A 63,481-nucleotide genomic window follows, 5' to 3' on the forward strand; every position below is an offset into this window, starting at 1 on the left:
ACGTCAACGGTGACTGGTAAACTTGCAGCAGGGTACAAATGTAAGAACTAGTTCTGTAGTTTTCATCCATAAAAGGTGTTAGCCTTGCAGAGAAGGAAACAAAAGATGCTCTGACCTCAAATCCTCCAGCCCTGAGTTCCAGGAGACAGCATCGCAGAGGTAGGCCCAAAGGTGGGTGCAGCCAATGCTGGGCTCCACTTTGCTGGTGCCTGCAGCGTCTATCGCCCTCTGGCGGAGGAGTCTGACAGCCACAAGGGACAACTATGCACCCAGAGGGAGTTCAGATGGGGGTGGGGAGGGGATGACAAGCGCATATGGGAGCACCAGGGCAGGCAGATGGGGGTGGTGAGACTCAGGCTGGGTCTCGCGGAAGGTGGACATGGGGATGGGAGCGGGAGGGAAGGCATTTCAGGAAGCAGAAATTGCCCCAGTAAAGCCTTCAGACTCCAGGCACTGAGGGAGTTTGGAGACGAGGGCGTTAAAGCAGGGGAGGTGGCAGGGAGGTGGGTAGAGCAAAGGGACTTCAAGAGGCCCAAGAGGAAGGAGGAACCAGACTGGGGCAGACCGTGGATAGCTTCGACAGGGAGGCTAAGAAGTCTGTGCTTTATCCTGGAGGCAATGGGGAGCCATTGAAGGTTTCTGAGCAGGGACAGGATGTGATCTGATTTGTATTTAGATGTATTGTTTGGAAAGAGAGTGGAGGCAAGAAAGCTATTGGAGCCACCTCCTCCCATTAACAAGAGGAACACCTCGAGGCCTGGCTGAAGACCTTACAAGCCCTTACAAGGCCTCAAGCTGTGTGGTTTCCCTGCCTGAAGGCAGGTGGGGAGGAGGGTGAAGCTCTGGGCTCTGGTCCCCACCCCAGCCTCCTTCCAGTCAGGGCCCTAGCACTGATTTAAAAGGTACGCCAGAGCCCTGGAAGGTGAAGGGGTCGAATAGACGGCTGGAGGGGAGGAGGGGGGGTGTGGGGAGGGAACCCCATTTACTAAAGGCCTGCTCAACTCCAAGCCCTTCACTGAGGTCCTGGTGTCCCTGGGGCAAGTGCCCTGAAGTAATTATCCCCGTTCCATAAGAAGGAAACCAAGACTTGACATGGTTAGGAACAGCCCGGGATCCCCAAGGCTGGGACACAAGCCTAGGTGGGTCTGACCTCAAAGCTCCCAGCAAGGCAAGCAGGAAGAGAAACAGGCCTCAAGGAAGCAATGCCCCCTCCTCCCAGGAGGAGGACTCCTCTGGCTCAGATACCATGGGGAGGCATTCTGGAGGGCCCTGCCCCGCTCCTGCACCCCCTCCCAGAGTCCTCTTGACCAGCCACATCCAGGTCCTGGCCTCCTATGACACACGCACTCATGCTTTGAGAGTTCTGGTGTACCAAGACATTACATTCACAAGGAAGCAGTTCATCTAACTTCTCATTTTAGATTCCCAAACTCATCTGAGGCTGCCAATCAGACTCCTCGTCCTATGCCAATGACACTGAGCAAACGCAGGAGACGCTGGGGGCGCTGCTCAGGATGGGGTCCATGCACATGGCTGGTAGACCCCACCATCCCTGGGGGACCCGAGGGGAAACGCGAAGTCAGGAGATCTTCTGAGGAAAGGGTGGGTGGTGGAGGGGAGAGTTCTTGAGGGGTCACCTGCTCTTGGCTAACCACACAGAGACCCCTCCCAGGGTGGGCTCCTGAAGCGGGACAAGGGCAGCAGGCCTGAGGGAGGCTTTGGGACAGGAGACAGAATCAGACACAGGGAGAGACAGAGAGGAAGGGGATGGGTCTTGTCTCACGGCTGGGCCTGGCAGCAGGGCCAAGGTGCTGGCCACACTCCAGCAGGTAATAGCGCCCGCCAGCTCAGGCTAAACTTTAATCAATGGAGCTAAGGCTCGGCCACAGTCAGCAGCAAGGAAGATTAGCAGAGACCTGGGCTGGGGGCAGTGGGGAGGCCATCTCTGGTCAGAACAGGAGTTTCAGCGCCCCTTCTCAAAGGCGTGGAGGGTGGAGCCAGATTGAACTACACCAACAGTGAGGGAACACATCAGACCCACTGAGGCTTAGCTAGACCTTAAAACTCAGGCTCCAATCCTCTCTCCCCCAGTCCTGGAGGGCCTCAAGTGAGACACCAAGAAGAACTTACCAACCACTGAGACCCCAGGATGCCTGAGCAGGGGTGGCTTAAGGTGTTCCCACCATCCTCAGGTGGGGAGCGGGTCTCAGCATAGGAGCTGTGGTGCCCCTGTTCTCCCCTTCAGGCCAGGCTGTGCAGAGGGATGAACCAAATGGATCACACCCACCCCCCAAGTGCTCTGGAGAGAGGGTGGAAAGTAGGAGATGAGGAGCAGTATCAGCTGTCCAGCATAACTTATTAGCATCTAGGCGAGATTAATCAAACCCAGAAACCTCGAGCAGACCCCTAATTAGTTGCTGGTGATAACTATATTTGTCATGCTCTCCAATTATTCCACTGTAAATTTCAGAGTTTAATTGCACCTTGTTCTTCATTGAAGTGTCACTGTTTGCACACGCTCCCCTAATTCTTTAGCAAATTTGACAAAATTCAGCATTAAATATAGATTATCTTTAGATTTCCATAATTAACACAACCAAACTGTCTCGGGCCTAAATATTTCTCCCAGTGCCATAAATCTGGGCTGTCCCCGGAACCCAGAGAGCAGCTCCCGGCTCCCTGACAGAGGCCGTGGGGAGAACACGCATGCACATCCGTGAACTTGCATGACACACCTGTGCAGGGCTGGGGCAGTGGGTAGCAGGTGAGGCTTCATTGAGGGCACACACCCAGGGACCATCCCACCCCCAAATGTGTAGGAGGCCCATTGTCAAGGCTGCTCCCTGGGGCATCTCAGCCTTGTCCCAGGACTTAGAAGACCAACCCAGCACCACTGACTGACCTCTGGCCCTGGCGGGTGGGATAGAGGCAAGCCACTTCACCCCGTGAAGCCCAAAGGGCCCCGGTTTGTGACTTTTTCCCCATTAAAGCTGAGCTTGATGTTTATTACACTAGGAACAAGGCCCAGGCAGACAGGAATGTCCTCAGTGCCACACTCCCTTCCCGGGCACCCTCACTGCCCAATCTTCTCTCTTAACTCACTTTGTCCAGACTCACCAGGTGAATCATGTCCATTCAACTCTAAACACACCCATCTGGGGCTCTTAGTTCAGACTGGAGGCGGGGGGGAGGAATTCAAGCCCCCTAACATCTTTTCCACCCGCCCCCCAAAACCCCAACTCTAACACCCAACAAAGTCAGCAAGATGTCTCACTTCCAAGATGACAAAAGGGCAGCAGGAGTGTGTGGGAGAGGGCAGAGAAGTCTGTGGGCCCTCCAGAGCCCACCTAGCCCTTGGCCCCAGGGAAGAGAACCTATCGGGTTTATCCCAAGTCAAGCCCCTTCCCCAGGCTGGCTATTTCATGGGTAGCAGAGCATCCAGAATTCAACTGCAAGCCAAGACCCCATCCTGCACTGCATGCATGCAAATACACACACACACACACACACACACACACATACAGAGACAAACAGACATAGGTGCACAGAGACACACCACTGACACCCATGGACACACACACCCACCTCTGCCCAAGCCCTGTAGGAAGATAGGGGTAACCAGACAGGGAAATACTCACTCCCAGAAATTAGTGGCATATCCAGAGTCTTGCCACACTGGAGGGCCACAGTGGGCCAGGGGCTCCGGCAGGCAGCTCCCCCAACCCTCTGGCCCTCCATGCCGCCTCCCAACCCGGCAGCCCTCTATTTCCCTGGCGAAGCTTTGGTACTGGTTGAGGAACTGAAGGTGGGAGCAGGCAGTAATACTGAGAAGCCTCAAAGTGTATTCGCAACAAATTTGGAGGAAAATCAATGGCCTTTAATGAGATTTGATTTTCCTCCACGATGGGCTGGGCTGGCGGTTATGTGGGGGATCTCTGGGTGCAACGTGCACCAGATGACGTGGGGCACAGGTTGCAGCGCTGGGAGGGACTGGGCAAGCAGGACTGAGGAAGCTCCAGGGCCAGCAGCCGCAAGGACAGGCAGAGACAGAGGACCAACAGAGAAGGTATCAGGCTGCCATGCAGCCCCACTGCCAGGCCCAGAGAGGGCCCCCGGGCAGGCTTGTCTGCCATGGCTGAGGTGGGTTCTGGATCCAGGAGTCTGGGGTCCCAGCCCTCAGAAGGAATGAGGTCCACCCAGGTCAGAGGGGCCGGCCAGGGCCAAGAACAATGGGAAATGGTCACTGGAGGGGAGGCAGGTGCAGCCCACTCAGGGTTATTGGCTTCAGAAGGTGGTGAGAGACAATTATCAGTAGGTTAACTCTGATCACGGCAGTTTACTGAGCACCTGCCAGGCTCTGAGCCCCTGTTGTTGTCATTCTGCAGAAAACCCTGCAAGGGAGGTGATGGCCCCTTGCTCAGAAGAGGAAATGAGGATCAGAGAAGTTAAAGAAATTGCCCAAAGCCACCCAGCCGGTGAGTGCCGTAGGCAGCACCTGAACCAAGGTCTGTCAGACTCTTAAGTCTGTTTCCTGCATTCTGCTCACAAGCAGCAACTGGCAGGGGATGAAGGAGCAATATCCTCATCTCTTTTCCCATCTTCCAGCCAGGGCTCCAAGATCCTTGGGCCATCTGGGTCAGAGCCTGGTTTCCCGCTCCAGGATGACAGGAACTCATGAAATCTCCTCCACAGCTTGACCCCAGATCACAAGACTTCCCCAGGCACAGGGGAGGGGGATACTTGTCAGCACAATCCTGGCCACCCAACCCCACAGGCTGAAGCTTTGAGCTCCCTCCTTCCTTACTGAATCACAGATAGGATCAGAAGCCATCAACCCAACCTTACTATCCTCTGCCTGAAGCCTGTGTGCAACATCCTACCTGAGTGGCCATCTGAGTACTTGCACTCCTCCAGTGACAGGGAGATCACTACCTCCAAAGTACCCCATTTAACTTCTAGAATCCTGTTAGACTGAGCTTCTATCTGCCTCCCTGAACCTCTCATTGGTCCCAATCCTGCCCTCTGGGTCACTGCTCTGCCCTATGAAAGCCCCTCTGTAATTTGAATGCCATGGCCACTGTCCCCTCACCTCACCCCTCACCACCTGGGGGCTTCTATTCTCTTGGCTAAAAACTTCCTCATCCCCTCAACTGTTGCAAATTGTCCTCCCCTGTTCCATCCCACCCACCCAAAGGTGTCAGCAGAATTGGTGACAGCAGAGAGGAATGGTTAAAAGCAACCATTTTGGATGGACTTAGCAATGATTTCTCGGAGTTCATACTAAAAGCACAGCAACAAAAGAAAAAAATAGATAAATGAGACTACATCAAATTTAAAACTATGCATCAGAGGACACAATCAACAGAGTGAAAAGGCAACCTACAGAACAGGAGAAAGTATTTGCAGATCATTACCTGATGAGGGGTTAATATCCAAAATATATAAAGAATCCCCACAACTCAACAACCAAAATAACCCAATTAAAAATTGGGAAAAGGACTTAAACAAACAAATGAAAAGATGCTCAAGATCACTAATCATTAGAGAAATGCAAATCAAACCCACAATGAGATATCACCTTGCACCCATTAGGATGGCTACTATCAAAAAAACAGAAAATAACAAGTGTTGGTGGGGATGTGGAGAAACTGGAACCCTTGTGCACTGCTGGTGGGATTGTAAACTGGTACACTATGGAAAACAGTATGGCGGTTCCTCACAAAATTAAAAATAGAACCACCACATGATCCAGCAATCCCACTTCTAGGCATATATCCAAAAGAATGGAAAACAGGATCTCAAAGAGATATTTGCCCATCTATGTTCATTGCAGGATTATTCACAAGAGCCAAGAGACGGAAGCAACCCAAGTGTCCATCAACAGATGAGTGGATAAACAAAACGTGTTGCATACATACCGTGGAATATTATTCAGCCTTAAAAAGGAAGGAAATCTCGTCACATGCTACATGAAGACATAACCTTGAAGACATTATGCTAAATGAAATAGGCCAGTCATAAAGAGACAAACGCTATTTGATTCTACTTACATGAGCATCTAAAGTTGTCAAATTCACAGGAATAGAAAATATAATGGTGGCTGTCAGGGACTGGGGGAGAGTAACGGGGAGTTGTTGTTTAATGGGTACAGTTTCAGTTCCATAGGATGGAAGAGAGCTGCAGATCTGTTGCACGACAAGGTGAATATACTTAACTACCGAACTATACACTTAAAATGGTTAAGGTGGTAACCAAAAAAGAAGGAAAAAGAAACAATTTTGGAGTCAGACAGAATTGGGTTTGAGGCCCAACTCTGCCGTTTCCTAGCTGCGCAACCTGGGCAAGTTGCCAAATGCCTCTGTGCCTCAGTCTCCCCAACTCTACAACTGGGAAGGATAGATTTGAACTCACAGGGTTGCTGTGAGCCTTATCGCATTGACAAAGCAGGTGAAGGACTTGGGACTTGGTCACCGTTGGTGTGAAATGGCAGGCACACTTGGAGCAGCAGAACCATGTTCTGGAAGTTCCCCTGGTGTGGAAGCTGCTCAGGTCTCTGGGACTGGAGTCGGGGCAGCTGTCAGCCCTGGACTGAGCGTCCACTCCCAGCACAGCCCCCACCCCATTCCCCCTCCCACCCATCCCCTGCCCTTCCTTATTCCTCACCTCACTCCAGCCAAGCTGGCCTGGAGCATGCCCCTGCCAGATCTTTGCACTGACTTGAAGTTTCCGCGGTCCAGAATGCTCCCAAATGGCTCTCTCCTTCACTTTCTTCAGGTCTCTGCTTATAGGTCTTTTCCCTGAGGCCTATCCCTAACTGCACTATTTAAAATGGCACCTTCTGCCAACCCCTGCACTTCCATCCCCCTTTCCCTACTCCATTTCTTGCATAAAACACTATATAATTTTACTTACTGATGTTTGCTGACTTGCTCACTGCTGCATCTCCAGCTGGCACATAGTAGGTGTTCAATAAATACTTGCTAAATGACAGCGTGAGTTAAGCCTTGGCCTTCTGTCCTCAGAGACCCTCTGCCCCACCCTCTACTCGCTTCCTAGTGGCGGGGTCTGCAGCTTTAAGGACTCCCACTCCCGGGTCTTGTCAGAGGAGGGGGGAGCCCCCCCCCCCCCACGGCCTCAGGCTCCCGAACTGCCACTCCATCCAGCCTGGGCACCAATCCTGTCCATCAATACCCTCCTCCAGCAGCCACACTTGGACGCTTACCCCAATCAATAACCAGCGGCTGCCATCGATCAGCCCCCAGGGTATCAGGAGTCACGGGAGAGGCAAGGAGAGGGACAGACAGGGTGTGGAGACACAGCCCCAGAAAGGGAGCAGCAACAGGGAGGCAGACAGGACGGAGATCATCAGAAAACAGAGGCAGAGCTGAGAGGGAGAGGAGGTGGCAGACCCCAAGCTACGAAGGGCAGAGAGGCAGACACAGAGGGAGGCCCCCAAGAAGGAGAGAAGGAAGAGGCAGGCAAGGAAGAGTTCCTGAAGGCCAACCCGTGCCAAGGGCGTCTTCTCTCAAGCCCCAGCATAATTCTGGGAGAAAGTGGTTATTGGTGCCATCTTACAGGGAGGTAACAAAGCTGAGAGCTTAAGAAACTGGACCAAGGCCTCAGCCTTTAAATTTGGGAGCAGAATCAGGATTTAAACTAAAGGCTGTGTGTCTCTGGGACTCAAAGTCCTTTGCTGCATCCCACAGTAGCCCTGAGCTATCACTTCTGACCTCCCAGCCTGGGTGGGGAGCAGGGGGAGGGACCTCCCACCCCCCCTTCACTGGGATGCCCCACTTGGAGCTTGTCAAGATGGTTCAGGAGTGGGGGAGTGGGGAGACGGGTGGGGATATTCCACAGCGCGTGGCGGGGGAGCGGTTGGTGTGATGGGGGTCGGGGGCAGGGTGGCTGTGTGCAGATTTGGCCTTTCCTCCTCGGCAGCAGGCCTCCTGGCTGATGCTTGGGCTGGAAGTTCTCTCCTTCCAACCCCAGCTCCCTCCCCTCCTTCCCAAACCCACAGAATGACCTTGGGCAAGTTACTCAACCCCTCTGAGACTCAGTTTCCTATCTCTAAACCAAAGGTAGTAACAGTGCTTACCCCAAAGCATCATAAGAATTAAATGAGACAAGGCGTGTAAAACCATTAGCACATGGTAAGTACATGATAAATGTTAGTGCCGTCATCATCCTCACCACCCTGCTCCAAGCACACAGCTTCCAGGTCCCATGCCCACCGCATGAGGCTGTGGTAAGTATGTGTGTGGGTCTTAGGGCTCTGATTTAAACAAGATCAGCACCCTGCAGTGCCTGATCCACGGCTCCAGGTATGGGAGGGGCATCTGTGCAGGTCTGGATGCAGATGGGTCTCAGCAGGGCTGAGAGGTCTACACAGCACCCCCTCAGCCTTCGATTAACTCCTTTGTTTTAGACAATCAAGAGCAGCTGTGGCTGGGGGATCATTTGCGTCTTGCCTCCTCTGAAAGTGGAAGGTCAGGGCCAGCAGGAAATGTGCTGAGAGATTTGCCCCCGCAACCCACTATAGGGAAGAGGGAGAGGCAGTTAGTCTGCAACCTCAGGACCCATCACTTGTTCATTCATCCTTTTTAAACACCCAGGAGGTGCCTGGCGCTGTGCTGGGACCTGGGAATATAAAACGAGCCCAGCTCACTCCTGCCCTGATGGTCTAAAGCAGGATGGGGGTTCCTGGAGAGTGGGAGGGGCTTCCATGCCTGCAGAGGCCTGTGAGGGCCAAGAGGCAGTTGTAGGGGGGCGGGGGAGGCCCGTAAGACTATTTGCAAGAAGAGACCAAGCCCCTCCTCTTACTTCCTCCCTCATTTGCTGACTTCTGTCTTGATTTCTTCTTCCTAAAGGAAACTGTTCAGCCCATTGACATTTTTTTGAGGTTGAAGATAAACCATGAAAGGTGCCACTTTTCTTGGAGTCTCCCTTCTGACACCCACAAACCTCAGCAAAAAAGCCGGGAGCCCGAGGGGGAGGGGGCTCAGAGGTGGAAGGAGAAAGCAGACGGGGCCAAGTTCAGCCCCTCCTCCCTGGCCCACCGCAGCTGGTGAAGGGTGTCCTCTGAAATGGAGTATTGTGACAGAGGGCACTGCGGGGGCGAAGGACAGGCATTTCCATAAGAATCTTTCTGGGGGTGGAGTGGAGGGGAACCTTGTTTAGAAGCAGCCTTCGTGGAGTGAGGTATAAATCTCTTGGTCCTCATTCAGTGACTGACCCCACTCCTTTTCCCAGTCTGGGCAAGAAACTGGGACAATTAACTAGGACAGAGCTCACGCCCTTTCCTGCTTCTCTGAACGTGCTCATGGTTCTCGGGGCTCTGGCCCTGCTCCCCTACCCATCCACCCACCCCTGTCAGCTAAACAAGGTCCTGTGAGTTAAAAAGATAATTCAGAGAGCAGATGTGCCTGTGAAATAATAACAATGGCTGCCACGATGGACTTTACAACTTACCGGGCACAGTGCTACCCTGCTGAGGTATGGGATCCCCATTTTACAGAAGAGGCAACCGAATGCCCTAGGGGATAAGCGGCTTGCCTTAAGTCATCCAGCTAGGAAGACGTGGGTCGGGATTAGAACGCCAGACCATGCTGTTCATGCCGTCATGGGAGATTCAAAAGGAAGAGGTGGCCAGGTTGGGATGGAGTGAGGATGAGGGGACTAGCACCTACGGATGAGGTTGATGGGGAGGGTAAAGAAAGGGGCAGCCCCAGGTGCTATGCCCCCTGAGCAGGCCTCCAGGACACTGGGGGGAGGGGACAGTGAGAACCTCCTGGCCAGTGGCCACCTCTCTGCACATAAAACCCTGTGTGCGTCTGAGCAGACCTAGGAGTGGGGAGCCTTGAGCTCTGGGCTGGGTAGGAGGCAATTAGAACTTTCTGGAGCACCTCCCCCAGCAGGATGAGCTGAAGACCACCAGGGAGGTGTTAATGAAACAGGGAAGCTGTGAACAGACCCAGGAGTGATTCCAATCTGACACCTCCACCCTAGCCCCAACCAGTAATGAGCTGGGACCTGCCCTTCTCCCAAGAGAGGGGGTGGGGGAGAAGGGGAAGTCCTTGGGCATCTGTGTAGCTTCAGATGCCTCCTTTCATTATTATTATTATTTTCACTGCAATAAGCAGCTCACATTTATTGAGCACCTACTGTGTCCCAGGAACTGTGCTAAGTCCTTTTCAGACATCCAATCACTAATCCTCACAACCATCTATATGGTGGGTCCTATTCTTATGTCCATTTCACAGATGAAGAAACTGAGGCTCAATCAGGTTAAGTGACTGGCCTGAAGTAGAGCCAACATTTGGATCTGGGTCTGACTCAGACTCAGAAGTCTGTGTTCTTTATGCTTGTGCTACTGTGCCTCTGACATGGACACACCAAGGTCCTCAGCAGGAAGGTGGGTGGGGTGGAACCATTCCCATCAGGGGACAGATTGGAGAGGCCAACCCTTGGGGCACTTGGGGTCGGCCCACAGTTCTGCAAAGGGAGGCGTGTGTGTGTGTGTGTGTGTGTGTGTGTGGCCCTGGGGCTGGAGCTGGAGCGGTGAATAAAGGCAGCATGCCCATGGTGTCCTAGAAGTTCCAGAACTGGGAAGAAAGGAGCAGGATGCCAGCCCCACCACCAAACCTCGTAGTCTCATTGTGCCCTGAGTCTCCTTTCTACATGGGTGCAGAGAGCTGGGCCAGGGGGCTCCAAGGAGGGACCTCCAGCTCTGAGGAAGGGGACAGGGAGGGGTGTTGGCTGGGGAGGACTGAAGTAGTTGGGGGTGGGTACTAGAAAGCCCCCTGCCTCCTGGTCAGGGAGGGAGGGGCTGAGCAGCTCTGCGAGTGGAGTCCCATGTTTGTAAACATCATTAATCAGGGATTAGCAGATGGGCATGCTAATTGCACCTGTGGAAGTCCGAGACCTCAAGGTTGATTACATTTACAAACTGTGGGGCTCCCTGGGGTGCCTGGCCCCACAGGAGTGGAGAGGAGGGTCTAGTTTGAGACCCCAGCCGGAGGGAAGAAGCTGGCAAATTAGCCTCCTGCCGAAAAAAAAAAAGATTCCAATCCTGGAGGGGTGTAGGGTGCTGGCCACAATTCTGCCACTCTGGGAATACCCACCTTCTGAGACCCTTCCTCTCCCGGCTGGGGAGCCCTGAAAAGAATCCTACAAATGTCATTTCAGCCCTCTCCCCTCCCCAAATCCCTCTGCTGTTCTCAGGGGTAAATCACTGCAGCTGAAAGGGGCCCTAGAGCCTAGGGGAAACTGAGGCCAGGCTGGCAGGAGAGCAGAGCCCAATGCCCTGACCTCTAGGTCTGCCCTCAGGTGCTGCAAGACCAGCTGCCGCCCTCCTCCAGGCCGGCGGCTCAGGGCTTTACCTGCATGCTCTCATTTAACCTGCCCCGCGATCCTCTGAAGTGAACACTGCTGTTAGCCCCGCTTTACCGCTGAGGAAAACTAAGGCCTGGAAAGGTAAGGGACACGTCCACATGGACACCACCAGCAAGGCAGAGGCGGAAGTCGAAGCAGACACTGCTCAACAGCCAGGGTCGTGTTCTTAACCACCACTGTTGTCTCCTCTGGCTTCATCCCAACACTGTCCCTGCAGGGGGATGGACACCCACCCGGCCCCGCTTCAGGCCCAGGGCTCCCCCAGCTGCTGTGTATTTAACCACACTTGCTGAGCAGCCTGTCAGACCCCAGAGGCCACTCCAAGAACCAGACCTTGTCCTTGGCCTTAGGGTCTCGGAGCTTTCTCTTTTGTCCTGGGAATGCCTGGTTTGCATGACATAACTACGTACCCATGGGTGCATGGCAGGTAATTACGGCCTCAATGCCCTTTGGTTCAAGTGAATCTGTCCTCCTAGAGGTTGGCCAGCCGGCTGCCCAGGGGGTGAGGCAGGGGAGCCCCTTGTGCCTGGCTGTTAGCCAAGGACAGTGGCCCATTCTGGATGGCCCAGACCACAGGGACCCAGAAAGCTGAACAGCACACCCAATGCAGGCTAGATAGGGTTCCAGACACCACAGAGGAGTCCATGGACAGGAGGAGTGCTCTGGACCCCGAGCACCCTCAGCCCAAACTTCTAGGTTCCATGCTGGACTTGGTCCTCGAAAACAGAGCTTGATTCTATACTCCCACATGGAGGGAACACCAGGACACCTGAGTTCATTTTCATCAAGTCTTTTAGTCTGGGTTCCCAGAGAAATAGAACCAATAGGAGATATAAATACATACATATACACACATACTTACCTACTTACTTACTATAGAGAATTGTTTCATGCGATTCTGGAGGCTGGCATGTTCCCAGTTCTGCAGGGTGAGTCTGCAAGCTGCAGACCCCGGAGAGCCACTGATGTGGTTCCCACTTACAGGCCTGCAGGCTGGAGACTCAGCAACGGCCAATGCTCAATTCCAAAAGGCGGCCAATGCTCAATTCCAAAAGGCGGGAAGAAATCTCTTACTCAGGGGAGGGTCAGACTTTTTGTTCTATTCAGGCCTTCAACTGACTAAATGAGGCCCATTTACATTAGGGAGGGCAATCCTCTTTACACAGTCTACCAATTTAAATGTTAATCTCACCCCAAAAGACCCAAAACACAGACATACTCAGAATGTTTGACCAAACACCCTGCCACTCTATGGCCCAGTCAAGTTGAAACATAAACTGAACCATCACATCCAGGTTTGTGTTCTAGTCCTGCGGTGCACAGTCCTTTGATTTACAGAGCACTTTTCACCGATACACCCTCATTTTATTTTTACAACTTCCCTGTTGGGAGAGCAGGTAGCTAGAGCACGTGGTGATGGCACTGTCTGCATTTTACAGATGAGGACACTGAGAAGCCATCCAGGTAAGAAGCAATAGAGGCTGGGGTGGAACCAGCATCTTCTGGAGAACCTTAGGGACAGATGAAAGGTCACCTGGCCCAAACTTTCAGGGCTGTGCTCAAAAGCTCGGGTGTGAATGACTTGGAAGCATTTTCTTGGACACAAGCGGGTGGCTCAAGGACCAGTGATCCTAGAACCAGGCTGCAGACTGGCCTCAATTGGGGAGCTCTAAGAAAAGCTCGGACCTGGCTCCTTCCCCAGAGATTTGGATTTAAGAAGTCTGGTGCCTCTGAGCACCTGGAATATTAAAAGCTATCCCCTGCCCCGACCCCATGAGTCTAAGGTGCAGCCAAGGTGACAGACCACACTGGGCTCTAGCCCAAGAGCACAGCAGGGATGGGGGAGGCAGCGCAGCATGCCCAAGGTTGACACGTGCCAGCTGAGGTCACAGCCTGTGTGCCAGTCAGGGACAGAGAGCTCAAGGGGGAACAATGGGGTGGTGATCAGTAGAGTTTATGAAGGGGTTTCTTCCTCTTTCTTAAGAAAAACTTTGACTTTAAAGCAACCTTAGGCCCTTTTTATTTATTTATTTTTTTAAATGAGGAAGATTAGCCCTGAGCTAACTACTGCCAATCCTCCTCTTTTTGCTGAGGAAGACTGGCCCTGAGCTAAGATCCATGCCCATCTTCCTCTACTTTATACATGGGACACCTACTACAGCATGGCTTTTGCCAAGTGGTGCCATGTCCACACCAGGGATCCGAACAGGGCAATCCCAGGCTGCTGGGAAGTGGAACGTTCGAACTTAACTGCTGCATCACTGGGCCGGCCCCAGGCCCTTTTTAAACAAATTTAAATGTCTTTCTAAATTGGCATCACCATTAGAAGTCCAAGATCAATCCATTCCACAGACAAAAAGCGGTCCTACTTATTGAGCACCTGTGACGTGGGAGGTACTGAGTTCCTATTGTCCTGTCTCCTCCCAGCAACCCAGGAAGGTAGGATGATCCCCTTCACTGAGGAAGGGACTGAGGCTTAGGATGGCAAGGAACTTGCCCAGGGTCACACAGCAGTCAGGATTTGAACTTACGGCTGCTATCCTACAGCTCCATGCTCCAGAGCAGTGGTTCTCAACTAGGGGCAATTCTCTCCCCTAGGGGACGTTTAGCAATGTCTGGAGACATTTTTGGTTGTCACAACTTGGGGTAGTGGGGAGGTGCTGCCACTGGCATCTGGTGGGTAGACGGCCAGGGATGCTGCTAAACATCCTACAATGCACAAGACAGTCCCTCAGAACAAAGAGTTCTCCAACCCAGAACGTCAACAGCGCCGAGACTGGGAAATCCCACTCCAGCTCTCAGCCTGCACTGCACATCGGACCCACCTAGGGGGCTGTAAAAACCTTGATGCCCAGGCTGCAGCCTGACCAATTACATCAGACTCTCTGGGAGTGGGTCCAGTGTCAGTTGCCTTTTAAAGTTTGCCAGGTGGTTCCCATATGCACCAAGACTGTTCTAAACCATTTACACTAGTGGCTTCTGCTCCATCTGCGGGGCCCTCGGGGAGGAGGACCAAAGCTGTTGGGTTACAATAAACGGCAGCCCTGTCCTCACTCCCTCCCAGATTCAAAGGCCAGGGCTCTGGTTCATCGGCTGCTTCCACGGAGCTGGATTGACTGATGACCCACCGGTGGGGGGACTGGAGAGCCAGTGCTGGGGGAGTGTCTGCTAATCTTTCCCTTCCCTCTGCTGGGGCCACAGCCAGGAATCTCCCCAGGTGGCTGCCAGAGCTTCAAAGCGACTGTGGACCAAAGAGCGAGGCTGCCACCTAATGGAGGAATTGGACAGAATGGCCCATGGTTGAGTGCCTGCTGGATACCAAGCCATGTTTTATTTGATCCTCACAACAGCCCTCTGAGGGAAGTGTGGACAAGGGCCCTGAGGCACAGAGATGAAGTCTGCAGTGGGGCACAGCTTGAATCTGGATTTGCACCTGTGTGGCCCATAAGGGGGTCCCGGGCCTCCCTCTACATTCTCACACTGGTTCAAGAGGAACAGGAACAAGAGAATTCAAAAGGAACAGACTGGGCTGCCCGATTTCCTTCTGAGTCTATCCTACCCCTTGACTTCCAGGCAGCACCTGGGGAGAAAGACCCTCGGTCCCAGTACAGCCTAGAAATGAATGAGCTGCCCTCTCCAGTGCAAGTCCAAAACCAAAACAGGAAACGGAACTCCCCGGGGTCTCCACTACAAAACTCCCTGCCCCCAAGACAGTGGTTAGCCAACAGGGGTCCAGGTGCATGCTCAGGCGGGAGACCTCGGCACACTCGAGCATGTGGCTATGTGTGCCCTCCAGCACACACACACCTCACACAGTCCAAGTCAGCCTCCATCGTGCCTCTCTTTTTCTGACCCTGAGGACAGTCCTGGCTGCTGAGCCACTCTGGGCCCTTCAGACGTGGCTGGGGGTTCTTGAGGGTCTTGGAGAAGTTTCCCTCTCTTCTGCTCTGCAGGGAAAGCCTTCCTCTGACTGCAGATGGAGTGAAGAAGAATTCCTGCACAGACAGACAGAAGGACAAGGAGAAGAGAGAAGATGGGGAAGAGGAAGGACCATGTGCCAGACACTCCCTCATTTCATCCTCAAAAGGATGTATTTTTTTCATTTGGCCCATGAAGCAATTAAGACAGAAAGACTGAGAAACTTGTTAGCAGGAAACAGCCGCACGTGTGATCAGAGGGAGAGCAGGAAGGGGAGAGTAGACTCACCTGTAGCCACGGAGACATTCAAAGACTCGAGCCCAGGAGGCAGCTGCCGGCCGGGCAAGATGGTAAGGAGAACCTGGCAGGAGGCCTGCACCTCCTGGGACAGACCAGAGCCCTCGTTCCCTGCAGGGCACAGGGGCAGATGGTTAGGGATGCCTAGCGAGACGTGCAGGCACTCCAGACATGCAGGCACTCCGGAAATGCATGTCTGAGCATGGAAAAGCAGGGCCATCTACCTACCCAGCACTAGGAGAGTAGGCTGGTCCCAGACGAACTCCAAGCAACTAGTGATAGGCATCTCAGAGGACAGGGAAGTCTCAGGCCCTGGGCAGCCCACTGTGCCAGCCACGAGCCAGCCCTGCCGGGCTTTGACCTGAAAGTGGGAAGAAAAAATCACATGCTAGCTTACAAAACCCTCGTCAGAGCCCCAGCCGAGGAGGAGTCCAGCCCCGCCAGTGTGTATTTATTCCCTCGCTGATCCAGTCAACTCGGTCAATAGTTATTAAGCACCTGGAATGGGCAGGCTCTGTTCCAGGCACTGGGGAAAGGGCAGTGAGCAAAACAGGCCAAAATCCCAGCCTCGAGGAAGGGTGGTCGGGGAAGGCCTCACTGAAGTGACCTGAAGGACCTAAGGGAGTATCATGTAGACATCTGGGGGAAGAATATTTTAGGCAGAGATCAGTAAGTGCAAAAGCCGACAGGCAGGTGCTTACCAGGCATGTGTGAGGAACAGTGGAGCAGCAAAGTGGCAGTGGGAAGGCAGCCACAGAGACTGGAGAGGGAACAAGGGAAGACTTAAGGTGGGACCTCAAAGGCCACTGGAAGGACTTTAGTTTTTACTCTGAGTGAGATGCAAAGGCTTTGAAAGGTTTTGAGCAGAGAAGTGAAATAGTCTGACATGTTTCAACAGAATCACTCTGCCTGCTGTGTTGAGAGCTGATGGCAGAAGCAAGGAAACCAGTGAGGAGGCTTCTGCAACAATCCAGGCAAGAGAGGATGGGGGCTTGGACCAGAACGGTAGCAGTGGACATGATGACAAACGATGAAAATATGGAAATAACTTCAAGGTAAAACCAGAAAGATTTGCTGATGGGTGGGACATGCGGTCATGAGAACAGGAAGAATCAAGGATGATGCCACGGTTTTTGCCCTAAACTGAAGCGACAGAGTCGCTATCGATCAAGCTGGGTAAGTCTGCAGAAGGGACAGATCCTTGGCTTCAGAAATGTTAGATTTGAAACACCCCTTAGACAGCAAAAAAGAGCTGGTGAGTAGGTGACTAGATATGTGAATCTGGGGTTTAGGAGCAAGATCCAGGCTGGAATATACGTTTCGGAGGCATTCACATATAGACGGCATTTAATGCCGTGAGACTGGATGAGACCAACAGGAAATGAATACATAGAGAAGAGAGATCCAAAGACTGAGACTGGGAGGCCTGGGGAATGGTCAGGGGAGCTGCCAAATGCAGGACAATACTGCCCCCTGGCGTTCAGCAGGGGAAGCACAGCCGAAGACAAGCACGGACCAGGAAAGGACTTGCTTTCCTTAGGTTTGCCCCTTCCTAAGCATCCAAGTTTTTTGTTGGTGGTGGTGGTGGTGGTGGTGGTGATGGTTTGGTTTGGTTTGGTTTTTTGTACAAGGGAAAAGGAGAAAGGCATAGACTAGTTCTTGTTCAAAGAGCCTTTCTGGAGGAAACCTACTGGAGGAACCCAGGACTCCTGGCCCCCAGCTCCTCACAGCTGAACAACATTTACTGAAGACCTATTTAGCAGGGACTGAGGTAGACCTGGGGAAGGACTGCAGTAAAGGGAATGATGCTAGGAAGTCCCTAACTTCAGATTCTGCTGTACTTGTGGTTTTATAAACTGCGAGCTCCTTCCTTTCTCAAAGGGATTTAGAAGGACGTAGGGAGCGTTGCCAACACGACCCCTTCTCCCATCAGCTGCTAGCTGGGTGCCCTTGGAGAGGCTGAGCTTGGCTCATTTCTGCTCCTTTACCCTCTCCCCGCCCCCAACCCCACCATTACCTGTAAAAACCCGGCCAGGTCATCAGTGGAAAACACGTCCATCACCTCCACAGCCCCGGCGCTGGCCTTGCTGACCACTGGAGTGAGCGGGCAGCTGCAAATTTCCCCATACCCCACATAAGGCCGGGTAATCTCAAGGCCGATGCCCTGCCCTCCCCCAGCCCCCAAGGGTTAGGGGTGAGAATTCTGGTGATGGGGAGACCTGGCTGAGAGATCACTCAAGGGTCAAGGTGCTTAGAAACTCGGCTACGCCTCCAAATTGGGGCACATAGGGAATAAGGTACGTCCGTGCCTGTTTCTCCGGCTGGTGATGACTTTATCCACTCCGAGGAAGTAAGCAGAGCGCAGCACCGCCCCAAGATTCCGGGGATCCTGGAGCCCCTCGAGGATGAGCCACAACTGCTGGGGGTCGTCGCCCGGCCTCGCCTCACGGCTCTCAGTCCAGGGCAGGGGCCGCAGCGGACTCACCTCCATGCAGACGCCCTGGTGGACCTGGTAGTGGCACAGGGCGTCCAGCTGCTTCCGTCTAGGCCGAAGAACTGGGATGTCCCGCGCCTCGGCCGCCCGGAGCAGCTCGGCCCGCTCCCCCTGCAGCCCGGATCTGCCGGCCTGGAGCAGGAGCCGGGCCACGCGGCGGCGGGCGGCCTGCAGAGCCAGGAGACAAGGGGACAGGCCAAACAGAAGCTCCAGTCCCGTCTCGGACCGCAGGGTCGGCGCCAGGTCATCCAGTCGCAGGCGGCTTAGCTCCTCCCCGCCAGGCCGCACCCCACGCCGCGCCGCTCCGGAGAAATGACGCGTGAGGAGGCGACCAGAGCAACGCCAGGTCCAGAGCAGCGCCATGGTCAATGCCCCCTGCTGCGTCCTCAGGAGCGGGCACTCCGCTGGGGCCCGTCCCCAGGTCCCCAACACGGGTGAAGGGGACCCGACCGCTGCCCCCACCCCGTCCCCTCAGGCAGAGGAACAAACGGCCCGAACTCCCCGCTCGAAGATTGCCTAGAACCGGGTAGCAGAACCATGACCTACCCGTGCCCGGCCCCCACGTGGGCTGCCCCACTTCCGGGTTCGGGCGGCCCCGCCCCCCGCCGGCGACATAATGTGCATGCGCGGCCGCTAGGCTATCCCTACAGCGCCGCCTGCAGGGCTGGCTGAGCAATGACCTCGGCGTCGCGGCCAGCGGGAGGCGGTCCTCGCAGCTGAGCGACCCTACTATGGGCTTCATTCTGCGCTCTTCCAGGTACCAGAACGCTGGAGGACCGCATTCACCAGACACCAGCAAAGGATATTTTAACGCGAGGTGTTCGACCAGGCCAGTCATGTTTCCCTCCCCACATCCAGTCCACGACCAGGTGCTGGTGATTTTCCTCAGAAGCTTCTGCATCCAGCCCCTTCTCTGTACCTGCACTGCCTTGTCAAACCCTCAGCACCAGTCAGAAAGACCCCAGTAATAACTTCCTATCCTGTGGCGGCTGATCCTCTAAGTGACAGCTCTCTGCCTGTCCCGCACCTGCTGACAAACCAGCAGATGCCCTTGGCACAGGTAATGGCCAGACTCCTTGCTCAGCACTCAGACCCCCAGTGATCCGGGCAGGAGCCACCTTTTCAGCCCCATCTCACTCCTGCACTAAGTTCTGTGCTGTTCCCACAACACTGCATGCTCTTTCCGGCCTCTCAGCCATGCAGACCCTGTTGTCTTCTTTTCTGGCTGGCAAACTCCTACCCATTTTCAAGACCCAACCCAAACCCACGCCTGCTCCCTAAAGTAATCCACAATCCAAGAGAGATGCCCCAAATCCACCCACTTTCCCACTCACCTGGAAGAAATTCTGAGACACAACCACCCCTGATCACAGAGAAGAGGAAGAAGTGAAAGACCCCAGAAGCCAAGGTAGGTCGTTGCGATTTTTCTCTTTTAATTATCATACTGAAATCCACTTGGGAGGCAGGCCCTGGTATTCTGCTGTCATTGTCAAAGTGGAGTGATGACCCCACAGGGGGTCGAGAAGCCAGGATTGGGCTGGAGAACTGGGATGACAGGTAGGCAGTGGGGCAGGGAGAGGAGGAAGGCTGGAGCCCTGGATAATCATTCAGATAGAAGGCGAGAGCTTCTCTCTGCCACCTCATCCCTGAGGGACAGGGGCTGGGGTGCAAGCAGATGGGGGGAACACCCCCTTTTGGCCACAGTCCTTCCCCCAGGTCAAAGGGAAGAAACCAAGGACAACAAACAAAGAAAGGCCAAGGAGCCCAAGAAGGGGATCAAGAACGAGTCAACAGGTAAAACAATCAAGGGCACCACCCCCTCTCCCTAGCCCATTTTTCACATTCGCAGTGGAAACAATTTGACAAGATTATATAAAAACCTCAAAAGATTTTTCTAGCCCCTAGTGGGGGCGGAGAAAGGAAGTGGAATCCAGGGGTCCAGAAATCAACACTTAAAATCCAGAGGCAGGAGCCAAGCTGTGAGGGGCAGGGAGGGAAGGAGGAGCTCCCCAGAGGAAACTAGGTCACCTGCTCCGTGGGCCTCATCTGGATGTCTCCGATCTGCAGAAGGCACAAGGCTTGAGGCAGCCAGGACACTTGCCCCACCCCCTTAGGGCCTCCCTGCTCTCCTCCTCTGGGGATGGCTGGGCTCCTCCAGGGGATGGACAACCAAAGCCAGACTCACCTGGACATGGGGGGGGGTGCTGAGGACATAGATGACAGCCTCGGCCACATCCTCAGGCTTGAGACACTGAGAGCACCGGGGGAATGGGGTGGAGATGAGGACAGCATGGACCCGAGTTCCCTCCTACCACTGAGGTCCTCTCTAGCATCCACAACCCCACCCCGACCCTCCAGGAAAGGTGATGGGCTGGCTAGAAGGGTCTGAGGCCAGGGTTCTCTCTCACTTAGGGAGTGAGTGGCTTCACTGGGCCCAGAGGGAGGCCCCACCTTTATGTGCTCATAGGTGGCAGCTGCTTTCTCAGGGTCCTTGTCGTGGAGTTTGAAGGCGAACTGTGTCTCCACCAATCCTGGAGAAATGCACTGGGCCAACAGAGAGGGCCTGCTCAGGGGCGGAGCTTTGCCCCACCCCTGCCCCAATCACAGGCCAGGCCTTGGTGAGGCGGGAGGGAAAAGATGGAGGCCAGAGGGCCCCATGTTCACAGTGACGGCTGCCCAATGTCCAGCAGCCACCTCCTCCCTCCAAAGCTGCCACTGGTGATTATCACAGTGAGACACACCATCTACAGAGCCCTTATGATATGCCAGGCAAATGTTTTACAAAATGGTGTCCCTTAAAACCTCAAAGCCAGATGGGTATCACCATCTCCATTTTACAAATGAGAAGACTGAGGCTTGGAGAGGTTAAGTGAGTTGTCCAAGGTCATGCAGCCTTCAAGGTAAGAGCCTCGAGTCCTGCGTTCCAGTCATTGTGTACCTGGTTTCCCACAATCCTTTGCCTTCCCTCAGTCTCACCCCACCATGCTCCCTTGAGGTCAGCCTCTTCCCACATGAAAGTCAGTGAAATGAGGAAACTCAAGTACTGAGCAGGTCCAGGCAAGTAGCGTCAGAGCCCAGGAGTTCTAAGCAGCACACCCTGGCCATGGGCTCCCTGGGCAGAATGTGTGTGCCAGGGGGAGGGCCTGTGCCTACCCCATCCCCACCAGGGCCAGGCCACACCCTCACCGTGGCTCGGATGTGGGTCTGGGCCTCCCGAAGCTCTTGCCTCAGTCCCTCTGTCAGTGCAGTGACGGCATACTTGGTGGCACTATAGAAATGGGTCATGGACTGGGGTACCACTCGGTGGCCAGACATGCTGGGTAGAGGGAGAAAAGGAGAAAGAAGAGAGAGTGAGGCTCCCAAGAGACCAGCAGTGCCCCCTGCTGTGTGGTCACCCCACCATCTAGATGCTGCAGGGAAGCCTTCTCAAGGGGGCCTGTAGAGGACCCCCTCATGGCCCACTAATCTAGCTTCTGTTGTTCAAGCAGCTCTTGAAAGCCCTATTCTTCCTAGAAGTCCTCCCTTTGCTGACCACAGAATCCACTCTCCTGGTCATGCAGGCTATCCAAAATCTCTCCATTTCATCGCATGTTCACTGATATAGTTTAATGGGAGATCTCTGGGGGCAGAGGCCATGTCTTCCCCCTCAGATTGGGGACTCCCCAGTGATACTATGTAGTCTTTGTCCCACGAGGTGGCATTCACTCCAGGGCCTGAGGAATGGAGAACCTCAGTCCCAGGAGAGCCCCCAGGCTTCAGCTGCAAAGAAGAGGAGCTGAGCTACCCATTCCAGCCAATCAGAGACCGGCACTTGACATACATTATCCTTCCCTCACCATAATCATGCCATCTGGTGTTAACTGGGTATTAAACCCCTATTTTACCACCAAGGAACCTGAGGTCCAAAGAGGTCAAATAAGCTGCAGCCGGCCACCTAGCTTGGAGGGTGAGTGGTGATCTGCGCTCCAGCCCTCGGCCACCCGCCCCACCTGTTGATGTTAATGATGTGCCCGTCATCCACTTTCCGCTCCTTCATGGACTGGTAGGCTTCCCGTGTGCAGATGCTGAGGGCCAGCACGTTCACCTGCAGGCCAGGGAGGGCAATGGGGTGTCTTCAGCTTGGGCTCATCTGAGCAGGTGATGGAGCCACAGAGCACCCCCCAGGGGGTGGCATTCCAAAACAGTGTCCAGGTCCTATCAGAGACCAATGATGGGCCCAGGGCATCTTGCCTTAGGCGCCCCTTCCCCTAAAGCCACCAGCCCCAGGGGACAGCAGAGGCAGCTCCTCACCCTGGGTGATCCCCCCAGTTCCTGCAAACAGGAGTGGAAACCCCCCAAACCCACCCATGACCCAGGAGACTCCCTGTCTTTGGCGTCTCCTCTGCAAACAGTAGAACCTCTGCCTTAGGGAACATCTCCTTTTCTTCCCCAAATACCCTAGTCTTCTATTCTCTGAGACAGCATCCTTGGCCCTGCTGTCTCCTAAACAGCCTAAAATCCTCCCTCAAATGGCTTTAAAAATCTTTCCTCAAGCATAGACCCTTAGCCTCTCCCACCTTACCCAGCTACTCTCTGCTCCTTTCCTGTCCCCTCCCTTGAGACCACAAGTGAAAACCCGGCCTGACTCTCCTTTCTTCCATGCCTTTCCGTTCCAGCTAAAAGACTAGGCCCAGAGACTCTTTAGAGGGTGGGGTAACTTGTCAGGATGGCTGGGACCTCCCTAGCACATGGGGGAGCTTCCTGCCTTCCTTGGCCTTGCCTACTCCTACTTGCTCTGGCAGAGGCGACCCCAGATCCCTACCCTTTATGAAACAGAGGCCTGAAGAAGTACCTCTGCTCCAAAGCTCCTGCCCAGCCCCACCCCTTAGCCTCACCCATGAGGACAAGCCGAGATAAAGCTTTCAGCAGGTCCTCATGTCTCTCCTCTGGGGAAGAGAGGGGACCAGCAGAGAGACTAGATGTTTCTCTTTATCAGGTGTCAGAGCCAGGCATCAGGACAGAACACCCTCGGTGTGGACCTGCCTCAGCATTCACAGCAGAAGGACACCGGGGGTTTCCAGCCCTGTTTCTGGTCCTCTTAGCCATATGGGTTTGTAGGGCAGAGAAGTCAGCTCCTGAGGATGGAGGGAGTAGGAGAAACAGATGCCCTGAGGCCAGGGGAGCAAATGTCCTAGGTGTGGGGGTCAGGGGTGAGAGCGGAGAAGATGCTTCATAAGATGAGCCTAATAGAATTACATAATGTTCATGCTGAAAGGGGCCTTGGGGATTTAATCTATGTCCCTCATTTTACAGATGAGCAAGTTGAGGTCCAGGTTTAGAGACCCACTTACTGCAGGTGAAGACCACACTCAGACCTCCCAGAAGGCTCTCTGAGGGCAGGGGCAGTGCTTCATTTTCACTGCTCACTGTTTCACTGCTCACTGTTCATTTCTAGGCCCAAGCGTCTGTTAGGTGCTAACTCTATTGTTAGCAGATGTGAAAAGGATCGTGGGGGAAGAGACGCAGTACATCCCGTTTACACACTGCTTTCAACTTCTCAGGATACTTTCATACCCTAATATTGCCCCATAATACAGTCCAGAAGTTGAAAACCCATGTCTTGAAGGCTGTATTCGGTCCATACATAGTTTTAAAGCATTTTAAATTCATTTCCAACATGTATTGGAAGGTTTCATTCATTCAACAAGTATCTATTGAGTGTTTACAGGCTGAGGCTACACCAGAGAATAAAACAGACAAAAATCCTTGCCCTCATGGAGCTGAGGTTTAGTGAATAGGAGGGGTGGGGTGTCACACAAAAATCCAGGCTCCCCACTCCTCTCAAAGAAATCATAAGATCTGGCCACACTTTGAGTCCACACTTTCCAGTAGCAATAATGCTGTACTTCAGCAGTGGCCACCCCTGTATGTGGCCGTGAGCTCTCCCACTTACTGCAGATCCCTCCTGACCTGCCTCACTTATTTATGTACCTACTTGGTCCAAGGGGACATTGGAGTTTGTGACCCCAGATATTGATGGTATAGGTGTATTCATGCCAATTAAATGTGACAAGACTGAAGTTCAGGGAGGGTAACTACCTGCCTGAAGCCACAGAGTTATGGGGCAGGGCTCGGTGAGAACACCATCTCCTGTCTCTTTTCTTCCCATAAGACCATGTTCCCAAGCACTCAGCACAGTGCTGACACATGGGGGACATTTAATAAATAGCAGTTCTCTCCCCTGCCAATCTTTCTTCCAACAGAAGGAAATCAGCCTAAGAACTGGCCCCACGGGCTCAAAAGAAAGAACAGAAAAGACATGGCCATTCTGGTAGGGAGAGAAGCGAGGAGAGAGTCAAGGTGCCCAGTGTAGGAACCCAAAGCTCCCTCTTGCTAGACATCCTGTCCCGAACAGCCCTCTGGTCCACAGACCTCTGGCTCCATCCTCTCCTCCCAGCCCTCCACTCCAGGCCTGCAGCCCTTACATTGAACATGTCCTTCCAACCGCTGGTGCTGCCTGAGAGCAGGGTGTCGGCCCGGGCCAAGCCAGCGTTGTTGATGCAGATGTCCACACCGCTGTACTGAGAGCGGACAGCCGAGAACATGGAGAGGATGTCCTCCTCACTTGACAGGTCACATTTGTAGGGGATCAAAGTCCCGGGGTAGCCTGCACTCTTACATTCGGCAGCCAGCTCCTATGAAACCCAACAGGGGTCTAACTGGGGTGAGCTGCTCACTCCCACACCACCGCACCCAGAGACAACCTCCCTCCGCTGTCACCACTCATACAACTCTCTCCTTGGTGGCCACCTTTCAGCCACATAGATGTTGGGACTGCCCATCCCCAAAGCTTGTCCTCTTTGGTCAAAGTCCAGGGGATGAGAGTACTCCCTGAGTGAGGGAGGGGAAAGGTGAAATCATCAGTGGAGGATCCTCAGGGATACATTCGAGTCTTTAGTTCTAAGAGGGGGGAAGAGCTGGGGCTCTGAGGGGCCAGAGAAGGGGGCCAGGGTCCTTGGAATGGAGTGATACCTCTTTTCTGCCTCTCCACCAACAGGAACACCTCCGCGTTCACAGGTAAGACACACCTCTCACCCCACCTCTTCCACCCGTGCCAAGAGTCACTGAGCTGGTTACGCCAGGGCCTTGATTCTCTTCTCTCCCATTGCCTCATCCAGTCTCTCCCAGAAAGGGTTTATATCTGAAGTGTCACCCTCCCTCCACAAACTGCAGCCAGTTGGCTTGGAGTTCTCACACATACTTTTCAATCCAGCCCAACTGCCACTCTCCCCTCATCCTACCTATAGGAAGGGTCAGGAAGTCAGGACAGATTCTTTCTCTCTGTCCCATGGTGCACCACCCTCCCCCACAAGGTTTCCCTGGAGACTATGAGGCAGGTCAGGTGGCAGGTGACACTAGACACCCCCTGTGCATTGCCAGGGTCCTCAACACACTGAGGAGCCCTGAGAGAGAAAGGCCTGAGAAGGGAGAGCCACTGAGGGATGGTTTTGAGGGAAACTGACATTCAGAAGCTGGAAGAAAACAGGCTGTGTGGCCTTGGAGGCCAGTGACTGGGCACCTGAGCCTTGTGAAGGTGGCTGTGTACACGTATGGGAGGGAGAGGGTCAGGCGTGTGGGGTGCCCTAGAGGAAGGCCACCTTGACCAGCTGCCCTGGCCTGGAGCCCCTTCCTCCCCTCAAACCAAGCTGGGAATAAAGGGCTGGATCAGGTGACGTAGAAAATTCCTTTCTGCTTTGACTTTCTGTCAAAAGGTATAGTCCTCTGGGACTCAGAAGCCCCCCTTCAGCCAATTCCACCTACTCATGACCACCTAAGGAAATAGGGCATCTTCCTCTAGGAAGCCAGAACTCAAACTCTGTTTTAATATCAATCAATCAATCAATTAATTAATCAAAGCAGACTGTGGGCAAGGAGGCCTGGAATCCTCCCCTCCCCTGGCATGCAACCTCTCCTTTCCTCCTCCAGATTCAAAGCCCCCACAGGAAAGCCAGAATGGAGGCACTGAGAACAGATTTCTCCCTGTCACTGCCTCCTCATTGCCCACCTGTCCTCACCTATCCTCAGAAATGACCCGAAATCAGGTCAGTCTCCTCACAGCACAGGCATTCTCCCCTCATTAAAGGAGTCATCCTGGGGCTGGGTAATCAGCCTGGGGATCCCCTTGCGGCTCAGGGACCCCCTTTCCTGGCTAGTTTGGGTTAGGGAAGTAGGAAGAGACGGGAAGAGTGGCTTTAGAATTAGGAAAGCCGGTGGTCTAATCCCCAGCCTGATCCTGTAGGCTCCAAGGTTGGGACTGGGCCCTGAGCTCCTCCGAAGAGGAGAAAGGGAGGGGCAGAGTGGGGCAATGGTGTAGCCAGGTGACCTTGGGACTATCTAGGAGGCTATAAAGTGTACCTTTGGTCAGCAGCAGGGGAGGGGACAGTCCTCCTTCCTGTACACCTTCTCCCTCTGTCCCCACCCAAGGCCTCCTTACCCTTGCCCTGCCTGGGGACTTTGAGCAAGGGAGGAGATAAAGCCCTGCAGCTAAGCACTGGCCCAAACCCTGAGAGTCATCTTGCCAGGGGCAAATCCAAAGACGACCTATGATGGAAATTTCTCCTCTTCTTCCTCCCTGCTCCAACGTGGCCAACTTCATTTTTCTCTGAGTTCCTGTTGCTCACAACACTGGGGGCTCGCAACCCCAAGAAAAAAACAAGAGTTCCACTCCCACTTTGCTTTGTCCCCTCAGGGCTCACATGCTCAATGTCCTCCTCAGTTCCACCTAGGGTAGTGAAATTGGAGAAAGGTCTACCTATGAATATCTCATTCGTCCCTTCTATCCATTGGGCAGGGGTTAACCCTCAGATTTGGGGGAGGGAGGAGGGGCTGAGCCTCTTCAGAAAAGCTCCACTCCCAACCCAACCCCACCCTCAGTCCCAGATGAAAAATGATCATGATCAAATTCTCTAGTTCCTGCTCATCTGGCTGGCCAACCACTTTGCTTGGCTTTATGGGGTAGGTCTAGGGACCAGAGGAAGCAATCTAGTAGCCAACTTAGCCTCTGAGACCAGAAAGCTGTCTTTCCCTCTCCCTAGCTGCCTAGCTAGCCCCTGACCTCCGGCTTCCCCTTCCCTCAGCCCAATATCCTGGGCAGGCAGGGAGGGGAGAGGGAGAAAGATGCCGGAGAGTCAGCTTTGGTACACTGGAGTAGCGGCTGTCAAGAGAAAAGGGTCCTTAAAACATGGGACTTAAAAAGACGAAGGTAGAGGCCTGCCCTACTAGACATCCATCCCTCCTGCCCGAGCCCGCAGCAAATGGCCCTGGAGTGGCAGGCAAGTGCAGGCAGCGTCACAGCCTGGTTTTGGCCACTCCCCCTCCCCCACTCGGAGCCCTACCCCGGAGGAAACGACGCCCCCCAGAGCGACCCGCTCCCCGGCCGGGCCTTACCTCGATGTTGCCCACGGTGCGGGCGCAACCCACCACCTTAAGTCCCTGCTGGACCAGGGCCCGGGCTACGGCCGCGCCAATGCCCCCCGAGGCTCCGGTTACCAGTGCCAGCCGGTCACGCCACCGCTCCATGCCGGCCCTGGCCATGGTCCCGAGCCGCCCGCCCACCTCACTCCGCGAGCCGGGCACTTGGGTCGCGGAACCCCGCCCCGGGTTGTAGGGGCTCGACCGCTCTCTTGTCACCGCCGCGGCAGCTGCCGCCGACCTGCCCGCGTCAGAGCTGCGCCTGGACCCGCCTCCATCCTGGCGGGCCTGGGGCCCGGGCTCCACCCCCAGCTCCTCGGCGACCGGCCACATCCCGCGGGAGGACGGCCGCGGCCTGGCCGCCCCGCCCCACGCGCTCCCGGCGCGGTACGGCCCCGCCCCTTCCGGTCCCGCCCCGCCCCAGGCGAGAGGAAACGCTGCGGTTCGTGGCCCGGCGCGGCAGGGTTTTGGGGGTTTGTCCTGCTCACCAGTGAGCTCTTCCCGTTGGGGCAGGGAAGCTGAGGTTGAGTAGGGGCTTGCTCCAGGCCCGAGGACTCCCGTATTCTCGCCTCTTGCTCATTCTCCCTTCACTGTTCCTGACCCCTAAGGCCAGGAAGAGAAAATTAAGGGCACTTAAGATGACTCCAACGCCCTCCTAAACCTGCAGAGATGGCTGATGGGAAGGATTCAGCCCAGAAAAGGCTGTCTCTGCCATCTGCGCTGGGTTACCTTGGGAGGGACTCTCAACCCTACCTGGTCACTCGGCCTTACTAACCAAGGAAACGCCCCAAGTACACGTCTATTCGGGGATTGTACCCCTAACGGCCTACATTCTCCAGCTGTCCCAGACACTCCCACTCCCACGATGTATACCAAAGATTAAAGCAACAGCTAGCATTTATCGAGCACTTTCTGTGACAGGCACTTTCAAGCACTTTAAATATATTAATTAAAATGTACAACAGCCCTATGAAATAGTACCTATTAACATCATTTTGTAGATGAGTATACTGAGAAAAAAGCATGGTTTGGACCGGAAGCAGTCCAGTTTCAGACCAGGGGATGTTTCTAAACTGCCTTCGCTCCATTTTCCTTTGCCTCTTTGGCTGTTGGTTTGTTTAGAGAAAAGCTCACTGTGCTCTCTGACCACTTAGGATATTCCATCAAAGGGCTGAAAATCGCGTCACTTCTGAATTCTTAATATAGCCGTCCTTTCAAAGTAAAAACATCTCCGCACAACTACTGGTATCCCTCCACTGCAAGCAATGGAACAAGCAGTGAATGTGACTGGTTTACTCATTCAACAAGCGCTCATCTGTTTGGCCTCAAGGGCAAAGATTTAAACAAAACCAGCGCTTGGTTTTAGGGATCTCCAGAGAAAACTTAACTGCAACAGGTAGTGGAGAGGGGACTGGGCTCAGAGCTAAAGGCTGTGGGAGGCCCTCAGTCATTTTTTATGGATTCCAGGATGAAAGCAAAGAAGGGTCAGAGAGGAATTATGACTCATTTTACCTCTGCCCCAATCCCTATACAACACTTACATTTGAAAACACAACTCGGAGTGGATCAAGGAAATGACACCAACTAGAAAAATTAAATCTCACCAAGCTTCTGCTGTTGCCCACCTGAAATCTGATTAAGTGGTAGAAAGCCCATAAAATTCCCTCCCATCCCCATTGCACAGAAGTATTGACTGTCCCACTGCTTGTCTGCTGCCCACCAAGTATTACCAACATGCAGACACAAAGCTCTAGGCACATGTGTTTATTGAACTATCAACTCAGCCTTCTAAACGGCAACCAAATGCTACTCCTGGGGGAAATCTCTCTCCTTCTTCAGTACTTAGAGCTTGCGAAAGCAGTAAACTGTAAGGCCATAGTAACTTTACTGTTGGAAACCAGGTAAGGAACATGCACTTACACAGACTGCAATGTGGTTAGCTCTCAGCACAGCCATTTGATCCCAGGTCTACATGCTGAGTAATTACTTATCAGACAACCCTTGATTGAAATTCTCAAGTTTTGTTTTCATTCTTCTAGGTCAATGTGAACCTCTGAATTTAAGGTGCTTTGTGTTATGTATCAGGGAACTTTTAATAAAGGCAATGACAAGTCTCATGAGAAAGTAAGATGCTAGCCAGTTTTTAAAGGTATCGCAGCAAATTTATTCTTTCAAAACAAAAGACTGGTTGTCAACTCTGATCAAGGGAAGAATTTTAGTCTTCAACAATCTCTATCTCTATCCTCATTTGCACTTTGTCCTCTGTAATATCAACACTGGCCAAGTACCAAGTCCACAAGTGGCAAATATTAAAATACTGCCACACATTAAGTAGAAACATGTACACCAAATTTTACTATGCGTATTAATAAATATTCTTTATTTTAAATTTTGCACATTGCGCTTTAACATTACATCCAAACATTTCGCAAGTGGATGTCTACTTTGTAAAACCATATATTCAGCTCATTGTCATTTCTGTACAGAAGTATAAGTACAACATTACTGTTTGCCACTAAGTTGCTTTAGTAAGTCTCACAGGAAGAGAAACATTTAATGAAAAGAGATGGCTTAAATCATATGGCAGGCCTTGCGCAGCCACGCAACTAAAGACACAAGCCTGAAGAAAGAACAAACTAATGAGGTTACCTCCACCGTCTCCCAAAACAAGAAAGAATCACATTGATTTAAGATAAAATTTTGCCATAAGTCACTAAATTAAGAGTTTTTTTGAAAGAGAAGGCGCAGTAGTCATCTTGAGTGTTTCATTGAAAGACAGAGCTATTTTATTTATTTAATTTGCTCCAGCCGTTGTCAACCAGCCACTACAAATGGGCCTCTTGTGATCATTTAAGCGGCAGTATTTATTAAATTTCTCCTTCAGATGCTGTCGGTACTGTTCTCTATTGCTGTAGAAAGACTGGTTATTAGCCATAAATGACTGTATTTCATCTTGTGAGATAAAGATTTCCTCATCTGAAGTACATTCAGACTCATCCTGCAAATTAAAGCAGTAGTTAAAACTATGACTTTAATTAAGAATGCAAAATGCTATGGTGATGGAGGACAGCTAAAAATTAAAGCAGTCTAGCTTTTTAGTTTCATTTTAGTCACATAAAGCCTTTAATTAGAATGTTTACAGAATAAGCATAATGTCATTCTGTCTTAGAAAGTACTAACTAATAAAATCCAACCCAACTTGGTTTGAAACTCTGGATCTATAATTTGTCCTAGAAGCCTAAGAGCACGGCAGACTACCAACACACATTTGCCTTAAAAATTGACTAATTAGAGATGGTTATAGCTAGTTAGCAAATTTTAAATACTCAGACTTATCTCTAGTTAGTTTTATGTCGAAACATTTATCTCTACAAATGAAGTTAAAATTTAACCTTTTTTTAACTTATGAGTTACACAGCATCACCATTAAACTTTATGACCATATAAAAAAGAGAAAACTTGTATTCTAAAGAGTTTGAAAATAGAATCCTAATTACTATAGAGAAGACACCACCCTTCTGCCTTCCCCTTTCCTCCAAGCCCCACACAAACTATCCACTGGGTCACTTGGAATCAGGTATAATTCATCTAAAGTATCAAAAATTGGAGTGAATTATAAAAGATTTTCCAAGTTCAGTTATGCTTCTATCCTATATAACATCTAAACGAAGTCACCTAGAAAGTGGGCTCTGGTTCAGATTCTATATTCTTTCCTGGTCCAGAAGGGTAGCTACCATTCATAGCCACTCAAAAAGACAGTTTGCTTTCAATAACCATCTTCAAGGAGGCAAGAGTCCTGGCCATAACGCTAAACCTATCCCCCTCTCCCAACTAGTCTCTTCTACCTTTGAGACAAAAGCAGGACAAGGAAATGTGCTCCAGAGCAGGTGCAAAAACCAGTGAAAGAGCAGAAATGAAGTCACCAAAAAATAATGAAATATTTTCCTTACTTTCTTAGAAGACCCACTGCCACCACTACCAACTTTAAACCCTCAAATACCGTCCCCTCCCACATCTACCCCATGAGCAATCAGTTATCCACAAGACATCATGGCTTACTTACAAGGAGTTCAACTAAGCTCTTGGCACCTTTTCCGGAATCAGGACCAAATGACGTTTCTGTTGGTTCTGCAAACTGTGGTACATTTTTCCTATGCTCAAACCAAGGCAGTGGCTGCCCACCCTTTTCAGAGCTGCAACAGCTTTCAGGATGTGCATCTTTGGTCTTGTCACGGTGAAACACTGTGTGCATGGTATTTCCTGAGGTCTCTCGATTACCTGGATCTGTAATACAGCTTCCAAGCTTTTGGATCTGAAACCACAGCAAAGGATTTCCCAGGTGAAAAGGGAGAAAATAACAGCAATTATTCTTTAAAGAAAAAAAAAAGCCCCGATAGTATGTCAAATTTTTACAAGAAATACTGAGTAACAACAGCAGCTGCAGTAACTGCACACCAGGCACTACGCTAACTCATCAATATCAAAGAGCCTATCTGATAGGGACATAATATTATCTCCATTTTACAGATGGGGAAACTAAGATCAAGCAAACTGCTCAAGATTACACAGCTAATACATTTAAAAGTATTATGAAAAGAATGAACTGCATTTATGACTCACATGGCCTGCTGGACAAATGATCACATCAAACACATGCACACAAAAATCACAAGATGAGTGACCAATTGAAGTGCATAAAGTAATCATTCTAAAAAAACCAATAAATCCTAGCAGCTAAGCTGCACACTTACCACCCCAAGGAAAATAGGTTGTTCTTCCCTCAACAGCAAAGGTTTAAGAATCACAAGTTATGACACTTACATGTTCATCACATTTCAACATCTTGCTTTTCTTTTTCTTCTTTTTATTTTTTCCTTTGGTGGTGTTCTCTTCGGAATTTGCCCAACATTCAACACAACTATCACCATCATCCTCTTTGTCTTCACAGTGATGAACACAGGAGTCATCAACTGCAGAAATCAATAATCTCTTATTTATGTGCTTAAATCAGCCACATAGTAGAAATAACTGGGAAGTTTAATCTGAACCTACCATGTTCGTCGTGATTACAAATGCCTTCAGTGCAGGCAACATCCGAACCCTCCCGAGAACCTGTTTCACTCCCTTCCATGCTAGATGAATATCCACAGTCACTACCATTACAGTGTGGAGATAAGCCTGAGAATAAATAGGTCGGGGTTACAATTAACGGACCAATAAATATCTTAAGATAAAGAGTGAACCAACTGGGACCACAGAAAATTTCCAAAAACTTGATGGCTTATTCAAAGTAGAAAGTAAATTAAATAATGAAAATATGATTAAGAATTTACAGGTTTTTGTTTTTGTCAAATAACAAATCAAACACCATAGAGAAAAAGGATATGTTAAGTGTCTAAGTATATGAAATACTTGGGGCTATACAGCAGTTCCTAAATTCTAGGTTACAGGATGTCTAAAAGCTCTTATATTTGAAAGAAAGAAAGAACAGACTTGAGTTTATTTTAAAAAGAAACTATTTACTCACCTTTCTTTATTTTAGGGGACCCCAAAAGACTGCCGCTGCTAGGACAGGTACATGATGTATTTTCGTTGGTAACAATTACTTCTACACAACTATTACCATCTTCAGTGCTGCCACAGGCTTTGCAGCTATTTTCTATGAAGTCTGTTTCCTTTAAGGATCAATATTGAGAGAGTAAAAAGCTTTATCTCCATAATGGCTACATTCTAATTTCCTTACCATAAAGCAATTACATAGGAGTTATAAGGTTAACAATTGAAACAACTATTCTCATGAAAAATCCTTAATTCACTTCAAGACTATGAACCCACAAAAAGCCAGTTAAGAGTTAATGGCTGGGGCCGGCCCAGTGGCACACCGGTTAAGCGCGCACATTCCACTTCTCGGTGGCCCGGGGTTCGCCGGTTCGAATCCCAGATGCAGACATGGCACCACTTGGCAAAAGCCATGCTGTGGTAGGCATCCCACATAAAAAGCAGAGGAAGATGGGCACGGATGTTAGCTCAGGGCCAGCCTTCCTCAGCAAAAAGAGGAGGATTGGCAGCAAATGTTAGCTCAGGGCTAATCTTCCTCAAAAAAAAAAAAAAGAGAATGGTAACACATAAGTCTAGGACACTGGTTCTCAAACTGTGGCCTGCTGATCCCAGGGGTTGCCTAGGTCAGAACTTTCTTCATCATAATACTAAGATGTGATTTGCCTTTTTCAATGTACTGACACTTACACTGATGATACAAAAGCAATGGTAGAAAAAGTTGCTGGTGCTTTAGCACAAATCAAGGCAGTGGCAACCAAAGTATGCTAACAGTTACTATATTCTTCACTTGTCAAGCACTCTCAGGAACTAAACAAATAAAAGGATATTTCAACTTAAGAATGTCTTTGATGAAGCAGTAAAAACATTAATTTTATTAAATATCAACCCATCAGCAGATGTCTTTCTAAGAGTCTATGTGACAAACGGGAAGTATGCTTAAAGCACTTTCACTGCATACCAAAGGACAATGGTTGTCTCGAGGAAGAGGACTTGTGCAACTGTTTGAGCTGCAAGCTGAACTAGCTGCTTGTTTCCTGGAACATCAATTTCACTTGAAAGAAAGAATGAGACACACACTATGACTATTCAGACTTGGATATATAAAAGATATTTTCTCAAAAATGAATGAAGTCAGCCCATCACTTCAAGGAAAACAATGGACAGTATTTGTTGTCAATGATAAAATTCCAACTTTCAAACTATACATCAGAATTTTGAAAACTTGCATACACAAGCACAATGAACTGGAAGCTTCCCAATACTTAAAGACCTTTCTGATGAGATCAGTACTGGTTTTAATGTGATTATCTGATATTATATATGAAACGTCAATATCTGGGAAGATCTGTTTAAGTCAGTGAACCAGTACCTTTCAAATGACCAATGCAGGGTGATACAAAATCACGCATGAGTAAAAGATCTATTCAAAGTGCAAGACAGACCAATGGATTTCAATTTAACAGAGTATGAAAAGGTCAGTGACAAGGTGTCAGGTTCCACCTTGCAACTAATCTTTAAGAAACCACTACTTGTCAAGTTGGCATGCCAAAGAATATCCGCAACTATCGGAAAAGGTTTATATTAAAATACTCCTCCCTTTTCCTACTATATAAATCTGTGTGACACCAGACTTTCTTCATATGCTTCAACCAACCAACATATGGAAACAGACTGAACGCAGAAGCAAATATGAGAATCTACCTGATTCCTTTTAAGCCAATATTAGAGATTTGCAAAAATATAAAATAATGCCACCCTTCTAATTTTTTTCTTTTTTTCAGAAAATAGCTATTTTTCAAAAATGTTATATATGTTAACATATAATGGGCTTATTATTATTTTTTTTTTTTGAGGAAGATTAGCCCTGAGCTAACTGCTGCCAATCCTCCTCTTTTTGCTGAGGAAGACTGGCCCTGAGCTAACATCAGTGCCCATCTTCCTCCACTTTATACGTGGGACGCCTACCACAGCATGGCATGACAAGCGGTGCCATGTCCGCACCTGGGATCCGAACCGGCGAACCCCAGACCCCCGAGAAGTGGAATGTACGAACTTATCCGCTGCACCACTGGGCCGGCCCCAATGGGCTTATTTTAAGTGAATTAATAAATAATTTTAAATTTCTCCATTTTCAGTTTTAATAACAGTAAATGTTGTAAGTAAATCCATATGAACAAAAATGCTCATTGGGGACCTTAATTTTTAAGAATGCAAAGGGGTCCAGAGATCAGTTGAGAACTGCTCTAAGGTCATGCATGGAGATAACTTTCCACATGTGGACTTTAATCTAACAGCATACTAAGGTTAGGTAAAAAGATAACCAACAATTGTCTCTATAAAACGAACACATGATGTTAAAAATTTTGGCTTACACAGATTATAGTAGGAAAAAAGCCAAGATACAATCTGCAGGAGCTCACATTCTGGAAAAGCAGAGTAAAAATTCCCAAATCTAGCAAGGCAATACTATGTATTTATGAGTCAATATTAAGGACTCTTACCTTCTCTTGGCTTACTTCCTTTTCATCTGCTGTTTGTAAGGGAGTAGGAATATCACATACACATTTATTTTTTCTTCTGTTTTTCCGTTTTTGGCGTTTCTTCTCTTGCTTGAGTTCTCTTACTCGTTCCTCCTCTGAAAATTCTTCACAAAGTTGTTCCAATCGGCTAATACCCTGTACTTTCTCCACAGTCATCTACGATAAAAACAAAAGTTGAGAATGAATATTGGTCAAAACTTCCTTTATTTTCCATGGAAATTCTCATTTGTTAATTTTAAATGACAGTATACACACAGAAACTGCTATTTCATGATGTAATTTTGCCAGGTAGTCTCCACAAAGAATCTTAAACTTTAATAACTTAAATGACAGCCTTAAAATCTACTCAGGAAGTGAATATACAACTAATCTCTATGGGAAAGGTAGATTTATACACATTCCTATTCCAAAACAGAAATATTCTAGTTTCAAATTTCAGAATTATAACACAGTAAATATTCACTCATTTCTTCACACAATGAGATTATTTAACCTGATCAGGTGACCCAGGTTTCTGAAGACACAAACATACAAAGAGAAAAGGAATTCCAAATCTGTTCAAAGAACTAGTACAAATCTCAGACTCCCCAAAGAGTGCTTAAAATTCAAGGATGGGCTTCTGAAAGAAGGGTTTATAGCTTTCATACCATTCTCAAAAGGGACTGGTGACCCAGTTAGAGGGTTACAACCACACCCTAAAATATAACAAAATATTTACTAGCCAAAAACTTATGTTCTACAGATTATAACTGAAAAAAAAATTACCAAATCACAAGCACTAAACCCTATTATCAGCATTATAAAGAATGTGCTTCTAAAATGTAGTTCTTACATCACAGCACTCAGCCAGCATTTACTTCATACTACTGGACATCAGCAGGCAAATGGGACTCATTAAAGGCTTCTAATTTTGTTGCTTATTTTGGGGCTGCTTTTAACCTTTCATTAGTCATGTTTCATAGCAGCATCTTATTAAATTATCATCAACTTCAGTTTTCTTCTCTGAGAAAAAAACCAAGGCTGGTGGAGTAATATGATTAAAAAACAAAGAAAAATTCACAAACTTCTTTTAAACTCCAGTTCCCCAGGAAACCCCTCCCCTAATCCCCCAAAAGCTATGACATTGTATCAGTGGATGGCAGCCCTCTGAGGCAAGGTCAGACTGGTAACTTACATTAAGATCTGGTCCCATAACTTGACTAAGCAATCTTGGACACTGAAGCAGCCCACTGTTCTTACCTCAAAACTCTTGCGTAAAGCATCAACACCAAGATAGAAAAGCATCTGCCATGTTTGCTCTTCTGCTCTTAGTTTTTGCCAGATTCGATGTAGTCTTTCATAAAGATGAATTCCCAAGCAGGTCAGAACTTCTTCTTGAGCTATATCTATTGTCTTGGCATGCCTTTCTCTTCGCCTATAAAGGAGAATAAATCATACATAATTCCTAATACCCTTAAATGAAACAGTAAAAATGGATAATACATCTGCAAGTTCAGGATTTAAACACAATCTGCATACCTAATAACAACACAGGTATACAAACTCAATGTATACATAAATACACAAGCATACGTGGACACAGCCCATGAGAAATACACATGCAGGTAGAACTCAGTCCTAATATTGCTAAAAATAAGGTAATTCAGGAACTGGCCCTAAAGAGATGGGTGTTTGGGCACAGAGAATTCATGTTTAAGTGTCAGCTCACAGTAGGCATGACAGTTCCTTTCACCTTCCAATTAAGCAAATGCTTGTTCAATTTCTGTTTCTTTTTTTGAGGGGGAATGAAGACAGGCAATGCCAAAGTGATTCAATCATGGACAAAAGCCCTCTAGGCCTGTCTTGAGTAGATGTGTTCACAGAATTTTAGTGATAAAAGAAGTCTTTGTATTCAAAATGCCTAACAGAAAGTAGGCACTCAAATGAGAGTTGGTACACAAAACACGAAGGGAAATGGGCTCGATTTATTCAATGAACAACTTTTTCTCATTTTATTTTCACAACAAAGCCAGAGGTAAAATTTTATGTTCCTATATAATTTAATAATAATATACACAGTTCATGAATTACATTCAGTAAAGCATTTCTTAACCCCCTGCTGTAAAGACCTTACTTCCTATGCAAAAAACATCATTATAAACAAAATTTAAACATGGAAATGCATGGATAGAAGGGGGAAAATTCCTTCTAATCATTTTCAAATGAAAATGACAATCTATAATAATGAAAGCCAAAAAAAGTCTGCCTACTTCAAGCAACAAGAAGCAGAGGACTGAACCAAACACCACGGAACACCTTCTCACTATTTTTAATCAGTCAATTAAGAAATGCATGTATTAAAGAAAGCAAAATCTTTACAGGCACAATCTAATTTATACACATATCATATGTACTGAGGCAGAAGGTGATGGAAATAAACTTTTGGTAATAAAATGAAGCAAAGCGCTAGATAGCCCATTCTAGCAAATTACATACTCATACCCTCCTGCGAACTCTGGCTCAGCACGACCCAAAAGATGTGCAATGAAGTCTGTTTCACAGCAAACATGTATGTGTCGTTCATGTGGACAGCACCGCAAGCCTTCATAAAGTGCAGCACAGTAGCCCTTCTCTTTGCTGCAATCAAGTTCACCAATAAGGATATTGTATGCTCGGAGAACTTTATTTTTGCAATCGGTACAAAACCTGTTGAAAAGAAAAATCTTAAAATTAAGAACTGGCTGTGTAATTATTTCACATAGCATATAACAGTGTACTAGACAATGTCAGTCCCCTCCCATATAGAGCATTAAAAAAAAGCCACCATACACACACTGAAAACATACATAAACACAAATTTAGAGATTACGTAAATATAGCAAGATCTCTATTTGCAAATGATTTTTAAATAGAGAAGCACATAGCCTAAAAGAATGATACAGATAGATACCTGTTATTTCATAAAATATAAGCCCAGAAAATACTAGTTGCCAAGGACTTGCATATCTCCACTTCAAGATCTATTACTACAGGCCAGAAATAAAACAAAGGAGGCTACAAAGCAACGACTTGTAGGATCCCTCTTTTCAGCCTCTGAAAATAGTTGCTCTCTTTAGCCAGTAAACCTGGATTCAAATTTTTACTACAACATTTTAATACATTGGTAGCTAGGCATTTGGGGTAGGCGGGAGCAAGAAGAATGGGAAAGTGATATATGTATTTTTAGTTTACTGGTAATTTCCAAAATGTCAAATTCTTTCTTCTAAAAAAATGCATGTTTCTCAATACACAGACATAATATAGACAACATACATTATTCAATCAGGAAAAAAAGAACAGAGCCTGGTTTCTTTATCTTTGAATTCCTAAAACAAGGAAGAAACTGGTCTGGTGAAAAGCCAGGTTCACAATATTAATAACTGGCTCTCTGAGAAGATCAGTTGTCATGGAACAAGGAAACTTTCATCTCTGATTTAAATTAATCTCCCTAGGTGAGCTCATCTACTCCGATGGCTTAAGCCAACAGGTCTAAGTCTCAACTCTTCAGCTCTGTTCAAGTCTGTGCCCTTGCCTGAGGGCCAGACCCATACCGAAAAATGGGGGACGTCACAGATGGCCAACAGGCAACACGTTAAACTTACTGTACAAAACCAAGGGCAACACATTCACTTCCATCTCTGTTAACAACATCATTATTCACATAGTCACCCAGGATGAAACCTTAGGTAATTCCAACTTCTCCTTAGGTCCCCCTTTCAGGGGTGCAGTCAGTTGGTATCAATTCTGTCTTTCTTACATCTCTTGTAGGTCCCTTCTTTTCAATTCTCTCTGCCCTATTTTAAACTGCCTAGACAATTTTTTTAAAAGCTTCTTAACCGGCTTCCCTGCTTCCACTCTTCCTAGCTCTAATGTATCACCCATTCCAAAATAATTCTTTAAAACAAATCTGATTCTCTCTCTCCTTAAAAACCTCCCTACTGTCTATGAATAAAATGCAAACTCCTTATTAAGGCCTTCAGTAACCCCTTCTCTTACCCAATCTACTATTTGCAGCCTTATTTCCCAAGATTCACCTCTCCCTTCATGCTTCCCCCTACTCTACCCTGCCCCTGTATACATACCATATATACAACAGACTACTTTAAATACAGCCAATGTGTCCCTACTTCAAAGTTTTTTTCTTCTGCTTCCTCCCACTCCTCTTCACATCCTTCTTCATTTGCTTAAATCATGTCCACCCTTAAAGAAGCCTTCTGCCATTTCCATAGTTAGAATTCAATCTTCCTCTGTTACAATTATTTCTGATTTATACTTCTCTCTACAGTATTTACCCTTATACTGCCACACATTAGTTTGATAGAAACATCTTTCTGGCCCCATAGTAAATAACTGTTGTTTCTTGAAATGAATACATACTAAAATAGAGGCTCTAAGCCTACTTGGTAAACATAGGCAAGAATGTTGACAAGTAAAGTTAAATCATTGTGTTTCACGAATTCTTTAAAAATAGACAAAGAAATACACAAAAATTAAGTCAAAATGGGTTAAAGACCTAAACGTTAAGATCTGAAACCATTAAACTCCTAGAAGAAAACACAGGGAAGAGAAATTTCATGACATTGGAAGAGGCGATGATTTCTTGTATATGACATCAAAAACACAGGAAACAAAAGTAAAAATGGACAAATGAGTACATCAAATTTCAACAGAGTGAAAGACTATCTTTGGAAAATAGAAAATATTTGCAAACCATATATTGGACAAGGAGTTAATATCCAGAATATATAAAGAACTCCTAAAACTCAGTAACAATAAAAACTCAATTAAAAAATGGGCAAAGGATGCGAAGAGACATGTCTCCAAAGAACATATGCAAATGGCTAACAAGCATATGAAAAGATGCTCAACATCACTAATCAAGAGAGAAATGCAAATTAAAACCACGCACTATCACCATCTATCCGCTAGTATGGCCACTATCAAAAAATGAGGAAATAGCAAGTGTTGGTGAGAATGTGGAGAAATTAGAACCCATGCACACTGCTGGAGAGATTCTAAAATGATGCTGCCACTATGGTAAACAGTATGGCATGTCCTCAAAAAATTAAAAATAAAACTATCATATGATCTGGCAATCCCACTTCTGAATAAATATTCAAAAGAATCGAAAACAGGATCTCAAACAGATATTTGCAAACTCATGTTCACTGCAGCATTATCCACAATAGCCAAGATGTGGGAGTAACCTAAATGTCCACTGACAGATAGAACGTGGTATATACATACAATGGGATATTATTCAGCCTTAAAGAAGGAAATTGTCACATGCTACAATATGAATGAACCTTGAAGACATTATGCTAAGTGAAATAAGTCAATCACAAAAAGACAAACACTGCATGATTTCACCTATGTGAGTTATCTAGAGTAATCAAACTCATGGAAACAGAAAAGAAAATGGTAGCTGCCAGGAGTTGGGAGGAGGAGTAAACAAGGAGTTGTTCAATGGGTATAAGTTTCAGTCACTCAAGATGAAAAAATTCTAGAGAGCTCTAATACAACAATGAGCATACAGTTAACAATACTGTAGTGCACACTTAAAAACTGTTAAAACGTTAAATCTGTTACTTGTTTTTTTTACCACAACAACAAAAAAGTCTTCCCTTTGGGGGAAGAAATGGATTATAAACACCGAACTAACAATACTTCCATGTTTTCAGGTTACAAATGGTTAAGTTTACATTTTCAGGTAAATAAATGGTTAAATGTCACACAGTACCAATAATAAAACCTGAAATATTTTCTCTATATTTTACTGCTTTAAATCCTTCAAGTAGTTTACTATGTGTTTGATTGTATATAATCATAAGTAACATAAGCATAAGTAAACAGCAATTTAAAAATATTATATGGAAGCCGTAAGAATGAAAGTGATTTTTCCTGTTTTCAAGAATAACTTTGCACATAAATTTTAAAAAACATTTTTTTAAGGCAGAGGTTTCAGTTTCCTAACACTTCATTTCTTTTTTTTTTTTTTTTGAAGACTAGTCCTGAGCTAACATCTGTTGCCAATATATATTTTTTCTTCTCTCCAAAGCCTCCTGTACATAGTTATATATTCTAGTTGTAGGTCCTTCTAGTTCTGCTATGTCGGACACTGCCTCAGGATGGCCTGATGAGTAGTGCTAGGTCCACGCCTAGAATCCAAACCAGCGAAACCCTGGGCTGCAGAAGCGAAGCGCATGAACTTAACCTCTCGGCCACAGGGCTGGCCCCCACCTCATTTCTAATACAGGTAATATACTACTATAATACTCAACTTGCTAAAGAGTGTTATCAAATCAAAGTGTTCAAAAAAGTCCACTAAATAAAGTTACAAAAAGGCACATTATTTAGGTGTTTAGAAATCATTTTCAGCTGACTATACCTCAAAAACTCCAACTGCACCTAAAATAAGAACTAGAAACACATGAATAAGGACTTGTAAATCTGTCATGCAAACATTCACCGATGTGCTTACTATGTGCCAGATACTATTCTAAGTTGTAAACCCTGCCATCTATCATCAATCCCCACAACAAATTTAATCCTACAACAAATCCTGTAAGATCAGTACTATCATTATTTTTGTCTTAAGAAAAAAATTAAGGCACATAAAACTTGTACAAAGTAATAATCAGTAGAACCCAGATTCAATGCAATCTCCCTTAATTATTCTCTTAATCGTACTTCTCCCCACCCTTAAGATATTTATAAAATGGACTCCACCTTCTTATAAATAAAAACACTGCCCCAAACCACAGGAAATATCTACAACCATTAGAGGAAACTCCACAACATTAGCTCTAATAACTAGTAATTTATCACCCAAAAAAGCTATCTCTTGGATGGATCAATTCATTTTGAATATAAGGATCAATTCATAATAAAAGACAAAGGAATCTATAATGAACACATATACATTTATATATGTTGTATCTATATAATGCTCCTCCAAAATCTAAATAATTGACACATTCTCTACTCTCTTGGGTATAATCAACCAAAAAAGCAAGTAATAAAGTTTATAACTGAAAAAAGAGAAGCACCTAATAAACTTAGCATGCAGGTTGTCATTAGCTCATTGCCATATAAATACCAACCTTGAAAATGCCAGTCTTTATCATTCACGTATGTTCTAAAAGTGTCCCCAAAGTAATTGTGTATATCTGTCCCAAGGTAAAAGAACACACAACCACAAACCCAACATGTGACAAATTTATATTAAAACAATACAACTCCCCCCAAAATGCCATCTCTAGATGGCTCCCTTACCAGTTTCCTTTCCTACTGCACTCTCCCTCCCTACGAATTTCCAAATGTTAATGACACTTAGAAAATTCCTTTGTAAAGTAGTATTCTAAAAAGAAAAATCTGAAGTTACTTTTATAGTACATGAAGCACATCAATTCCAACTCTATTTTTAGGTCTTCACAAACAACTACAGAAGAAATAATTCAAAAATTACTAAGTGAAAGCTGCTAATTTAACTTTAACTTAGAAAATAACATTATGAAATGCTTCTATCATAAACACAAGGAATACTAGAGTTTACAAAGTGATTAAGTACACTTTACTCGATTCAATCATTCTGTGTTTTCTTGAAAGACTCACCTGGAACCAACAGGTAAATATTACAAAAAAAGGAGATGCTGGCTCAACCCAAGAAAGCTAACACTGAGAGTCATCCCATAAAGGAACTGCCTACCCTAACATTAAGCTCTGCCTAGTGCCAGGTATTAACGGGAAGGCTGGAGTACTATTACATGAAGGAGGTCAGTGGTGGGTCAGTCTGGATGACTGACAGCTAAGGCACCTTCCAACTGTACCACAATGACCTTTAGACTTACCTGTGTTTTCGCAGATATGTTTCTAGTGTTTCTAAAAGACAACTAGAGTCAATTAAAACTACTTCATCCCTGCATTCTTGGGACATTAGTTCCCATACGTCCATCCAACAACCTCTGCAGAAAGAAACAACTATTAGTGAAAAGGAGAAATACATAAGGGTAAAACATTAAAAAAAAAAAGCAGAGAAAAGGATTGCTTGATTTTACCTGGCTGTTCCCTGGAAAGGTCCATAATGGAAAATGATCCTACACTTGCTGTCCTTCCTGTGGTCTTCACTACTTCTCTTATCTGTACTTAACTTCTCTGAACTGACACTGCTACTGCTCCCTTCACTGTAGTATACAGTATAGTACAAAACTTAGTGACACTGAGAGAATCTGAAGGAATAATTTCTGTAGTCTAAATTAAAATCAAGAACTCTTTAATACAGTAAGATATTAGTAGGGTAAGTTTGTAAATCTGCATATAATTACATATTCACTTCAACCATATTAAAATGTTATTTAAACGTGTGCTCATATCCTTATATTAAAAACTTCTGCTCAACTATTAAGTTTACAACATATATTGTTGATATAATATATGTTGACATATGTTGATATAATTTAACAACATTTACATTTCTCAAGATAGCAACTGGTTGATATACTAAGCATTTTACGAGCAAATCTACCTGGAACGTTTTAAAGTCAAAAGGGCTGAAAAAAATTATACAACATTTTCACCTATAAACATGCATCAATCTTCCACAAATTAAAAATTCTAACAAGTTTTGATTTACTTAATGTGATTTTATAGCTAGCCCATGGTAACAAAATTCTTATCTTCACATTTACAAGTAGCTGAGGAAGTCACAGATTAATCTAATTATACTAAATAAATGTTTAGGTTGACTAAAATAATGATAGCATACTAAGATGAACACTTTATACAGCCTAAATTAGTAATAAGGATTATATAAATGATTTTTTTTTTTTTGAAACTTACTAAAAAACTTCCCAGACTCTCCCTCCCCCACAGGTTGCAATGTGGTGCTGGTCATGCAATTTGCTTTGCTGCAGATGTGCATTCCAAGAGCAATTGTGTCTACATTCCAGTCAATGATAAGTCTTCTTGATTTTTCATGATTTTCAACTGGCTCCTGCCTGTTCTTCTGCAGGTCTCACTACAGTCCTAGAAATTCATTACCTTGGATGGTTGAGATGGAAAAACCTCTGAATCTTTACTTAACCCACTCTATATGGCTAAATAGGTATTTCTCCATCCCCTGCCCACCACATAAGGTCATACATACAATTCAGCTCCCTACTCTCCCTCAGAAAGGTTCAGGACAAGATTCAGTGCTGCTTATTTTTGAAATAAAAAACCTCAACTCCTGCTCTGCCTTCCATGTTACACCCTTTTACTCTCAACTGCTATATTTCCTTTTTCTAATTATGCTTGAGTGATCCATAACCTCCTAAAACTCAGTAACTCTCAAATTCAAGTTCTCATCATCGAGGGAAAGGTTCATGAAATCAGAGCTGGGGAATGATAATTACATCATAAGAATGTGAAAGTATTCTTTTTTTTTTTAAGGAACATTAGCCCTGAGCCAACTACAGTCAATTCTCCTCTTTTTGCTGGGGAAGACCAGCCCTGAGCTAACATCCGTGCCCATCTTCCTCTACTTTATACATGGGATACCTACCACAGCATGGTGTGACAAGCGGTGCCACGTCCGCACCAGGGATGCGAACCGGCAAACCCCAGGCCACTGAGAAGTGGAACGTGCGCACTTAACCGCTGCGCCACCGACGGCTCCCAACGTGAAAGTATTCTTAAAAAAAAGCTTTTTCAAAAAAATTCTACAGCTCAAATCAAGATTTAATCCATAATCTCTCCAGACTGAAAGTCTTTATGTTGCTCCTTCCTTTCAAGATTAAGCTTCCTGAAAAAGAAGTCTTTCCACTTCCTAGTTCTACTCCCATACTTTCCACTCACAGCTTACTCCATTACAACCTTACCTTGCATTCACTTTTCTACCCATTCTGATGTGGATTCCACTTCCACTCAACCACAGATCTGCTCATCAAGATCACCAATTAGCTCAGTGTTGCTATATTCAATGAAAACTTTTGGGTCCTAGATGACTCAGTAGCACTCAATACAGCCAACCAGACCCCCCTGAAACACTCTTTTCCCTTGGCTTCCTCCTAGCTCACTGGCCACTCTTTCTCAAGTTTCTTTACTGGCTTCTTTTCTACAATTAAATTGAATTCCCTCAGCATTCTTCTCTCTTACTCTACTCTTCCTCTAGGTGATCTTATATATCATTCTCTAAGATAATCTTCAATCATCAGCTACAGGCCTACAGCTCTGGCCTAGACCTTTCTTTTGGATCTCAAACTTACTCCGAAGACATACAATAACTTGGGTTTACCTGCATGGATATGAGAACACTCTCAGGAAGGCTGAGCGGGACTGTTCCTATTCACTAGGCTGAAATCTAATCAAATGTATAATACTTTCCCTGAAGAAAGTATAAACAGAAAAAGGGGGGAATAACTGTGGAAATATAAAAAATGGAGAGTCATAGAAGCACACAATGGTGGAGACTATCCAAAGTAGATGAGAGGGAGTCTTGGCTAAGCAGACTGTACTCCCTGGCCCACTATCCATAGGGCATATGACAATAACTAAAGCTTATGATCAACTGAGAAGACATTGCTTATGATCAACTAAATCCATTCATAGTGATTCCATAACCCAGCAAAAAACTTTCTGAAACATTTGGCTTCCCATGTGGTGGGGCTGTAGCTAAAGGGGGATGTGAAGTCTACGGAGGTTTGTTTTTCTTTTTAAGCTGAAATATAGGAAAATATAGCTGTATGTCAATTTAATAAAAGTAGATAATTAATGAAGCAAAGTCACTAAGAACAAGAGAGGAGATGGAATCCAGAGGAAAAGTGGAAGGACGGGTCTTTGAAGGAAGGTAGCAATGGGCACAGATGTGTAAGATCTTAGGGTTTATCTGTTGCTTTTTAGTTCCTCACTGAAAAATATTCATAATAAAAAATCCAGAAGGTAAGCTTTTTATTACACCATACTACTCTGTGGCTTTAGCCAACAGGTCATTCAGATACAAGTTATTGTTTAATGAGAAAACTAGACTGAATTCTGCATTCAGAAAATCAGGAATTTTCTAAAGATACTGATAATCAGGTATGTGAAATAGCAATTATCCTTAGATAACCACTCTAGGTTGTGTAGAGCTTTCCTGGGTTCAGAGCACTCTCACATTTAGATATCATGTAATGTGTGGTTCTTGTTTCGATCCTAACAAATCAACATAAAAGGACACTTTTAGAGACAGTTGGGGATATGTGAATACGAACTGGGTACAAGATTATCATAGTTAATTTTGTTAGGTGTTATAATGGCACTGTCATTATGAAAGAAAATACCAAATATTTAGAGATGCCTGTGAAAATATGTAGGAGTAAAATAACATGATGCCTGGGACTTGCTTTAAAATACTTCAACAAAGGAAAAGGTGGTAAATGAAACAAATGTGGCAAATCTTGATAACTACTGAATCTGCGTGAAGGTATCTGTGGGGAGGGGGATCCTGGTACAGTCTCTCTACTTTTCTATGTGTTTGACAGTTCTCATAATAAAATTTTTGATCCTGAGTATAGAAAAAAAAACCTTGTTTAACAGATCATTAACATACCACCACCTGGTCATCCAGGTCTTTCTATCAGGGAGGAAAACGTCTATACAATGATGTCAACACTACTGATGGGATATTAGAAAACTCATTTTTAAAATTAATTCAGAAGTATAGTTTTACATCATCCCATTCTCGCCAAAAGTTACTTCTTAGAAACTTCTTTCAAATGGCTTCTCCTTACCACCCCTTACCCCAAGCAATTTGTATGGGGCAACTCTGCCTCTGTGCTGGGAGATGGCAGAAGCAGCCTTGGGCATTGTAGCACTTTAACCAAGAGGAAAACTGCAAATTAGTTACATAAATACACATTGCTATAACTGATTCAAGACTTTTTTAAATACTTGATAAATTATTAAAGAGACCTAGAGACAAGAAAAATAATTTATACATTATGACTATTATATAGCTCAGAGAACATCACTACTTTGAAAAGCTTAATGTTGGCTACATAAATTTCCACAAAGATCTCAACCTTCTTCTTCTGAAACATAATGTAAGAAAAAAAACTTAAAAAAGTAAAATAAAACCTAATTGAGACTCTATATAGTCTCCATGCAAAAAAGGCCTACAGAACAGGGAGACATTTATTTTGACCTAAGGTATAGTGTAACCAATTAATGAAATAAAACTAATTGTTTATCTTTTTACTAAATACGATGAACATTTATAATCTTAACAACGACAAAGCATCTTGACATTCAATTCTACTTACCCCAAAGGTTTTGGTTTGTGCGTATCTAAGGAGTGCAACTGACATCTCTTGTTCTTTTTACTTTTTGGAATAGCATCTATCATGTCATTTAGTTTGGACCTAATTAAAAATAAACCATTAAAGGTTTGATTAATATTCATTTTTCTTTAGAATTTTCAAAATCTCTATTTAATGCCTTTAGGAGAAGTGTATTTAAAGTACTATAGACACATCCCTTACTTTGAAAATTTCTCATCAAACAAATTCTAACCCAAGAAAGTCTGTACACTTGTCTTCCCATTCAATTGCCAGTCTGTCAAAATGCTGAAAGAGACATGCTCTATTCAACATACTCTTTCCCCCAGACTGCATTTGTCTCATTCATCCTTGCAACCACCCTGTATCTAGCAATGCGCCTGGCACTCAAATATTTTAAAACTGATTGCTATCTAACTCTCAGCCATCTTCCCTTGTCCAAACATTATCTAAATACACACTATCCTTGATAAGGGGCCATCAACAGAAATTTTATGCAAATACAGAAATATGTACAGCTAATATCCACACTCTACATCCAACCAATCAGCAACCTATCAACTCTAACTTCCAAATATATCCAGAATCAAATCACTTCTCATCACCTTCACCATTACCACTCTTACCCAACTCCCTTCTCTAGCTTCCTCAATTGCAATAGCTGGCCTCCCAAATGGTCTCCTTGCTTCCACCCTTTGCCTTTACACTCCAGGCTTCACAGCTGGAGAGATCTTTTCAAAACAAAAATCACATTATGTTATTCCTCTGTTCAAAAACCCTCCAAGGCTTCTTTTCTCAGGCAGAGTGTAAATCCAAAGTCTCTACCACCACCTCTAAATAGGAAAGCCCTAGGGTTTGGTCTTTGAACCTCTTCTCTTTTCCTATTTATACTCACTCTTTGGTGATCATATTTCATCTCATGGGTTTAAATTATATATAAGGAAAATTTATATATTACATATAAATACAGTCAAGCACTGCATAACAACATTTCAGTCAACGACAGACCACATATGTAACAGTGATCCCATAAGATTAGTAGCAGATAGTCTAAGTACGTAAGTAGGCTATACCATCTAGGTGTGTGTAAAGTACACTCTATGATGTTCACACAACGATGAAATGGCCTAAAGACACATTTCTCAGAAGAGAACATATCCCCATTGTTAAGTGACATATGACTATAGTTTAAACACAATACATATATGCAGATGACACAAATGTTTATATCTCTAGGCCAGACCTTTCCGCACTCTACTTAGATGCCCGATTGGTATCTCAAACTTAACATGTCCCAAAGCGAGCTCTGTAAAATTGCCCCTCCCAGTCTTACCCATCTGAGTAAATGGAAACCATCTGTCCTGTTCTTTAGACCGTAAATCTGGGAATCATCCTTGATGCCCTCCTCCACATGGAATTTATCCAAAAATCCTGTTGGCTCATTCCTCAAAATATATCCAGGATCCATCCATTTTTCATAATCTCTGTAGCCACCATACTGGTTACCATTATCTCTTGCATGGATTATTAAACCGCCTCTGTTTCTCTGCCCTTCCACCACCTTCCATTTATTCTCAACACAGAGATCAAAGTAAGCCACATTTCAAGTCAGACCATGTCACTCCTCTGCTCAAAACCTTCCCAAATCGTCCCGTCTCATTCAGAGTAAAAAAAAAAAAAAAAAAAAAAAAAAGAGAGAGACCTCAGGGTGGCACTATACAACTGGGCCTTTTCTTACTCCTCTGACCTCATCTCTTATTACTGTTCCCTTCATTCATCTGGATCTAGCCACAATAGCTTCCTTGCTGTTCTTCAAACATGCCAGGAAAACTCCAACCTCTGAACCTTTAGACTTGCTGCTCCTTCTCTGCCTCCCCCAGATATCTACATGGTTCATTCACTTACTTCATTCAAATCTACGTTCAGTGTCATTTTATCAAAAAGCCCTTCCCTGACGACCCCCCATATTAATTCTACCCACTCATTCTCTATCTCCCTTACTGATTTTTCTTTGTAATTTATCATATCTGATAAACTATATATTTGCCTACTGCCTGCCTCTCCCCACATGAGAACAGAAACTTTACAGTCACTGGCACATAGAATTTACTCAATAAAATTGTTGAATTTGAACTCAAGCTTTGCCCCGACCAAATTTAGGAAAAAAATTACCACTGTCATCAAGTTTAAAAATTTAACAAACCCATTTTTTCCTAATTGATTATACTTACCCATGTACATAAAATAATGTATAAAGCTTCTTTGCATCAGTCATGCAGCTTCGAGTTACAGACAGGACTCCCTTGGGCCCTACTGTCAGAGGTTCAAGGGCAGGATTTCCAGACTCTACAAGCTGGGAAAAGAGGCGCTCCACACTGCGACGACAACCAACACACGGGACAAGCTGAGAAAGTGCACTCAAGACTTCACGTGATGTCACCACCATGGCAATACTTAGATCCTGCTGCTTAAGCATACTATGTCGCTGAGAGAAAGAGAGAAAAATGAAGAAGAGTCCTTAAGACATAAAATTACTCTTTCACTTCTACCTCTGGTTCCTATCCTTGTGCAGTAAGTACAACCTGGGTAGGGTTTGCCATCTCTATCTGCAACTGAGTCAGAAAGGCAAGGTAGTCGGCCTTGTCCATGCTGTACTGAGTTTGCTCCACAAACCCCCGTTCTAGAATCTAGAGTATAAAAAACTCCGCTTAGGACGCCAGGGCTAAGCAGTATGTGTCCCAGCTTAGCAAAAAGAAGCCCTGCATCTGGAAAGTTAGTGCTTGTTCAGTGAGTATTAAGTTTTGTACTTTCACTTAAAATAAAAAAGGAAAGAAAGAAAAGAAAAAAGAATAAAGACACAATGCAGCTTTACCATGTCTTCTTCTCAACTTTTAACAACACACTATGTTTAGCTACAGGAGTCAAGTTAGGATGGTGATCATGTAGAGCAGCAATTCTCAACCTGGAGGTACGGACAGGTGTGTCATGGATTAGTGGAAGAGAACAAGGCCTATCTTACCTATACAGGAGCCTGCAGTGAGTAACTAATATGCTGGTGCATATGAATGTTATCTGTTGGTTATGACAAGGTAAAAAAATGACTGAGAACCACAGCTGTAGAGAAATGGGCAAAATTCTAGTAAGTAAATTCTACCTGGACAGAATTACAGTTACAAGTAATGCCTCCAGCTTTACCAAAACAGATGGGAAAGTAAGATAACTCCCAAGAAGGATTTTCTCACATTTACCATTAACCTTTCACTCAAAGTTTTCTCCAAAAGTAGAAATAGAATTCTTAAGCAAAGTAATAATTTACCTTCTATTACCTTGATTATATATAGTGTATTTATAAAGTATCATACTGCTTATGAATGAAATAAAAATCAGAAAGTTCACAATACAAGATTATTTTTTTTTACTTGAACAAAACAATTACTACAGAAGAAAACCAACAAATTCTCAATGAAAAGTTGTACATGCCAGCTTTAAAAAACAGGAAAAGATGGCCTAGTGAAATTAAAGCCTTACGGACATGTCAAATGATAACATAACACCTCCAAATCTCTTTTACATGAAAGGTACATAAATACATTCGCTGTAGCAATAGTAAAAGAAAGCAATTTCAGTGCAATCTTAAGACTTAGAGAGCCCTATGTAAAATGAAATTAATACTTATAGCAGAAATTTTAAATGACTCTCTAAAACACAGACACACACCGTTTAAAAGATGGATTTTTAAAACTATTACCTGAATGAACTGCTTTAGTTGTGCACCATTATTTTGATGCCCATCGAGATTTAACACATTGTCAGGAAATTCCATCACCATCTTAATATGCAAAAGAATAAAAATCAATTATTTTTTCTTCTTTGAACACATGATACAGACTATTTTATAAACTCTTAGGACAGAAATAGACCCCCAAAACCAGATTTGCTCCCCCTTCCCCACTCCATCTCACCCCCACCAAAAAAAGGTACGGAAAAAAAAAATCCAGGTTATACAAGTTTCTAAAGCCAGAGATGGTATAGTCATTAGGCACAAGGACAATGAAGTCAGGCAGACATGAGTTCAAACCCCAGCTCTGCCACTTATAACTCTGGGTAAATTACTTAACCTGTCTGATTTTCAGCTTCCTCATTTGTAAAACGAGATTAAGTAATAACTTTTAATCTCTCTCACAGAGTGGGTTGTAAGGATTAAATTATATTTAAAAGTGTCTTTTGGAGTGGCCAAAAATAGCATTTAATAAGTGAAATAATCTGATATTTTACATTAAATACCCTCATATTTTTAGTTATTCCTCGTAATTGTGGAATACAGTAAATCTTACAACATAAATGATCCATATATATGTATATATGGATCATATATGTAATGACTTCATATGCATTATATACACACACATACCTATATATATATATATGAAGCACTCAGAACAGTAACCTGGCACATAGTAAATGTTTGCTTTAATTATGAACAAAAAGGATATACTGAGATATTTATTCAATTATCAATATTCACCACTAGAGGAAGGAGGATATAAAGCTTAAGGATATTTCAGGATGTCAGATGAGGAATTAGTAATTAGCACATTTTACTGATCTGTGACACCGACTTTAAGAAGTACCATAGTTAAGTACCACTAAGAAAAGAGTCATTATAACTGTAAGACGTCACCAATGAAAGAAGCATCCCAATTTCAGAGATGTTAAAACATGAGAAAAAAGTATGCTTTCAAAACAACGAAATAAAGTAACACATTGATATCTTAACTAAAACATTGTTAAAGGTATCAAACATACTGTGCTAGGACAAACTTCTATTTCCAGATGACAAGGGCCACAAACTCCTCCACACCCAAAGACTGAAGTCAGGATAAAGAGACCCGTTGGAGGTAAAACCAAAAACTAAAAAACCCCACCCAGTTGAACATAACCCTAAAAAGATTCCTCCCTTCACCAACCAGCATCACAAAGATCTGTTTCCTTAATGAAGGTGACCATTCTTTTCCCTCCACATTAGAAATGAGAGCCTTAAAACACGCTTGTTCTAACAGTAAACTGAGGACTGAACAACTAAGGCAAGAGTAAGCAATAGGTATAAGATCTTGTCTTGATTGGGTAAGGGAAGGACACGGGATATGTGAAGAAGAGAGACAAGTGGATGCTAAGGATGGACAATGATGCAAACACAGACTCAACAATCCAAAGGACTTAACAGAACCAAAATCTGCATGCACAATGATTCAAATTTTTTATGTGTATATTTTCTTAAAGAAAATATATATTAGATGTGCCTATCTCCAGGCAGTGAAAAGATAGATGACTTTTTCATGTGTTCCTATCTTTCCCAAATTTATTACAATGCACGTATACTACTTATCGGGGGGAAAGTTAGTGTTCCTTGCTTCCAATTCTATATTCATTATCCTATGTTCAGAGACATGCTTCCATCTCAATAGCTTTTACTGTTCTGCAAGTTTCTTTTTCTATACATACAGACTATATGTCCAAATCTCACAGTTTCAAATATCAATTATCCAATTTTGAGGCCCATCGACTTCTCTCTAGTTTTCCCTCTCACAGTCTTCTTATTAATATCTCCAAAGAGTGGTGGTAATAATTATAATAAAGACATTTAATGTAGCTTCATATATACTAGGCATTGTTCTAAGCACTTTCATTTATTAACTTTACCAACAGTACAAAGTAAAACCAGTCACTATATTACTTTAATAACTAAGTAGCTCTAAAAGAACTGGGGAAGATGACTGAAATAAATGAGCAAAATATCTAATAATCCATATTGCTCATTGTATTTATCATATTTAACAGAGTCTACTCAAATTAAAAAAAAAATTAATAATCCCAGTATTAGAAGTCCTGGCCATGGGCTGGCACCATGGCCGAGTGGTTAAGCTGGCGCACTCTGCGTCGGCAGCCCAGGGTTTCACCAGTTCGAATCCTGGGCACAGACATGGCACCGCTCATGAAGCCATGCTGAGGCAGCATGCCACATGCTACAGCTAGAAGGACCCACAACTAAAATATATACAACTATGTACTGGGGGGCTTTGGGAAGAAAAGGGAAAAATAAAATCTTTAAAAAAAAAAAAAGAAGTCCTGGCCAGTCAAAACTGATAAAAGAATAAAAATAGCTAATAGTTAATAACTCATATTATATTTTCTAGAATCACCACATGGCTTAAAACACAAAGAAATTTAACTGTCAGGTCATAAAAAAGGTGTAGCATAAACTTTTAAAACCATGTAATTCAATAGAACACTGCAGGTCACTCCAAATCTATCATTTAAGCAACTAACAATTTGATTTGCAGTTTCACTTGCTTGATACAAATATACACCTTTTCACCACATATCAGTTGCCACTATAAAAAAATTTAAGACAATTACCTGTACTATTTTAAGATCAAAGCTATCAATTTAAGACACATTCAAAGAATGTTGCTTATTTAACCAAGTCAAGATCTCTCCAGTCTGGTGAAATCCTAAATTCTGACTCTGTATAAGCGAACTATTTTTACTCTGATCAGCTACGTTTTATTGTTTTAATAACTAAAGCAGAAGTCAAAGAACATAAAAAAATGTGTGTGTGTATATGTATGTGTGTGTGTGTGTGTATAATTTAATGGATAACACCTGCCTTAGGAATCCTTTTTTTTCCCTCCTGTGAGAAAGATTGGCTTTGGGCTAACATCTGCCATCAATCTTCTTTTTGCTTGAGGAATACTGCTGCTGAGCTAACATCTGCGCCAATCTTCCTCTATTTTATGTGAGATGCCACCACAGCATGGCCTGACGAGTAGTGCCAAGTCCACACCAGAGATCCAAACCTGCAAACCCCAGGTTGCAGAAGCAGAGCACACTAACTTAACCACTATGCCACCAGGAATCCTTTTTAAGAGTTGACAAACAAGGTTAACATGTTAAACAAAAAAAAAACCCCCCAAAACCAGGGGCTGGCCTGGTGGCATAGTGATTGAGTTTCTGCACTCCACTTCAGTGGCCCGGGGTTTGCTGGTTTGGATCCTGGGTGCAGACCTATGCACCACTCGTCAAGCCATGCTGTGGTGGCATCCTACACAGAAGAATTCACAACTAGGATATACAACTATGTACTGGTGCCTTGGGGAGAAAAAAAAGAGGAAGACTGGCAATAGATGTTAGCCTGGGGCCAATCTTCCTCACCTTAAAAAAAGTTTTTTAAACAAACAAAAAAACCCTTCACTTTAAATTATTTCATTTCCACCTAACTACATCAAGAATCTGGTCTATTACTGTGTCTTTCCTGAGTTTCATTGGCTTGGATAGTACTAAATTTTCTCTTGTACTTACTCTCTATCACCCTAGTTAGAAACTCTGCAATCACACTAAATTACTGTCTTCTTGCCTTCCAAACACTTAGGACAATGGCTTTTTACCTTGCTATTTTCTGTCCAATCACTATATACTCTTTAATATTGAAAGATGACAATAAGAAGAGAAAATAGAAAAAGGGGAAGGCAAAGAGGATAGTAGCACTATTTTTTCTCCATTCTTTAAAACCACTTCCTTGACTTCATCTTCAACCTCTGGGTTACCTAAGGAATACAGTCACGTAAAGTATTTGAGGTGTGGTTTTACAGAGGACTCATTAGTGTTTGGCTTCTTGATGAGGTTGCCTATCCCTAGCTAGCCAAAAATAGAACAAGTCATTGGTCCACAATTACTGCTTTATAAAGTTTACTGAGTCCACTACTCACTTTCACTCTTAAGGATCTGTCCTGGTTTCTCCTGACCACAAATAATCTGTTTTTACTGCATTCTGACAACCTTTAACCAACAATGCCAAGTTTGTATTTATTAAAAGTCACTGTCACTTTAGTTTTAACTTTAACTTCTTGACCCTTATGCCTATTTGTAACATCTATTACCTTTGGTAAAATTAATTAAATATTTAATTAAGAGTTGAAAGAAAACACTAAATACTAAACTTTCAACTAATCCTGAAGAGCTAATCCACAAGTAGATATGCTACCATTATCTTTTTATACATATATATTTTAGGTTTTATTTTCCTTCTTCTCCCCAAAGCCCCCCAGTACATAGTTGTATATTTTAGTTGTGGGTCCTTCTAGTTGTGGCATGTGGGACACTGCCTCAGCATGGCTTGATGCGTGGTGCTAGGTCAGCACCCAGGATCCAAACTGGCAAAACCCTGGACTGCCAAAGGAGTGCACGAACTTAACCGCTCGGCCATGGGGCCAGCCGCTACCATTATCTTTTTAAAGTCTCAATTAAAAACTGTTATGAGTTCTAGTCCATTTAGATTGGTTTGAATTAGGGGGGTAAACTGTGTTCTAGAAATATTGTAGCAATTTGACAGTATGTATCAAGAACTTTATGAAAGGTTCTTATCCTTTGAGCCAGTAATTGTACTTCCAAAAGCCGGAGAAGAAAATTTTATTGCAAAGATTTATGCAGTATTTATATTCTTATAGTACTGTTCACAGCAAAAACTAGAACCACCTCTATGTCCAACAAAGTAAAAATAATTAAATTATGGGATGTCACACAAGGGAGTCTTACATGGCCATTAAAACTGTTTAAGAATGACAAGTGAAAATGTTCTCAATATTACATTTAGTGAAAAAAAAGTAAGACGTTGCAAAAAATGTTACAGAAAACAATACACCTCAACTCTGCATCTATCTGTGTGTCTATAACCGGAAGTGCACCAAATGTTCCTATATCCTTAGTTATCTCTGGGAAGTAGGATTAAGAATAATGTTTTCTTTGTTTTGCAGTTATTTTTCAAGATTATTTTATAAGGAGTATATATTGAGTCTATTAATTCTTTTTTCAAAAAAATCCACACTTAAAAAATTGTAATTATTCAAAGATGTCTCTAAAATAAAATCCATATTCTGTCCATTTGCTATTTTACAATTCTAATAACACAACCGCATTTTGAGCACATAGTATTTTCTCAATATTCCACTTTCCTAAATATTCCACCAGTTTACTTATTTGGGGTTTTCTCAAATACACCTACATCAGCACTATACTCAAGTATTCCAACCCACTAAACCAGTAACGAGTCTTTCCAATGTGGATACAACACATAAAAGAGGCACCTACTTCCTCACACACAAGCTTGATTTCATTTTACAAATCCAACTTAAAATTGCCAGTTTAACCAAGGCTAGAGGTTTCACCTTCTGTTACTAAAATGATAAACATTTGTAACTGACTGTAAACGTTGTAACAAGACCTAACATCTAGGAGCTAACAAGATTCTAACACTACAGTCCTTGAAATAAAGATCACACAATGTTTCCTCAGTGCATTACCTATGGACCCTAGGAACAAAGACCAAACCAAATGTTAATTTTAGGGATATACTGCCATCAAACTATCAGGGCAGAGCTTACATCTGTGCTACAGCCATCTTCCCTCCCTCTTTCCCAACAGCTCAGCATTCTTAAGTAGTATTTGGTAGAAAGGTTCTGAAAAACACCTATTTCCCTAAATATGATACATTCTTGACAAGAATTTTCACTAACCAGCATTCACTGATTGTGCACAGGTTCCAAGATGAAGCAATAAATAGTCCCACTCATTCCCTAGTAATAAAAACTTTTCCAAAGCAAAGAAAAACTGAACCTTTTCCTAAATAAAATGCTATTTTGGAATATTTAAGTTAAATAAGTCTAAATTTTATTTGCCTTGGTCACAGGTCCACAATACAAGAAAAGCAAAACTCAACCATCAGGTTCAGTCCAATCCCAACTTCTCTGGAAAAATAAGTACAAAAATAAATCACAGTGCAAGATTACATCTTTTTCTATGGAAAATTTTGGAAATTACTATCATTGTACAGAGAACAGAGTATAAAAACACCCCAAAAGTTGGCTATTTTAAAGTGCTATATAACAGCTGTACCAATGCTGCATTCACAGCAAAGGTGGTTATGAGGGCATAAAGAGAGAATCATAAATATCTTTAAAAATTTTGTAAATACTCAAATTTATGTTGATTTCCCCGATGTTTGGATATTATATACTTAAGAGTAATCTTATGTCCAAACCCACAGGAATTTTTTTTTTAAACTTCAAAGGCATTCTGGGACAATAAACTTAAAAGGTCGATACCAAACTATGTGCTCTAAAAAAGTGTGTGTGTTGGAGGGAGAGAAAAGGACGAAAATATCAACAAATGAACTTGTATCAGGAGTTTTCAAATTGCCAAATGCATCATCTAATTTGATCAGAATGCTAGTTTTTTTTTAATCTACTTAAAATACAAGTCCCTTATACTTTTAATGCAAAAAGTGCAGAAACCATAACCAAAGCATACCAGTAATTTCCAATGCATCAATAAAATTCTATTTACCTTATGTCAGGCCAAATCATTCTACTTTTTTCCATGGGAGAAAATGCACTTGGGTATTATAGATGCTTTCACTTAAAAAGTTCTAACAGATTAAGTCCTTCAATAGCGCTTCTAACGCTTTTAAAAGGACTGCAGCTCAATCAAGTCTTAATTGAGACTGGCAAACAGAAAGGCATAGAGTGGCATCTCTACCATGACTTGCATTTTACACAAAATTTGAAAAAACTTCAATAGATATTAGCAAAAAAAATTCAGGAACAAAACAGATCAAGTGCCTTTGAAAAGCAAAAAAAGCCAAAGGTGATGATATGAAGAGACTTAGTTACACCTTATCAAAATAGGCAAATGTATAATCAAAAGCTTCAGCATCATCAAAATGCAAATTTCAAAAGATACTCAGAAAAGGTTCATTTCATTTCTTAAGAAATAGTGGCAAGCAACTGCACTCATTTCCTGTTCAGATTCAATTCAAATTTCTGCCATTTCCTTTTAAAGGAAATACTACAGTAACACAGGGGAGAGGGTTGGTAATGCTCTACTACCACCAACTCTGAAAAAGAATACTACCCAGAACTGGGTTTTGACACTCAAGACGAGCAACCAGCTTTTAAGACTGCTCCTACACATTCAATAATTTTGCTTCCTTAAAAAGAAAAAAAAGCTACCTGTAAACTAAAGAATAATGCCAAGAAAGCCCATTTTGAAGAGTCATGGCCCAGTAACACGATCATTTCGAAGAGTTTCAATGTACTAGGCAATACGAGACTATGTACAACGAAATCTTATCATTTTAGTGGAATCTTTACTGTGCAAGAGCATGTCACTCTGCCCTCAGTAATCACGCTTTATGTAGTGAGAGCTAGAGAATTAAGATAGAAAACAGACAGGTAACAGTGCAGCTGCGACATTTCCAGATAATTAAGCCTCCCCGAGGGTAGCCGGTTTCTGTAAGGAACAGGCCCGAACCGCCCAAGATCCTTCAACCCCTCTCCCAGGCGCGTGCTTTCGCAAAAGCAGCGTCTCCTAAAGGGAAAAGGCAAAGGAAGAGAGTTCGCAAAGGAAGGAAAACCTGGGGAGACGGGCTCAAAGTGCATATACGGAGCGCCAGGCTACGGGGCCGCAGAGGTTACCCAGCGACCCACTGCAAAGGCGAGTTTGTGGGGCCTGCCGGAGAAAAGGCCTCGCCTAGGAGTTGCAACACACTCTTTCTCCAGTGCGCAGCGCTCGGCCTGGGGGAGGGGGAGGAGGGGAAACAGCTGCCAGGGGAGCGGCGAGCCCGGCCCGGCCCGGCCCGCTCACCGTGAGGGTGTCGTCTATGTAGAGGGGAATCTGCCTCCTCTCGAAGGGGAACTCCTCCTCCCCGTCCCTGCACACTGCCACCAGTCGCGCCATCGTCCCCGACGCTGCCGTTGCCACCGTCACCACCTCCTCCCAGCTGCCGCCGCCGCCGCCGCCTCTGCTGCTCCTGCCGCTGCCGCTGCCGCCTCCTCCCAGCTCCTGCCTGCAACAGCCAAACCCCGCGAGCGTAAGCACCCGCCGCCGCGCAGCACATTCGCCACGGGGGGGAGGGACAGGAGCAGGAGGGGACGCGAGAGCCGGGCTGCGTTTCCCATCACCCGATTCCACACGCGCTCAGCCAATCAGCGCCGAGCAGCGCCGGGACCCGCCCCCTCGCGCCGCTCTCCCTCCCCAGCCCCCACCCCCGCCGGCCTCTAGCCAGGGTCCAAAGAAGAGGCGGAAGGGAGCAGCCGGCCCCGGGGCTTCCCCAGCCCGTCAACGGAGTCCCGGCTCCGGGACCCCAGCCCTGGCCTCAGCTCCACAGCCCACTGCCCGCTTCCCGCCGCCGGGGAGCCCTCAGCCCATAGCTGACCCCGTCTCCCCCTTCCGCGGCGCGCCCCGCCCAGTCAGTCCCCTGGGCTGCAGTTGCCCAGCGCGACCCCGCCCCTGGGAGGGGTCGACCCCGCCTCGGCTCTGCGGAGTGCGCGGAGGGAGCCTCAGACCCTTTCCTCACCCTTCCCGGAGGGGGCCTCTCGGTTCTGACCTTCACCGTTTTCGTGGTCGCCTCCCTGACCCCCACCTCTGCTCCCCGTTACCAGCTGACGAGGCCAGCGTCAGGGCTGGCCTGGGCGGGAGCGCGGCTCCGAATGCCGTTTCCTGTCCAGATTCAGTCAGCCGCTCGCGCCACGGGGAGTGGGGGAGCGAGGGCGGGGGACGTGGGGAGGGTGGGGCAGGGAGGGGCCGAGAACGCCGGGCGGGGCCCCGCCTCCTCTCGCGAGACTGCAGACCTCCGCTCCGGGATCGCCTTTTTCGAAACCCTAGGGGAGGGGGTGGGGTGCTACCCCGGCAAGCTCGAACGCGTGACCGGCGTCCTCCCCCGAGTCTAGCTGCTCAAATAAATCTGAAGTAGGGCTGCTAGTACTGAGTAGGCCTAAAGCTCCGTTCCCTCGCCGCGCAGGCCTGGGAACAGCTCTCCCGAGGGCCGAGGGGCGAAGGGGGCCGAGCCGACCCGACTCGGGCCGACCCGAGGGTCGAGGCCCAGTGAGCACTTGGGTAAGTGGGGAGGAGCCGGGCTTTCGAAGTCAGCGAGCGCGAGAGGCGGGAGTGAGGGAAAGGGACACGGGCGTCTGTGGGCAAGAGACAGAGTCTGGGCTTGGTTTCCAGGTACTTGGCGCCGCTTTCCCTGACATCCTGATTGACCGGGAGCCAGCCGCATCTCCGCTTCCCAAACTGAGACTGCGGGGAGATCCCGCCGAGGGGACGGAAAATGTTTAAGTGCTGACAGTTGTTGTCGTTGTTAGACTAGACGCAAATAGAAGAGTGTATGGAGAGCGGCCTGTGTCTGCGTCCTGGCCAGCTGGGCTGGGTTAATATTAACAGGGACTCAGGACACCGATTCCCTTGGGCAAAGTACTGGTACTGGCCAAAGGCCCTTCCCCTTGACCGTCGCCTGAGAAGCACAGCTGCTGTGAAGACATGTACTCAGTTCCTACCTGGAAGGCTTTGGAAGCCTGTTGCAAAGCCAAAATAGTTGTCGGGAAGTATTTTGCCTATGAAAGTCTTGACAATTTTAAAGCTAAATCCGTTTGCTGCTCTTACAACTAACTAATCTTGATGACAGATCTCTACTTCCTGGTAGAACAGGCTAGAGCTGTGATACTGACCTCTAAAAAGTATTTTGGTCATCACACGAAGTCCTAGAGATTCACAACAACAAAAAACCCCATAGTGCATCCTTAGCCATGTTGACTTATGACGTTGTGTGGTCACTGTTAAGGTAGGTGACATAATAAACTGGAGGAACCTTTGTTCAGTCCCAAAGGTGTAATTATCCAGTAAGTATGTCTTTTGGCCATGTTAGGAGAGCAGAACAGTGTGATCGTTAGCTTAAATCCAATAGGAATATAGGACATGCATGCAGCTTCTGACGGGTTAGACTACCTAGGCAAAATTTGGACATTTTTAGAAAAGAATCTTGTGTTTTATGTAAAAAGACTCCCAGGAAAAAAGAATACTGTGGCTTTTAAAATCTAAAGGTGCTCCTATAACCAATCATGTATCTACTTTATACCTTTTAAACTTATGGGTTATGGTTGGTAAAGGACATTAAAAATGACAAGTTCAATATGTATGTGCTAATGTTAATAACTTTCATTACTGAGTGCACACTGGGTACTAGTAAAGAACAGTATTCACCCGGGGGATTTAAATCTAAGTTAGAAAAGGCATTAAAACTCAGTCATAGAGGCTGGCCCTGTGGCCGAGTGGTTAAGTTCATATGCTCCGCTGCAGGCGGCCCAGTGTTTCATTGGTTGGAATCCTGGGCGCGGACATGGCACTGCTCATCGAACCACGCTGAGGCAGCATCCCACATGCCACAACTAGAAGAATCCACAACGAAGAATATACAACTATGTACCGGGGGGGGCTTTGGGGAGAAAAAGGAAAAAAACAAAATCGTTAAAAAAAAAAACAAAACTCAGTCATAATAAAATGAGACCACAACAATCTCTTTCCATCTGACATTACTTTCCCTGATTTGGATTCGTCTTTCAGGTCCACTGAGCACACTGTTTAGTATCCTTGAACAATGTTTCACATACTATAGGTATTCAATGAATACTTACTGTAAAGCTAAAAAGGTGAATAATTAGCTAGTTCAGTTCTTTCTCAAGGAGGTAAGGAGATACCTTGGGTGCTACAAATATGATAAAAGTGATACTTGAGGGAAAATGCTTAGAAAATTATTTCATTGCCAAACAATTTTTATAAGTTTTAATATGTATCTTCTTAGTTTAGAACAGGCACTCCTTTTTTTTTTCCACTTTTGGTCTGTCTTCAGCTATAACCAATAGTGCTGGAGCAAATATTTCATGACTAAGTATGTGGCTTTAGAGAGCTTACTGCTCATTGACTAAGTGATTACTACAAAAAAAAGCCAGTTGTTGCCTATTTTTAAATTTCAGTATTAGCATTGTGAAGGGCAAGGCTGAAGGACTTGAAAGGACAGGAAAGAGAAAGCAGTCAACAGCAAAGGACATTTTGCTGGTACCTAACAAAGAACCGTTGGAGTGATGGAGATGTGATAAATTATCAGCAAAATACCATTCTTTTCTGTCTTAGGTCACCAGTGTGTGAAAGCCAGCCACAAAACTCGGGCATAAATGAGATATGACTATTCCCCAAGCTACCTAGGTTTAAAAGAAATGAAGGGTACCAATTTATTCCTTATATTATTTCTCATCTTCATAGACTACAGTCATGTGTCACATAACATTTTGGTCAACGAGGGACAGCATATACCACAGAGGTCCCATAAGATTAGTACCGTATAGCCTAGGTGTGTAGTAGGCTATACCATCTAGGTTTGTACCATAGGGGAGGAAGAAATTTTCCACTACCCTTATAGGTTCTTCTGGCTGGTCTAAGAAAAGCTGACATGAGAGAGATTAACAGGAGAAAAAGAAACAAAAGTTTAATAATGTATACATGAGAAAACCCCAGGAAAACTGAGTAACTCACCAAAATGGCGGAAGCCCTCACCTTAAGTACCGTCCTCAGCTAAAGACAAAAGAAGATGTTGGGGGTGGGGAGAGTTAGGGATTTCAAAGGGAAAGAAGGCAATT

The 63,481-nt window shown here is 45.5% G+C and overlaps 3 protein-coding genes across 11 annotated transcripts; all 3 read right to left on the reverse strand.

Moving 5' to 3' along the window:
- Positions 1–14,691: 14,691 nt before the first annotated feature.
- Positions 14,692–18,710, reverse strand: MRM1 (mitochondrial rRNA methyltransferase 1). Its single transcript, XM_014862277.3, has 5 exons — positions 17,916–18,710; positions 17,624–17,717; positions 15,835–15,967; positions 15,598–15,717; positions 14,692–15,386 (listed from the first exon to the last, which is right to left on the reverse strand). The coding sequence occupies exons 1-5, from the start codon at positions 18,461–18,463 to the stop codon at positions 15,214–15,216; spliced, it is 1,068 nt and encodes a 355-aa protein (XP_014717763.1). The 5' UTR covers positions 18,464–18,710; the 3' UTR covers positions 14,692–15,213.
- An 803-nt stretch (positions 18,711–19,513) lies between these two features.
- On the reverse strand, positions 19,514–27,941 carry DHRS11 (dehydrogenase/reductase 11). 2 transcript variants are annotated; one of them, XM_044744549.2, is made up of 7 exons: positions 27,527–27,935; positions 24,565–24,774; positions 22,090–22,184; positions 21,287–21,416; positions 20,552–20,644; positions 20,286–20,351; positions 19,514–20,161 (listed from the first exon to the last, which is right to left on the reverse strand). In XM_044744549.2, the coding sequence occupies exons 1-7, from the start codon at positions 27,881–27,883 to the stop codon at positions 20,120–20,122; spliced, it is 993 nt and encodes a 330-aa protein (XP_044600484.1). In that variant the 5' UTR covers positions 27,884–27,935; the 3' UTR covers positions 19,514–20,119. The 2 variants fall into 2 exon arrangements, with proteins under 2 accessions (XP_044600484.1, XP_044600485.1); XM_044744550.2 differs by lacking the exon at positions 20,286–20,351 and having other exon boundaries at positions 27,527–27,941.
- Positions 27,942–29,901: 1,960 nt separating this feature from the next.
- GGNBP2 (gametogenetin binding protein 2) lies at positions 29,902–60,598 on the reverse strand. 8 transcript variants are annotated; one of them, XM_044745703.2, is made up of 15 exons: positions 60,370–60,551; positions 59,658–59,859; positions 51,709–51,789; positions 50,192–50,445; positions 47,946–48,044; positions 43,725–43,850; positions 43,518–43,631; positions 38,131–38,334; positions 36,889–37,063; positions 35,611–35,805; positions 33,078–33,225; positions 32,603–32,728; positions 32,372–32,520; positions 31,614–31,862; positions 29,902–30,548 (listed from the first exon to the last, which is right to left on the reverse strand). In XM_044745703.2, the coding sequence occupies exons 2-15, from the start codon at positions 59,748–59,750 to the stop codon at positions 30,345–30,347; spliced, it is 2,217 nt and encodes a 738-aa protein (XP_044601638.1). In that variant the 5' UTR covers positions 59,751–59,859; positions 60,370–60,551; the 3' UTR covers positions 29,902–30,344. The 8 variants fall into 8 exon arrangements, with proteins under 8 accessions (XP_044601638.1, XP_044601637.1, XP_070338945.1 ...); XM_044745702.2 differs by having other exon boundaries at positions 38,125–38,334; XM_070482844.1 differs by having other exon boundaries at positions 60,400–60,550.
- Between the last annotated feature and the right edge of the window lie 2,883 nt (positions 60,599–63,481).

This window comes from Equus asinus, chromosome 13 (genome assembly GCF_041296235.1).
Source record: "Equus asinus isolate D_3611 breed Donkey chromosome 13, EquAss-T2T_v2, whole genome shotgun sequence".
Taxonomy (NCBI): domain Eukaryota; kingdom Metazoa; phylum Chordata; class Mammalia; order Perissodactyla; family Equidae; genus Equus; species Equus asinus.

Coding starts and splice junctions, on each gene's coding strand:
- MRM1 (XM_014862277.3), bottom strand. CDS start 18,463: ATGGCGCTGCTCTGGACCTGGCGTTGCTCTGGTCGCCTCCTCACGCGT. Junction 17,718..17,915: donor ATCACCAGCCGGAGAAACAG/GCACGGACGTAC, acceptor GGAAATTTGCAG/CTGCCCGCTCACTCCAGTGG. Junction 15,718..15,834: donor GCCTACTCTCCTAGTGCTGG/GTAGGTAGATGG, acceptor TGTGCCCTGCAG/GGAACGAGGGCTCTGGTCTG.
- DHRS11 (XM_044744549.2), bottom strand. CDS start 27,883: ATGTGGCCGGTCGCCGAGGAGCTGGGGGTGGAGCCCGGGCCCCAGGCC. Junction 22,185..24,564: donor GTTGGAAGGACATGTTCAAT/GTAAGGGCTGCA, acceptor CCTGGCCTGCAG/GTGAACGTGCTGGCCCTCAG. Junction 20,645..21,286: donor AGACCCACATCCGAGCCACG/GTGAGGGTGTGG, acceptor CTGTTGGCCCAG/TGCATTTCTCCAGGATTGGT.
- GGNBP2 (XM_044745702.2), bottom strand. CDS start 59,750: ATGGCGCGACTGGTGGCAGTGTGCAGGGACGGGGAGGAGGAGTTCCCC. Junction 43,851..47,945: donor CACAAACCAAAACCTTTGGG/GTAAGTAGAATT, acceptor TGTATACTACAG/TGAAGGGAGCAGTAGCAGTG. Junction 43,632..43,724: donor CCTTTCCAGGGAACAGCCAG/GTAAAATCAAGC, acceptor TTCTTTCTGCAG/AGGTTGTTGGATGGACGTAT.